Genomic DNA, 72,089 nt, shown 5'->3' on the forward strand with positions numbered 1-72,089 from the left:
TCATTCTTTTTACAAATATGAACAAACTCCAAATAAACATAAACTGCTCTACATGATATAAAATTCACCGATATATCGCTCCTGATAAACTCTGCTCTGCTTTCTTCATCACTATGTTCATATATTCTGTTATCCGTCCTACATATTTGTATTGCAGGATTATCGTGTAGATGGTCGCACCACCTGGCTTTTAGATTTCTCCACCGATCAACTGGTCGGACCGTAGGTTCATGCCTTCGTTGCCGACCAGTTGGTCGAACTGTTTGGCGCTCACATCTACTTGACGTCTGCTAGGCTGGGGACTCTTCGGTGTTCAGATTCTTCATGCAAGCATCGCCAGCTAAGCTGGAGACTCCCCAGGCGATCGGATTTTGCTACGTCTCGACTGTCGATTCGCCTTTTGGCTCACTACATTTTGCCGACGCTGCATGTCATATGTGCTATCAAGGTGCTCCATGCTGTCCAGATCAGGGTGCTGATCCTAGGTGGCACGTCAGGAGCCTTGATAAGTACATCTATCGCAGCAACCTAGTGCTAAGTACTTTCCATTTTCTCCATGTTTTACTTCTCGGTGTTATCGAATTTTACTACCTAGTGCTAAGTACGGGGACTTCGTCCTTTACACTTAATTCTTTGATCCTGCTACAAGATGTTTCTCTATCTTACAGCAGGCTTGTGGACTAAGTGTGTACACTTCACCTTGCGGTGAATGTACTGTTTTTTCTTCTTACTGGTTTTTCAGCTAAGTTGGGGACTAGTTGTGTGCTCGGCTAAGCTGAGAATTGGTTGTTTTGACTAAGTGATCGTTGAAATTCTTTGATCCTGACACCAGACGTCTTCTTCACCTCCTGTCAGGCTCGGGGACTATAATGTATACATTACACCTTGCGGCGCATGTATCAATACTAACATCCTCTTTGACTAAGTCATGGATGATGATCATCTGACTTCGCCAACGAAGCCTAAGTGTGTACACTTCACCTAAGGTCAATGTCTCCGACAAGTTCTGCTGTTGTTTTCTCCGCCGATCAACTGGTCGGACTGCTAGGTTCATGACCTTCGTTGCCAACCAGCTGGTCGGATTGTTCGGCGCTCACTTCTACTTGGCGCTCACTTCTCCACCAACCAGTTGGTTGGGCTGCTCGGTGCTCGATTCTTCGCTAACCAACTGGTCGGATTGTTCGTCGCTTCATCGTCAGCTACGTTGGGGGCTCGTCAGCTAAGCTAGGGACTCCTCGATGTTTTGATTGTTAGTCGCTTCATCGCCAGCTAAGCTGGGAACTCCTTGGCGTTTGGATTGTTCATCGCTTCGTGCCAGCTAAGCTGGGGACTTAGCTGTTCAGATTCTTCATGCAAGAGTCGCCAGCTAAGCTGGGGACTCCCTTGGCGGTCGGGTCTTGCTATGTCTCATCGGTGTGCTATCAGCTTGTTCCATGTTGTTCGGATCAGGGTGCTGATTTTGGGCAGCACGTCTAGGTCTTGATATGCACATGTCAGATGATGTCGACGAGCTTTCAAATTTATTTTCTTTGACCTTGCTACAAGATTTATTCTTTATCTTCCAACAGCCTCGGGGACTAAGTGGCTACACTTCACCTAGCGATAAATGTAGTGCTCTTTTCTTGATTTACCCTCCTTATTTGACTAAGTCATGGATGATTCCTCGCAAACGGAGTCTAAGTGGCTACACTTCGCCTAAGGTGGAGAATGTTCAAATTTTTATCTTGAGCCCCCTACATCCTTCTAGCAAGCCTTACTTGGCTAAGTCCGAGATCTACGGACCAGTTAAACCGATCGACTTCGATTTTCACCGCTCAGTTCACCAGTTAAACTGGTCGGCTTCAACTTTCACCGCTCGGATCACCGGTTAAACTGATCGGCTTCATGTCAAATTGTTCGGACTTACTCAAGACGGCATTGCTCAGTGGATACAAGGCGCTCAGGGACTAGCTATGTGGGGTATAACCCCAGATACCCATGACAATGGACATGGACCGCAACACCTGGGGTGGTCCAGCCCATAAGAAGAAGACATGTGATGCAAGACACTGATCGACATGCATCACACGATTTTAGGAAGGAATCTTGAATATAGAGAAAGATCTGTTCGGATATGATAGATATCGTATTCCTTGTAAATACTTACCATATACCTGAATAGATCTAGATCTAACCGACTTGTAACCCTGCCCCCAGACTATATAAGGTGGGCAGAGACCCCCCTCGAATTCATCTCATATTCAATACAATCCAACAAAGACACAGGACGTAGGGTATTACGTCGATCGGACGGCCCGAACCTGTCTAAATCGCAATCGCTGTCTCTACACCTTGTGTTACCATCCGGTTCCTATTACGCGCACCTCCACCGATCATCCACTACCGTGGGTATACCCCTCGGTAGACTGCCGACCAAATTTCGTCGACAGTAATGATGTCAAAATAATATTTGTATTGCCTCAGCCTTTGTCTGAATCTAACACATAGATCTCTTGTAAAAGAAAAAAAAAAGGGGGGAGTAAGAAGGCAATAACTGCTACATGCAGTGAGTATCTTTATTATTACAATTGTTGCCCCAAATGGAAAGCTATGCCTGCCCCTCTGATGTCCATGGAATCAACGTCATCTAACATAGAAGTGCATACATCTCATTTATGACTGTATTCTTTGCTGTAATGGATTTTTGTTGAATGGAATATCTATTAACTGAAATCAGTTTCATCTCTACCTTATGATATATCTGCAAACTATTATTAGTTGTTTAATTTTTAGCTCAATGGTGATAAACCTGAATGAAAACATTTTAGCATATGAGTACATTTTGCAAAGGAGGATAGTCCATTTGCCGCTGCAAGAACTGTACTGATACAAGTCTTCAATTGTACTCTAATCACAAGCGAGGTTGTAAAATGTTAAATGAGATGCTTTAATTAGGAGCATGTAAGTCTTTTTATACTGCCTTCATTTTTTTAGACAAAAGGTTTCCCCTGCTTTATTGGCATAAAGCAAAAACAGAAACAGTTCAAGCACAGAGCGTATTCTCAGGCGCGCCCGCCAAGTTAAAACGAGACTGGCCTAAAAGCCTGGACGACTACCAGCGGCATTCACATTAAAGACATGAAGGCACGCCGAATTGGCGGCCTTCCAGGGTGTCCACGTACGTTCTTTTTATTTGGTACGTTAGATAGAGATTCCACGGCTCAGATGAGGCGCGTCACAACCGGCCTTCATCCGTATATTCCGCAGTGGATAGATGAAGCAATTGGACGCATTAAATGAAGTACGACTTCCTCTAATCGTAGGCAGCATGCAAATGGACGGTGGCGCATAGCAGGGAACGGTGGATTCTCGGCATGCATGGTCGGTGCCTAACTCATGGTGGTCGGCACGCATGCGAGCCGCTGGGGCCTGGCTTGCTTTGCAGAGCTGGGCTCCACCATGGTCCTCTCCATCCTCTTTCTCTCTCGTGTAATAAATGGCAGGCGACAGCAGCTCCCCTCCTCCCCTCCTCTCTCTCCTCTCCGCGCTCTCGCTCTCTCCCTCGCTCGTTCGTCGCGTCCCTCCCCCGCCGGCCTCCCTCTCCTCTCCTCCTCCCTCCTTCCCCCTGCAACCCTAGCCCCGACGAGCTCCACGACCCTGTCACCGCCGCAGTCGCCGGTTGTCTCTCCGGCGTCGGTGGCCACCCCTCCCCCACCCGCCTCCCCCTCCCCTACCCCTCCATCTCCCGATGGTGCGACCACTACCCCACGACGGCGCGACTGCGTCCGTCCCGCCGGACCGCGCCGCGTCTTCTGTTTCCAGCGAGGAGCTCGCGGCCGGCGTGGAGGCGCTCAAGCACTCCATCCGGGCCCTCGACGTGGGCATGGGTCGGCCACATGGAACATGGCCACCTCTGTCTCGAGCGCACGAAAGTCGACCACCCTCGTTCCCGTAGCCGTCTCCTTCCTCGCGTTCCTTTCGTCCGTACGCCACCACCGCGGCCGCCTGCCTGGCACCGCAGACAGTGCCTCAGTCCAGATCGAGCCTCCCTCTTCCCAGATCGGGTTCTACAGTCGCCACCGCCGTCGCATCCGTCACCTTCACTCCGCGTGCGCTCTCTCTCTCTCCCCCTCTCTGTCTGCGACGACTGGGTGGGCTACCGCCGCCGCCACCCTACGCAAGGTGCCCAGGCCTTCTCCGATCTCTTCTCCGGCAAAGAGCGCCCACCAGGTATTCCCATCCTTCTTATTTTCCCTTTTTCCTGTGCGAAACCGAGTTCCCAAACTCACCTGAAGCTATTTGGCCATTTTATGCTTACTAACTTCTAACTAGATCCACCCCTGCTTGATGCCAAACAGCCCTATCTCTTTATGATCCAAAAATTTGTCACAATCCAGCCTTTTGCAATCTACAAGCTGCTCACAATCAAAATCTTATCTTAAACAAGCAGACGCTGATAGGCACGCTGGCCGGTGGATGACGATGGCGGGCGGCGGGGGACTGAACCGATCTTCATCGAGGGGGTAGCTGCCGGCCCCAAGAGCTGCTTGACGATCTCTGCAGGTATTTCCCTAACCCCCAAACCCCATCTCTCAAGTTCTTTTTGGATTTGCTTATATCAATCTAGAGTAAATCAATCTGAGCTGAATCACCTCTGCAGCCGGTTCATTCTGAATGTGCCCAAGGAGGAGCTGGTCAGCTGGAGTCGTCCGAGCGGATCCTGTTCCTGCTGGAGCAGGCGCACTGGTTCTACGAGGACAACTCCGTCGAGCACAACCCCAGCCTCAAGTCCCTCTCCTTCAAGGACTTCACCTCCCTCAGTAAGCCCGCCTGTGCATGGATGCATAGGAGATTATGGTTGGATTGGTCGCTGACGCCAGTTCCGTTGCGTTGATACGGTGGATTGGATCGGTGGTGTGTGCAGTGTTCAAGAGCTACACTGCTTTCAGGCCCTACATCGCGCACTTGGATGATATCTACAAGGACTTCAACAACTATAAGTTCCGTGTCCCCGTGTCCGGCGCCATCATCCTAGATGACACTTATGAGAGGGTAATTTACTGTTTTTTTTGCCCCAATCTATTGCATTTTAGGAGTTCCCTGATTGGGATTTGTGAATTAGGAGTCTAAATGTAGGTTGCACCAATAGCATTTTCCTTACATTTGAAATCGGTAGGCATACATTATCCTCTGATTTATAGTTGGCCTTATATATTGAAGGAAAAACTATGACTTCTGATGCTAGGATGTGGTGTTTTCACTGCAAATCTCCTATATATTTTCTTACCCATACAATTTCACACGCTATTCTGCAATAAAATTATAAACATACATGAATTCTAGATTTTTTCCCCTGACCCTTTGGAGCTCAATTTTGTTTGGGTGGGGTGGGCTGGGGTTGTGTTGCTTCTCAAGACCAAATAACTTCTTCCCCTTCAGTATTGCTAATGGCATGACTCCTGTTCGATAGAGTTAGTACAGGTGCTTCTTCTGCATACATTACAGAAGAAGAAAGAGCTAATACAGATGCTAAAGAATGCTTGGTCATCTATAAGTTGTCACATTTCACTCAGAAAAATATATCTTCTGAATGTTATGGGTACAGTTTACGAAGAGTCTGTTATATGCAGTTCTGATCCCTGTTTGCATTTTTCTGTCTGAGCGTCTTTGCAAGGTTCTGGAGTATATAAATGAAGTGCATTCCTTATGTGGAGTCCTTGGAATCAATTTTGGAAGTACTGTACATGAAGTTCATCCCAGTTTACATCAGAATGGTATTGAGCAGTCAAGAAATATCGGTAATAGCACACTGGAGGGCCTTGCTACTACAATTTATAAACTAAAAGCAGAACGAAAGTCTAGAATCCACAAGGTCTTCCCTAGGTTCCTTTCTCTTCGTTTTAAGTTATTATCAATTGCTAATAACACATTTCCAAATGATCCATTACTGACAGATGAGAGAGACAATGGAATCATTATGTCAGCTTTGGAAACTTATGGACTCTCCTGAAGAAGAAAAGAGACAATTTAGTAAAGTAATGAGCATTACCATATTACCTGAGGAGGGAATCACATCACCTGGAGTTCTCTCCCAAAACACAATTGAGAAGGTTTTACCTCTTTGCTGTTGTTTGGGTCTTTAAACTTTGTTCACAGCCTACTGTAATCATTCAGATTTTCATTTATCATCCAGATGGAGGCTGAGGTTGAGAGGTTAACAAAACTAAAAACCAGCAGACTAAAGGAAATTGTTATGAAAAGGAGGGCAGAATTAGAAGAGATCTGCCAAAATGCACACATAGAACCTGATGTCAGCACAGCCCCTGAACAAACTGATGCTTTGATCGATTCTGGTTGTTATTTTTGCATCCTGCTCTGCTGCTATATTCACATGGATGCAGCGTGTGTACATGACCACAAGATCACATAAACAAAAGATCAGGACTTAGGTTAGGTTCTCGCGTGTCATTTTGCATGGAAGGAATTGACGGCTTGATTTCTCCTTTCAGGTTTAATCGCAGAGAGGTCAGCACAAATCTCAGAGATGGGAATGCTGGCAAATGTAAATTCAGTTCTGACATTGAACTAGAAAATTTATGTTCAGGATGCATGTCTTTTTTTTTTATCATGACCTTGTGGTTCGGTTTAGACTCAGATTCCCAGGTTCCATCACCTAGATTGGCTTTATGAAGACTGGATTGAGCACTAAAACTGACAATATGTGTCATGTTCAAGCAATGTTACATGCCAATGGCGTTGCAGTCAAGGAAAACTCCATTTGCGGAGTGTCAGAACGATTCCATGTGAGTAGTTGCAGCACCATCTCTTCATGGTTGTATGGAGGGACCCTGATTTCAATGCCTTTGGTCTCAAGGTTCAAACATGGTGTCCCTGTTGGTCTGTGCATATTTTGAGTTCATACCAAACATTGCTAACCAATTCTTTTGCAGGACCCAATGGCCCAACGAATTGCTATGTTGATGCTGATCTTTCTATATACTCCTTCATATGGTTAGCCCCTTTCACTTCTCAAGTTCGTGCTATGAATTTTAGTATTTTTTGTGTGTTAAGGTTGTGATAGAGTCCCAACTGCATGCGGTCCTAATAAATTGGTGGATGAACCAAGCGTGAAACATCAAAGCAAAAAATAAAAACAAAAATACTTAGGTGTGCACGAGGATTACATTGAAAAGTACGTTTCCATGCATCGGTCCATAATCTATCACCATGTCTAAACTGATTTACATGACAACACCGGTACAATGTCTCATATAGTACATGAATTATATGCAAAACTTACTACAACTTAGCTTCATCATGTCACCATGTTCGTTTCAGTACTCGCCGGTAATCTCATATTTTTAGTATTGATCTATCCTTACGTACTGAGAAATGCTATGTGCCATTATTTTTGATGGGGCAGTACGTTGTTTACTTGCTATTAATATTTTTAGGATTTACCTGTATCCAACTATCCAACAGTGAAGGATATAGATTCTTACAGCCTTACAGGGTTTTCAGATGAATCATCGTTTGCAGACTGTAACAAATACCCATGAGGCTATGGCGGTCGTGTCGTCACCAGGTGCTAAGCTGAACAACACTTAGAACTGATGAAGATCACTACTTTTCGTCTTTGTCCTACAAGCATGTGTACTGCTTTTGTTTTCCCTTCCCATTTTAGCTTTAGTCAGTGCTTCCGTGGAGGCTTCCAGTTGTTCAGTATCCATAGCTAACAGACCTAGAGATTGCTGAATTCTATATATAATGATACTCCTGTTAGCGAGTGAAAACAATATACAAAGGAGCTGCTCATAGAGCACGCGGTTAAGCCCCAAGGGTGGGAGTTGGCCCGGCAGGGATCGATCCCTGATTCCTACAATGGCTTCCAAAGAAGGCTGGGTCATGTGGTCCTTTGAAAAGCTAAAGTAAAAACAATATATCTGATCAAGTTTGGTGATTTATCATTGATTCAAAAATCGATGGATATATGTTTGGTGCTAATTCTTCAACATTTTCTGCAACGAACAGGTTAAGGATCGATCTTACAGTTGGGAGGTATACATTTTGCATACTGATCAAACTGCAGTACAATTTTTTTTAAAAAAAACTTACAGGATCTTAATTAAGTTAGATGAGTAGAAAGCGGGATGCAAATTGAAAGCAAATTTAACTGGAACAGTTTTTCCTTCTTTTGTAATTTTGGTTCTTATAGAGTTTTATTGTACACAGTATGCCAAGATAACTCTCCTCCTTTGGATGATAAATTGATTGATTTATTCGTCTTTGCTGAAAAGTGTCATGTGAAGTTTGAACATGAATCATTGCCCTACTACTCATCATAACAGGAAATAATTAACTACTCACAAAGTTCTCTTGAGAGTTGAGATACTTTTTGTTTGGCAATATGAGCTCCCATGTAAGATATGCTCGGTACACAATAAGCAGATATGTATTTTAAACGAAAACAATAAGCACATACTTGATCTCCTCCATTAGGTGACAGATTAATTTATTATTATTTCCTAAGATGTTTCATGCAATAGTTCTCCTCCATTAGGTAATACGTAGTTTACAACATTGAGACCAACCTTCCATACCAACACGATGAGAAAACATATTAGACATATGAGCCATATTTCTCAGGATTTTTCCTATACCAAGCACATTACCCGCAGCGGAGCGCGGGCAGCAATGGCTAGTGATTATTACAATTCAGCGACCGCACAGGATCAGATAGAATCACATCGGTTAAGACCGGCTCCAAAGACTGAGAACCCAAAATCTCCAATCTTGATGGCGCTCCTCCATTCCAGCAGATTCTTGGTGGTTGATAAGCTTTGTTCTCCAGTTTCTGGATTATCACCTCTACCCATGACCCCAGCTCTTGGTTGAACATCGGTCCCCATCTTCTCAGATATCTTGGAATCCACAGCAGCAGCCCTTTTTCCCTGTCCACTTTAGACCCTGAAAGCAAACTTTGTTACGTAAATTCCAAATGCTCCATAAGGCAGCAGAAGTAACAACATTAACACGTCGGTGTTTCTTATCAGCAAGCCACTTAGTAGCAACAAACTCAAAGTTCCAACAACCTGAAAGTTCCAAAATCTCAGAAAGGATCAACCAGATTCTTTTCGCTACACAACAGTCAAAGAAAAGATGGTTCACCAATTCTAATTCATTACAGAAAACACAAGTTTTGTCGGATACTTCCCTCCTTTTAGCTAGATTGTCCCTAGTCAGGACCCTATTCTTTGCTAACAGCCAAAGGAAGATTTGTACCCTGGGTGGAATCTGTAGCTTCCACACAACATGTTCATAAACTGCCATAACTAATCTATGATTAATAACAGCGTAAAGGGACTGAACCGAAAACTTGTCATTAGAGTTGAAACTCCAGATGATCTGATCACTCTCATCATTCAGAGCTACACTTTCCATGATACCCACATGTTCATTAAATTTTCAGACACAGATCTTCTAAAAGTGGGCCTTAAATTTTGCCCATTCCAAACTTGATTAATCGTTTTGCCTTGTTGGTCATTAATGACATACAGAGGCCAGAATTGTATAGCTAAGCTAGAGTTACCGAACCATTGATCCTCCCAAAAACGAACTTTCTTACCATTGCCCACTAACCACTTGATTCCTATTCTGGCTGCCTGCAAGGCCCACATGACACCCTTCCAAAAAGGAGAGGTTCCAACATCATTGCAGCAGAGAATATTAGGATTTTGAGTTCTATATTTATGATCCACAATCTTTGTCCAAATGGCTTCAGTTTGTAGATTGTATCTAAAAATCCAGGAACTCAGTAAAGACATGTTCAAATTCCTCAAATCTGGGATACCAAAACCCCCTAGCTCTTTTTTTTTAGAAACTAGCTGCCAATTAGCTAGATGATATTTGTGATAGTCTTCATTATTATTCCATAAAAAATGGGACATCTGAGAATTGATCATAGAAATAGCCCACTTTGGAAACTTTATGATGGACATCAAATAAATTGGAATGCTGGCAAGACAAGCTTTCAAAAGAATTAGTCTACCAGCATAGGAGAGCAATCTACCTTTCCAACCAGCAATCCTACTGATAATCTTATCCACAATAGGTTGTAAATCTTCTTTTCTTAAATTGGAGTAATGTAAAGGGACACCAAGGTATTTAATAGGGAATTCCCCTTTCTTGCAACAAAAGATCTTTGCATATTCATTAATCCTACTATCCTCAAGGCCTATGGTTAGTAAGTCACTTTTATCAAAGTTAATCCTCATACCAGTCATTTGTTCATAACAGAGGAGAATCCATTTCATATTATTAGCCATGTCTAAATCATCCTTAAGGAACAACAATGTGTCATCTGCATACTGCAGGCTGATCACACCCCCATCTATGACATGTGGTAAAAGCCCAGAAATCAAATTATGTCTGGCAGCTTTAATAAGCATTCTGGTGAAAATGTCAGCCACAAGATTAAACAAGAGAGGAGATAAGGGATCTCCTTGCCTCAGACCCTTCCCCAGTTTGAAATAGATGCTATTTTCATCATTAATTCTTATACACAAAGAACCTCCCTTTACTGCTTTCATAATCCAACCAATCCAAGTTTTTCCAAATCCTCTAGAGATTAGCATGTCCTCTAAAAAGGTCCAGCTAACTCTATCGTACGTTTTTTCGTAGTCTAATTTCATAATAACACCACTCTCCTTGTTTTTACTAATGTCATGAATAATTTTATGCGCAGCCACCACACTCTCCAGAATAAACCTACCCTTGATGAAGGCAGACTGATTTTTAGAAATGAGCCTGTCAGCAACTTTGATTAACCTATTATTCATAGCCTTACCAAAGATTTTGAAGCTACAATTCAATAAGCTAATGGGCCGAAACTTCTTAAGAAGCTTTGCCTCAGGTTCCTTAGGAATCAATGTGATGATGGCATAGTTCAGCCTATCAAGATTTAGCTTTCCGGATTCAAAGTCTTTAACCACTCTCATAAAATCATCTTTAATCAGATCCCAGAAACGCTGATAAAACATGAAAGAGAAACCATCGGGCCCCGGGGCCCCATCTGAGTAAGATTCAAAAACCGCTGATCTAATTTCTTCCTCAGAAAAAGGGGCCTCCGAAAGTTCATTTTCAGAAACCGTGATTTTATCTTCTTCATCCCAGAAGTCATCATCTAATTTTACACCACTATCAGGTTCACCCCCAAAAAGAGTTTTATAGAAATCAACAGCATGTTTCAGTATAAGGTCATTATCCTCAATCAAACCATCCTCAGTCTCAAGACAGGAAATTATTTTCTTCCTATTTCTTTGGTTCGCTACTGATTGAAAATAAGAAGTATTCCTATCACCCTCTCTGATATTCCTATCTCTAGACCTTTGTCTAGCCTTCATTTCTTCCATATTCCATATACCCTTGAGTTCTCTTAAAATATTTTCCATCCTATCTTTTTGGCCCGGGATCAAATCCCGTCTCATACTTCGTACCTAAAATCTCATACTCCTTAAGGAGATCATCCTTTGTTTTCCTAATTTCAGCATTAACGTTCCTCGCTCAACCCCTGATCTTTTTCCTTAGGAGTCTAATTTTAAATTGCCAAATCTCTATAGGTTCAGTAAAAATACATTCTGTTCTCCAAACCTTATTAACAAATTCTACAAAACCAGGGTGATTCAACCACCATTTTTCAAAATGAAATCTCTCCACTTTTTTCTCTATCTCAGTACCAAATTTCAGGATTAAAGGGACATGGTCACTACCTGCTCTGGATCTAGAGATCACAACAGCAAGTGGGTACTTTTGTTCAAAACTAGTATTACACATAAATTTATCTAGAGCTGCCATAAAGGCTGTTCTTTGTTATTTGTCCAAGTGAAAGATTTAGATGAGCTTCTTAGCTCCACCAGACCATGATGGTTGGTCCAATCTTTAAAAAGATCAACTCATTTCTGATCTACTATACCATTACTTTTCTCTCTACTGTTATCAACCAAATTAAAATCGCCCCCAAACAAAGTTGGACCAGACCAGTTATCTATCACATCATGTAATTCCTGAATAAAATCTGCTTTACCCTCCTCATAGGGGGAACCGTAAACACAGATATATCTCCAGACAAACTTATCTGAAATGTTTTTAATCATGATTGACACACAAGAATTTGTGTTCCTCCAGGCTAAGGCCCCAAACTTTTTGGTGTTCAAACCCACCAGAATGCCTCCTGCAGTTCCAACTGCAGGAAGGTAATGCCAAGCAAAATCCCTATTAATACTACCAAGAAAAGATTCATCAAATGTCTCTTTTTTTGTCTCCTGGAAACCAACAAAGTCTAAGTGATTATCACTAATAAAATCTGTTATGCACTGTAATTTGCCTTTTTTATTAAGGCCTCTAACATTCCAGGTGGCCCTATCATTGGGAATCAAATTAGAATTAGAGGGTTTAAGACCCTTGCTAGCTATTTTAACCCAGGACTTGTCTCCATTAATCACATTCTCCTTTAAAGGAGCAGTCTCAACTGGAGAAGTCTCACCAACTAAACTAGGAAAACTTTCTGGATTTAAATCTACATTTAGATCACTAGGGAGATTAATATCTGAATTCTTCTCAATAAAATCATTTCTACTAACAGCATCTTTCTCTCTAATGAGATCAGCATTGTAATTAATCAATTCCTCAGTAGAGCCCAAAGAAACATTAACACAACTAGATATATCAATATAAGACTTGTTGCTTCCAAAAGCAGTAAGCATAGAAGGTTTAGTACCTTTGCAAAGGTTTTTGTACTCCTTTAATTCTTCAGCTCTTTGCATTACTGTTTTACCATCCTCAGGAAATCTCCTTGGTCTTGGCATCCTCTGCACTGGTCCCCATTGGATCTGTCTTCTGTTTTTTCTTGTCTTGTTTCACCTCAAACTGACTAGCAGTCACTTCCACCATATCATTATCCATCATGTCTTCTGAGAAATCCTCCATTTCTCCATCAGACTCCTGTAGCTCCATTCTCCTCAACAACTGAGAGCACTCCTCACTTGCTGTCTCAGACTTAACCATCTTCCTGAATTCTTCCCATTTCGTATGACAAGATTCATCTTCAAGCAGTCTTTTCATTTTGTTACCAACTATATAACAATCTGATCCTTTTTCTATCAACAACTCTGGGGTAACCCACTCATTTGCTATAAAAGTATGAGGTTCGCTTGTTCAGTACAATTCTATTTGACCTAATCATATTTTGTAATTTTTGTTGGTTCCAAACTTCCAATCACAAAGGGAAGAAACGAATATTTTGACAAGCATGTGCCTACATGTGTTGCATCGTCTATTTGATATGCTTATGTTTTTTAGAGTTCTTATTTTATAATGAAATATATATATATATATATATATATATATATATATATATATATATATATATATATATATATATATATATATATATCGTGTAATTTTTCTTTTGACCCGTTGCAACGCACGGGCACTCTAGATTTGGAAGAACTACTACTATCCCCTCTTCAGCCGAACAGAACTAAGCTAGCAATACAATCCCATTAACTAATGCCACACTACAAATCAACAGAAGACATTCCAACTCAATTAAAAACTGAATGATATGTATGCAGCACAAAGTAAAGAAGTTTCAATATTTATTTAGCTATCAAAATTGTCATCTGCACATATGTTCAGGTTTCATACATTTTTTTTGTATTGCATAAGGATACAATGCTTTCATAACTGCATATTTTTGTCGATGGGCGACGGAAGCAACGCCACTAGCGTTATGTCCTACGCTGAGGTCCAGAAACTAGATGCCGGCGGGGGCGGCCAACACGACGTTCAACAACGCGTTCGTGCCTTCGTGGTGTCCTACCTATCCATGGGCGACGTCCTCCGGTTCGTGCCATCGTGGCCGAGAAGGCGAGAAGTTCGCCTTCGCAGCGCGGCCTGGGCTCCTCGGCCACTCCTGTGGCCGTTAAACTACAACAATGCAAACCTCACGGTCTTCATAACCGATCAGTGAGTAACTCTGTTCCATGTTCCATTGATGTCTCTCAGTGCTGATTCTTACCCATCTTGCTCCCCGTTGCAATATCGAAGGTCAATATTGAAGGTCTGGATGCAGACATGGTTGCCTCGGACGAAGCTTGATGCGTTCCTGCACCTGGGATTGCTAATTTTGTGTTCTTTATTTAGTCGCAAGAAGCTTTGGTATGCTCCTGCATCTGGGATTGCTAATTTTGAGTTCTAAAACCGAAGATAATCAGCACTGCAGAAATTATGTGATCTATTCTAATTAGGCCCCGGTGTAGCTTAATTAGCAGCAATTTACTGAATTTTTCTTTGTTTCCTTTTTTGTGTCCTGATGTTTGTCTCTCTCAGTTAGTCTGTCAGTCTGTCAGTCTTTTCTGTTTTGTAACTCTTTGTTCTTTGACTGTAATCGCCTTGGTTACGCTCTTTTAATAAATTTCCAGTAGAGGCCCCTGTGCCTCTCCTGTTCACTCAAAAAAAATTTACTGAATTGTAGAGGTGTTTTACTAACTAGCCATGATTTACTCATATATAAACATTTGTCTTGAAAAAGTGAACCAGAGCACTGACATCCCGTGTGAGATTCCAGAATATGAAGTGATACTCTTCGGTTCTTATATGCCATGCTTGAAACAAATTTCTCAATGCCCTTTTCAAACAATTCTTGACGTCACAACATTGTGCCCCTAATGAAGCATTGGCAGAACCACAGCAGGGGAAATTCATAATTGAAGCAAAACAATGTAAAGGCTCATTTGACAAGGTTAAACGATTCAGTTAGAGTTGAGGCAACCTCATTATGGTGGATACTCTCAAATTAGACTGCTGCTTCCAGAGTTGGTAATATTCTCGTGAGTTATGAATTATGTTCTCAACATATTTGTTACGGTAGCATTCTTGAAGTCCATGTTCTTATGGAATCTTTTTGCTTCCTTATTATTAATTGAAAACCTTATGCTTTGCTTGACAGTGTATTAGCTCTCTTTATTTTTCTATTTTCATTTATAAAAGTTTCTTTTTCTCATTTAAAATTATGAAAGTCGAGTCATATAGATAAATTGGGTTTAAATCTGGCCAGCTAAGCCTGGTTAGAGAGGAATCACACGTACGGGGTTTAAATATGCTAGATTCGCGTAACAGTGATAATTGGCTACTAACACAATGTTGCAAACATTATCGAATTTTTCATTTTTAGCCCTTTTTTGAAAAAAATTCACAAATATGCTTCTGGACATATGATTTCAAAATCTGGACCGTTAGCTCGGCGCCATCGTTGCTGGCGCCGAGGTTTTGGGCTCGACGCAGACGTGGCGCTGACTTGGCAGGCAGCTCGGCGCTGTAGATCCTGACGCCGAGCTTGGCGCCAATATCTATGGCGCCGAGATGTTATTTTAACCCGGCCCCAACCTTCCTGTCCGAGCCTTCTTTCTCTTCTTTCTCCTCCCTCTCGGGTTTTTTCTCTCCCCACTTCGCCCTACCTCACGAATCAGCATACTGGATCTTGAAAACTTTGATTTGATCCGTAGATCTTCGAGAGCAAGGTATCCCCTCGCTCCCCTCTTAGTTTTTTTCGCATCGATTCGGTATATATTAGTCGGATTTTTCAACCTAAGAATCGTTATTACTTAGCGTTTCGTGCAATTTTTAATATTTGTATTATACAACCGTAGGATGCTAAGGCATGGAAAAGCTAGCAGACCAAGGTAACCTCAGCGCATATTGTTATGTTATGGGTTCATTGTTGTGCATCAAATGGAAAACCCTAGGTTTAGGGTTTAATGTTAATTGCTTTCGGTTCTTAGAACGAAATTGGTTGAATTGTAGTTATGGCCGGATGACCGGAAATGCCTTCGACCCATTGCCTCTGCCTAGTGGTGTTCCAATGCCCATGTGCTTTTGCGGCGATCCTTGCAAGGTAGCCAAGTCCGATGAAGAGGACACGTATAGGCAGAGTTATTGGATGTGTTCTAATTTTACGTTTAAGCCTACACTTCGTCAGCGCCGTATTAACAAGATGGTGAGGAATTGATGTTTGTGTCATATCACATCTTGCATGATTTTTTTGTTTTATAACAATTGTATTTTTTGTAGACCCCTCCACCGCTCTGTGATTTTGAGTAGTGGATCGACACTGAGATTAAGCCTAAAGACAAGGAATGGATATAGAAACTGTTGCGGTGGGAGACAGAGGACAAGGGAGACAGAGGACAAGGAGATGATGAAGAAGAGACGCAGAGAGGAGGCTGCAAAAAAAGGAGCACAAGGAAGAGGAGGAAAGAATGCGTGTTGCTGCGTACAGGGAAGAGAGGGAGAAGAAGCTTGAGCGTGCACGCCGAGCGAAAGAAGCGATGGAGGAGAATCCCGATGCCCTGAGGAAGGAAAAGTGGCCTCGTTGCACTTAGTAGTCTCCATGACTTGCTAGTTCTATGGTTTATTCATGGACAATGTTGTCTACTATCGGCCCGTACTTCTAGTATTATTGTGTTGTTTAATGTGGCATAGTATTGGACTTTTCATTATGTAGTTGTTTTTATTATTTGTGGTCATAATATCCAGTTTAATATTACGGACATAGTGAAATGTGATCACGTGTTGCAAACAAAACTTAACGAACTAGGACATTATATAATTCAACACACAAAACACATGAAATGACATGTAAGAACATGTACCGAACGAGGGTACAGAGTTCCTTCGACTAAACCTAACATGCCTTAGGTAATTAAACCAAGCAACAAACACATGGATATGCCATGTGAATAAGATAGGATCGTCCTAGTAGTGTGGCCACATAGCAAATTATGTTGTACCTTCTCCACAGTAGCCTCCCATTATTGGTGGTGGTGGTGGCGAGGGTGACGACGGAGGCCCCTTGTTCATGTGGTTAGGGCAGGTGCAATATGGATCATTGCAGAGTGCCTCCTGTGAATCGGCACCATTGTTGTTCGTCGCCCTTTCATTTGCCTTCTCTAGGTGTGCCTTTGGTTTCAGAGCCCATATCTCTCCGTCACTCCACAACTTCAATGTATGGGCATGTCTATCGTTGAACCAGGCAACAAGCTTATAGAAGGTGAATTGAACGATTGCATTCACGGGCATACCATGTATCTCCAATAGCAACTTATTGAATGACTCCGCCATGTTGCTGCACTGAAACTCGTACCTCCATCCACCGGCGTCGTGAGCTCTTGTCCATTTCTCCAAATCCCTCATCGAACTTGTGAGCCATTGTCTACCTTCTGCATTTGATGAGGTTCTGACCTACTCCAACTTTTTCTAAAAGTACTTGTCCTCAAGCTATCGAGCAGCCTCCTGAAACAGATCAAAGTTATCCTTCACACCATCCTTCCGGAGTAGATTCTTGGCAAGGTGCCGAGTACACCAACGATGGTGCAAAGGTGCATACCCCTCTATCTGCTCTCGCACGGCATTAAGTATGCCCTAGTGCCTATCAGATATGACGCCAACCTCCCTGCCAGGCCCAATCACATGTATCCGGACTAGCCTCAAGAACCATCCCCAACTGTCATTGTTCTCCTTCTCAACCAAAGCAAATGCCAAAGGAACCAACTTATTGTTTGCGTCACAGGATATGGCTATAAGAAGTGTGCCCTGGTATTTGCCAATCAAGAACGTACCATCAATAGAGAAGACAGGACGACAGTACCTAAAGGCCTCGACATACTGAGGGAAGCACCAGAAAGCACGGAAGAATATCTACCTCTCATTCTTTCATGTATTTGGTTTTGCGATGTACTCATAATGCATGCCTGGATTCACCGCTTTGATTGCATTGAAAAGTATTGGCAGCTGCTCATACCCATCCTCCGAGTCCCCATATATCATCTTCCATGCTCGCTGCTTAGCCCTCCAAGCTTTACCATAAGTTATCACATAACCTCCATACAACGCCTCAACGGTCCTAATAATGGTCCTAACCTTCATGTTGGGTTCTCCCTGCAATATTCCCATCAACCGCTTGGCAATGAGGGTAGATGTCAACTACCGATGCTTTAGTGTCAGCACATGGTCAGCACAATTGTATGGCCCGACAACTTTTGTGATCTTTCACTTTTCGGTAACCTTTTGCTTCCTTGCACAAACCCTCTATGGGCAGCGTTCCTTGTCACACACAACTATGTAACGGCACTCCGCATATGAATGCAAGACCTTGTAAGGTCTCTTTTGTATCACTGCAAATGCTTGCAACCACCTCTTCAATGTAGGGAGGTCCTTGAATACCCTCCCATTCTCAATTACCATGTTAGGGTCAGCCTCAGGAGCTTCTAGGAGCTCATCATCATGTCCTTTTGCACACGCCTAATCGAAATGAGCAAGATCGATGAACTCGTGAACTCTTAGATCATGGTGGCCGGGAAAGATACGCCTCAGCATCTCAACATCACTCTATGTCAGCTCTCCAACAGGGCGATCATCATCAGAATCAAGAGCACTCGCCATCTCATATGGCTCTGAATCATTCATAATTTCAACACTATTGGAACCACGGAATCCATCTCCACAGTGTACTTACGCAGCAACAAGGGGCACATCCACATTATTAGAAATGTCTCCTGCAACATAAGTAGAGAAATGAGGAAAGAATGAAAGAAATGGATGTAAGAAAGGGGGTAAGCTCCTAATAACCATACAGATAAGACACTTACTCGAATGATTCTGTGTCAAAGGAATCTCATTAGGAGGATCTGCCACAACAACTTGAGTCTGATAAGCATCTCCAACTACCTTATTGGGGGCAGATTGAGCATTGGGAACCATAGGTGCAACCTCCACATCCATATCAGATTTTGGGACGGGAGGATCGAAGTGTGCCTGCTGACCCATTGGTGGGAAAAACCCATGAGGGATGGGATCAACTAACACCCGACGCACAACCACATCCAAACATTATAGCTGGCTCTTCATAGTCGATCTCACATAGTTCTTCCACTAATCCGCACACCCAATTGGGGTCATTCGCCTGACGATGTTGGGAGGAGAACCTAGGTGTAGTACACCCTCAACTGCAATGCCATCATCATCATCATCTCCAAGGCAATGCAGCTCCTCCTGAGCCCTTGCAACCATCTCACCAAATGAAGGCCTATCATTGAATAGCACAGGCATGCTTTGCATGTCAATAAACTCAACATATCCATAGTGATCGCATTCAACAGTGCCTCCATAATATATGGTCACTAGGTTGTCCATCTAGTTTAAACACATAACGAAACACATGTCCATTAGTCCAAATTTGACGATAGATAGTACCTAACAAGTACTTTCTAACTACAAACTAAGTAAATAAGATAATAACTATGTATATATATACAGTGTACTTACAAAATAGCTATGTCTATGTACCTATGTATCTATATTTCTATCTATCTACATATCTAACTATATCTATATACCTATGTATCTATATTTTTATCTATCTGTGTATCTATCTCACTAGATCACTAACTAAATCAACTACCTAAGTCATCACATTAACTAGTAAATAACAAATAATTGAACTCTTACATTACAATCAAAGCTAACTAAACACCTACATTGCATATTCACAATTTTTACCTGGTGCCGCCGGGTGCTGCAGGGCCCGAGGACGGCGCGGCCGCGTGCGTGAGCGGGGACGTCCGCCGAGGGTGCGGGCTGCGGCCGGGGACTACCGGCACGGGCACGGGTCCGCTGATGGCAACGGGCGCGGCTGGGGACGGCGACGTGGGCGGGGACGCCACAGAGGGCGGGGCGCGGGCGAGGACCTCCGTAGAGGGTGGCGGGCGCGGCCGAGACGGTCGGCGTGGGCAGGGGCCGGCGTGGCCGTCAGGCGAGGGCGGGGACGGCTTGGCCGAGGCGAGGCGCGGCGGGACTGCCGGTGCGGGCGCGGGTGCGAGGACGCGGGCGCGGGCAGTGACGGAAAGCCGAGGCTCGGCATCGTGGCGCTGGGCGGGTGACGGTGCGGCGGCGGTGAAGAGGGCGCGGTGAGAGAAAGAGAAAGAGGAGAGAGAAAGAGAAAAGGAACCTCAGGCCCATACGTACGAGAGGGCTTGGTGCCAGGATTGTTGGCGCCGAGCTCAGCGCCAAGCTCAGCGTCAAGATCCACGGCGTCGAGCTGGCTACCATGTCAACGTCCATGGCGCCAACGTGGCCCCAACCTATGTAAGCTCGGCACCAGCGATGATGGCGCCGAGCAGTGTAAGCTCGGCGCCAGCAACGATGGCGCCGAGATAAGGGTGCAGATTTTGAAATCATACCTCCAGGGACATATTTGTGAAATTTTTTTAGAAAAGAGGCTAAAAATTAAAAAATTCAGCAAACATTATACTACGCAATGTTTGCTGACATATTTGATTACTTCATTTAGTTTGTAATAATCAAAGTATCCATAGTATTTAATATTTCTACCATGAGTTTGATTGCTTGATTTAATTTATATAATGATCAAATTATTTGAAGCAATATTGCTGCTTTTTGCTTCACTATTTTTCACAAATTACTAGTACGCTAAATATATTCTAAAAAGGTGACCCCACGAGTCGTGCAAAAAACCCTGGAGTCTTTGGCCTGCCCAACCATGCAACCCCGCGAGTCCAAATGCACGGTGCCGGCAGGTGGGACCTTCTCCCAATGATTGCCCACGTCGTCACGGTAGGAAACAACCATGTTATCGCGGCTCCTCTTCCGCATGCGATCCTCCTGAAATCGGCCCGGCAACCACGCAACGCCCTTAGCCATATCACACATCGCTCAACACCTTGAACCAGAGCACCAGCTGGGACCATCTTCCCATGCCCTTAAGCTAGGCCTCGTCGTCGGTGCCCTCAAGCGCCGGCAACGCTGCCGCCGCCAGTCAACTCCATCCAACTCCTGCAGGGAAGGGAAGAGAGGCGATCGCTCACCGCCTCCGTTGTTCGCGCGTCGGGGAAGGGAAGAGAGGCGCTTGCTCACGCTCGACAAGCCCCGCCGCCCCCTGCCGCGATCGCGCAACGGCTGGCGGTCGCGCATTGGTGCCGGTGCATTGTCCCCGTGGCGTTGGCGCTCACAGTCGTGGCCGTCATCATCGAGCGCCCCAGCTGCCGCCCCACCATCGCCCTTCCATCGCTCGTAGTCGTGGCCATCGTCGCCGAGCACCCTAGCGGCCCTCCTACCATCGGCCCTCCATCGTTCGCAGGTGATGTCATGATGATGTCACCATGACATATTTTCCTGTATAAAAATAAATGGTGAAATACATTATGTATATGTTTTCCTGTATAAAAATAAATGGTGAAATACATAAATATATGAGGGCGCATGCTAGCGCTTTGTTTCCAAGAAAAAACAGGTTTTCACAAATCATTATTCAATAAGTAGATATAGAAACCAAAATCAATCGCTTGCATGCACGGGGTACCTGGCGTTTCCATCGTTAAAACCAAATCCAATCTCGCTCAATCAAGAGATAAATAACCAAAACCAATCTCGGTCGATCAAAAGATACATAGATAGAAACCAAAACCAATCGTGCTCAATCACAAGCTAACGTTTCCAATTACAGGCTAACGTTTCCATTTTCTATCATATTATAATTGCATCTTGCCTGCCCGCGCCAAGACCACCCCCACCGGCAATCAGCGCGCCGCGTGATCGCGCGACCCCTGCTCCGCATTGCATCTTGCCCGCCCGCGACAAGACCACCCCCACCAGCGATCAGCGCATCGCGTGATCGCGCGACCCCCGCCTCGCATCCTCGCCCAGCTGCAAAGGGTTCATCGACTACATATAATGGTGCCACCTACAAACCCCATCGAATTCTTCGCTATATAATAAACCTCCGTCCTCCCTCACCACTAGTATCAATGCGTGCATCGACTCCCCTCCCTCAGCAAGTGTACTGAGTGTATTGCTGGTCGCAACGTCTCATGCTTGGAGACGACTCCATTGCAGATGAGCCGAGCAGCACGGAAGGAGAACGCCGGGCGGCGTGGAAGGAGAACGCCATGCGACTCCATTTCACGAACTTTGCCTTTTGGAGCAAACATCACTTTAACATCGGTATTACAATATTGTTATTTTATCGTGCGATCCTTATATCTTTAGTATAAAAGTTTAGTTGTCCCGTAGCAACGCACGGGAACGAACCTAATATATATCTATCCCTAATACTATCTATCCCTCTATCCCTAATATATGGGACTGCTACTTCCAAGCACCAAATGTGCTTAGTTTTAGTAAAATATATAATATATATGTTTATTTTTCTCTAAAAGAAAAATCAAGAGACATGGCAATCGATGGACTGAAAGATGGTAGAAATGTGAGGGGTGGGAAAGGTATTAATAATTTAAGAATGAAAATAGTGACTCGTTGTAATGTACGGGTACTTTTGCTACTATATACTACTATAAATAAATCTCTGTAAGACAAATCGTGACCCTGGCATCGGGCTGAAATCGAGCGCTCGTAGGGCCACGTATACAGTAAATATCAGCCGTTCGATTGCTCTCCTATTTTGATCCAACGGCTAGAGCACGAGCCAGCGCAAGGGTCGTTTCCAGCGCCTTCCTGAAAAAGAGTCGTGGTACATGACCTATCGCACGGCTGCATATATCGCAGTTCGCAGCGACTGTTCCCGTTCCACAAAAGCGATTTCTTCGGTTCTTCCCCGACGCTCAGACCTCAGAGGTTCCCGTGCTCTTCCAAATCTCGAGTTCCAAAATGAAAGCAGCGCGGCACGGACGGACGGCCGTGGATTTCTCAGCCGGTATGTTCTCCTCCCTGCCACCTGTATTCCATGCTCGTCGTGCCGCTGTAGCCTTGCCGCTGTACCACAGCGCCGTCGTTCCGCTGGCCGCGCGCGAGCCGCACCCACATCTCTTCTCCAATCCGCTTCACGCCAGTCTCTAGGCTGCGCCGCGGGCCACACAGCGCAGCAGCCAGCGCTCGTCACCCAGCATGCCTGCTAGGCTACTGCCGTTTTCCAACTTTAGAGAACAGAGCATCACCGGTTCTAAATTATTATATTTCTCAAGGCAAGGCAAAATAACCAGTCCAAGTTTAACTCCCATCACACCCATTGCAGTTAATATAGATACCGTTCCGCAGCCAATGCATTTAGGTGTTTGAGTTAGCTGAAAACCTGATCTACTGTCAAATTATTTATTCAGAAATTCAGAGGGAACAAAACAAAGAGGCAAAAGTAATTAAGTAAATATGCTGCCTTGCTATTTACATTATCAAAATACAAGCTATTAGCTTTGTGCAACCTTTAAGTTACCAACTTTGTGCAACCTTTCTTTTGATTATGACATTCTGTGCAAATACATCAAATATATTACTTGTATTTATAGGGAAAAGGAGATAAAAGAGTGAAGGTTAAAGATAAACAAATAAGCAGAGGTTTGTATACCCTACGTAAATCTATCTGTATCCTGTACTTATTATTAGTGGATAATTATATCATGTTGGATATCCACTGTATATAAAGTAATAAGATAAATCTAATTTCCTGTAACAATTTTTAGTAGGAATTAATACCTTCCAATTTTTGTTTATAACTAACTATTTCAAACAATGTGACTGACTCTTTTATTTTTGTACTCCTTGCATCTCTTATAATTATTTAAAGTTGACATATAAGAAAAGACAAAAGCCACTGCAAGAACCAGAAAATAGCTAGCCAGATCCTAAAAAAATGAGGCATATGAGACTGCAAAAAATACTGCAAAAGAAAAGAAAAAGAGAAGAACAAAGCACCTCAGACAAACCAGATTGCAAAAAAATGAGACATGTCAGATTGCAGAAAGCACAGGAAGAAAAAAGAAAAAGAGAAGAACAAAATACCTCTGACTGCACACAGAGAGCAATGAAACGATATCGCCTAAATATCGAACCTAACCGTCCATACTTATCTTCTTCTATCGGCATGGTGTCCTTTACACCAGAATATATTCAACATCTAAAAGAAACATATAATGAGAGATCATACCTGGGCCTTCCAGAATACAATTGCAAATTCTGCAACGCAATGTTTTGGTTTCTTGAAAAAAACCAAGTGGATACACGAAAAAATAAAGAATTAATGTATTCAAATTGCTGTAAATATGGGCAGATTAAAATACCACCATTTAAAGAACCACCGCAATTTCTTGGTAGATTACTTAACAATAGAAGTGAACCTCTATGGAAGCATTTCTTACAGAAGATACGACAATATAATAGTTTATTTGCTTTTAAATCAATGGGTGGCAACATTGACAAAAATATAAATAAAGGCGAAGGTCCATATGTATTCCGTATAAATGGGCAAATACATCATCATATAGGTTCACTACTACCTCAGCCAAATAAAATACCCAAGTTTGCCGAGCTTTATATTTCTGATACAAAGAATGAGATCGAAAATAGGATACGAGCATTACATAAAGAAGACCCTGAAGAAAATGATATCAACCATTATATTGTCGAAGAACTTAAAATAATGCTCGATCAATATAATCCACTAGTAAAAAGATTTCGCCATGCCCGTGATCTTCTCGAAGAACATAAAGGCCGGGATAGATATTAGTATACGTATCATAGGAGCAAACAAAGGAGACTTAAATCTAGAAAATTATAGAAGAGATATCATCGTTAGCAACAAAAATAAAGGTCTACAGCGCATATGTATATTTCATCCAGCATATATGCCATTACAATATCCGCTGTTATTTCCTTATGGAGAAAGAGGATTTCAACTTGGTATACCATATTGTAAAAGTGAAATAAAAGATAACAAAAAAAGGAAAAGAAACACAGTTACAATACACGAGTATTTTAAGTACCATATGCATTTTAAACCAAATCAACCAAACCCTTATCTATGCTATGGTAGATTATCGAAACAAGCAATCGTAGATGCACGTGCAATGGAAGATGAAGACAGGCTAATGTTCATTGCTAGAAAACAAGACAAACTAAGAGCTGAATATCTGTTGGCGGTCCCTAATGACAAAATCCGACCACCAATAAAGACATAAAAGGGGAGAAATTAACAAACTTAAACACATATGCATTTAACACTGACCAAGTTCCACATGTATTTGGAACACTATTATTTTTGTAGGTCACAAACACAAATACATGGAGAAATGCAACGAAAGGCGCTTTTTGAAGCTGAATTGCGCAAAGGAATGACAAAGACGCCTAACAACTTAACTCAAACAGAGCAAAACACCACCGGAAAGCGATCTAGGTCCAGCCCAAAGCCTACCACGTAAAGGCGATGGTCAAGGGGCGAACGACTCTAGGGGGCGGCTGACCCCCTCTAGGCGCCTCCCTGCCTCTCCTCGCTCCGGCGGTGGCATGCCTCTATGCTGAGGCGGCAGGAGTCGGTCCTCGCGCCAGGAATAGCCTCCAGCACCGCCTCTCCTCCTTGTATAAATAGAGGGGTACCCCCCTCTACTACACAACACCACATGGCAAAGAGCTTATCCACTTTTGAGCAACACTCCAAAGGGCTTAGGCCCTAGTAGCTAGTAGAGTACTAAGGGAGAGATGTGAGGGAGAGTTCGGGGAAGAGCCGGGCTTGTCGGTGTCTCCCCAACTTATACCTCGACGAGCAACTTTACTTCAATGGGTTCTCCCACTAAGTGAGTGTTCATAGTTCCTTTGGTATAAAGTCTTTGACTAGTTAAGCTATACTCTTACTTGTTCGTGGGATTGTCGTCCGTCCTTCTGGCGGGTACTCTAGTAGAAGGGCTCTGATAAAGATGGATAACCTTTGCATGCACGCTAGAGTAATAGTTGATAGCGTAGACGTGGTGTCTAGGCTAGAAGCTATCTTCGTTTGCTTCGTTCCCCATGGTTGAGAGGTAGGCGGCAGGTGGTAACAACCATGTTCGTCCCTCGTACTCCCCCACGTCCAAGTTCGACGTAGAGCGAAGGCCGGTATCGCTTGGCAGACTAGGTGTAAGCCGGTGCCCGAAGTGAGCAAGTAGGAGTCGTGTTTATCTATCCTTAGACCGTAAAACCATAGGAATCCATTTCAACCTCTGCTAACTCTACCCTTTTGTTGTCCTTGTATGAACTAGATAGAAGATTTACCTCCGTTCTCTGTGGAAAATACGATACCCTGAATACTTCCAGGTGAAGTGCTACAACGGTAATTCCGTGCGCTTGCGAATTATTTCTGTATGCGTTAAGAAATACCAACAAGCATTTCTAGCTCCATTGCCGGGGAACGGTTGCCGTATTTTCTTCGAACCTAGTTCGTCCTCGTATTTTATCTAAAAAAACAAAAATATTTTCTTTTATCTTTTCTATCATGAAGCCAATTCCAAAGCCAACCCTTTTCGTTTCAAAGGACGAGTTCCATGAGCCACCACTTTGTCCAAAACCAAAGTTTTCACCTAGCCATGGACTCCACCCTAGTTTTATAGACATGGTTCGGGCACAACCCTTCTCAGGGTACTATAATGAAAACCCTGCCATCACCTGCACGAGTTTAAGGAGATGTGTTCATGCTTGAACATCTCAAGCATGACACAAGAAACTCTGAAGTGGAAATTGTTTCCCTTCTCTCTCACGGGGAAGGCGAAACAATGGTATACACATGCCGTAGAAAGTATGAATGGGGACTGGGATGAACTTAAAGACAAGTTTTACCTTGCATTCTTCCCTATGTCCGTATCGACTCTCTACCAAGGGCAATCCTCGACTTTGAGTAGCGCAAGAAGGAGTCTATAGGTGCAGCTTGGGCAGGGTTTCAGCGTTAATACACATCGACCTAGACTTGTCTTTACCCGATAGCATATTGCTGCGACTCTTTTGTTTGGGTATCAACACACATGCTGACCTATGCCTAGACATGACCGTCGGAGGTCGTTTCATACACAAACCTATAACGTAACAGGTGAAATTTCTTGAAAACTTTCTGAAAACTTTCTAGAAAGTTACACTTCCCCCGTCTTGAGAAATAGAACCCTCCAGGCAAAAGTCATGTTGAGAGTTAAGGAGTCCTCATCAGTCGAATCCAAATCCGTACCATCCCTAGATTCGACTCAAGAGCCCTCACTCGAACCATGAACACCAAAGGATAGAGTCGGGGCTAGTATCATGTCAGAATTTCTTGTGAAAAATCTTTCACCTTCCACGACCATGCCTTGTTCATTAAGGGGAACAAATATAGAGGCCCTGCACAACCCCACAGTCGGGGCTAGTATCATGTCAGAATTTCTTGTGAAAAATCTTTTGAGTAACATGCCACTAGTCTCGATTAATAAACTCTTCAAAAGTCCCTCAAGGTTCATCTTTGAGTGTTGTGGGATTGTTAGGGTCGTGCCAATTAAAATAGATGAAAATGAGGTTCACATAGATTTTCGCACCTTTGCCATCCCCTATGAGCTAAGTGTTCGAGCGTGTGCTAGTGGTTTAAACCTAGTGGTTCTGCTGTTGTGTAGTAGTGAACTTAATCGATCTCAATGAATCCTATCTGTTGGAAGGAAGCGCATCCCCTTTTATAGATGAAGGGGGTGGCCTTACAAGTGAGAGGGAGGGAGTACGTTCGCTGCTAAGTCTTGCTGCCCACGCCGGCGGGAACAAGACGATGGTAGGCGCCCACAACATTGTTGGATGTCAGATGCACGTGGGGGTTGTGTTGTCTTCTTCGGGTATGGCAGACGTCGACGCCTACTACACTGTTGATACCTAGAGGCATGCAAGGGTTTTTACCATGTTCGCCTGCTACGGTAAATGTCGGCGCTCACAACACTGTCGATGCCCAAAGGCATGTGGAGGGAGCCTTATCGTAAGGGAGTTAATGGCGGCCACAATACTGTAGGGGAAAATGTCGGCGCCTACAACACTGCTTGGGCTCTGCCATGCCAGGGAGGTCGCAGAGTATTGTTTTCTATACGTGTACAGGGTACGGTCCCCGGTATTGCGGTTTGACTTGTGCGCCCTGCCTTACTTTCTCCGTCCGTTTCATGGTCCTTACTAAGCGGGTGTCCCCGGTTGGTTGGTTCCAGTTGGCTCTGATCGCACCAGTTGGAGAAGACTAGTGAGCAGGGGTTTGGTGCATCCCCGGTTAGAGACGCGGGTCGGAGTCGGAAGTGGTGTTTTGGTCAGGCCTTCCGGTAGGAGAGGCCGTCCGGAGGTGGGCTGGAGACCAAAGCGAGCACTCCGGTTGGAGAGGCGGGCCGAAGTTGGAAGCAGGTGCCGTTCCTCCTCAGCCAGGCCTTCCGGTCGGAGATTGGATCACCCTTCTAGCCTGTCATTTAGGCTCTTGGGCCGGCCCAAGAGTTGTGCGTTCGTTCACAGTGTTTGTCTATTGGGTTGAACCTTTGCAGGGAAGCTGGTCCATGTGGGACCCCGGATTTATGAACCCGACAGGAGCCCCTGAGCCCCCGAGCGATTCAGGGTAGAATCGTCTAGGAGATTTTTTTTGTCTTGATGGCGGGTGCGCGCGAGCGCACCCGCAGGTGTAGCCCCCGAGCCCCTGGGCGATTCGGGTAGAATCGTCTAGGGGGTTTCGTGTTGCCAGCGGGGGAGGTTTTCATTTTGTTAGCGGGTGCACGCGAGTGCACCCGCGAGTGTAGCCCCTGAGCCTCCTAGCGGTTCGGGCAGAATCGTCTGGGGGTTTTTTCAGCGGGCGTGAGTGCTTGTTTTTTAGTCGAGACGGGGTTGTCAACCAAGGAGACATTGTGTAGCCGAGGCGGTTTGGTTTTAGGGATCGGGCGAGACGGAGCTCGTGGATCCTGGCATCAGTGCGCGCCGTGGGATCGAGGCAGTCGGAGTCGTGGATCCTAGCATCGGTGCGCGCCGTGGGATCGGGTGAGTCGGAGCTCACGGATCCTGGCGTCGGTGCACGCTATGGGATTGGACGAATCAGAGTCGTGGATCCTGGCCTTGGTGCAACCCGCGCAGCCGAGGCAATTAGTCAGTCAGTTTAGGGATTGGGCGAGTTCAGGGTCACAAACCTAGGCAGTTTGTTGTGTAGTTGAGGCGTAGCCAAGGGATGGGGCAAGTTCGGGGTCACAGACCCAAGCGTTTGGTGTGCAGTCGAGGCGTAGCCGAGGGATGGGGTGAGTTCAGGGTCGCAGACCCGTGTGTTGGTGTGCAGGTATCTTAAGCCCCTGAGCCCCGTTGGGCTTGGTAGGGGTCAGTTTTGAGTTTTGTGCATTACCCCATCCTCGGTTTCTCACAACCGGAGGGCTGAGTTTTGTCGCTTGCCTCGATCGCTCAGACTCGAGCGATGCGCTCGCTAACAGGTATGATCGAGTGGAATCTGGGTCCATCGTTCGTGATGGGGTCGATATAGCCCTCTTATGACATTCTACTGCTCCTTTATCTGCAACCCAGCAGATGCCTGGGTCGTTCTTGAGACTGACCCGAGTGGCCTACTGGCCTCCCTACGATGGAGATTCTGTGGGCTTGGCGAGAGGTTTAGGATCGAACAAGAAGGTTGAGATGGCCCTGTCTGCTTTGGGGCAGACTAGGCGAGGGCTGCACGGGGCTCATCTGCATTTTCTCCCCTGGCTCTGTTTGACGTGGGGCAGCCTCGAGCCCTTCATGGGCTGGCCTTCAAACCTCGGTCAGTCGTTGCTCATGTTGAATGACTCAACTACCGCTTCATGATGCAACACGGAGCATTGTGATGCATTTCGCCACATGTGCGATGCTTTAGTTCCTGAGCCCCCAGGTGATTCAGGGCTCAAATCATCCGAGGGCATGGGTGTATGGAATGAATGCGTGTATGAATGTATGAATGATTATATAAAGAAATAGCTAGGGTCGATAGTGTTACCTTGATGACTCGAGTGACGGGGTCTGAAGAGCTGCAATCGGAAATGTCTGACCGGGACCCATGCTTGTCATTCGTGATGGAGTCGGCATGGCCTACATGGGACGTCCCTTTGCTCCTTACCTATCTCTTGGTGTTTTCCTGAGCCGTTCGATCGACTTTAGGAAGCCCAATGGTCTCTCCTGGCGGAGATTCTGTTTTGGGTTTTTCCAAGTCCTACCTAGGGATGCAGAGAGCTGCCTGTGTGCAGTGGTGCTTTGGTTCTTGCGCCTGGTGTGCGGTAGTGGTGAGTCATATCCAGGCCACATCCCATCTGATCAGGCACCATTCCATCGGGCAGGGCGCATCTCATCGGTCAGGGCGCGTCCCATCGTATCCCATCTGCATTAAATGGGAAAGGGAGAGGGTTTCTCGCTCCTTCGTTTCGACTTTCCCGATCGGCGCGCTTTCCCCAACTGTTGCGCCCTTTTCCTTAAGTAGGAGAAGGGAGAAGGTTTTCGCCCTGTTCCTTCGCCTATTCCCCATCTGCCGCCTTCTCTCATTTTCCTTCTTACCGAGAGCGTCTTTGAGAGCCGTGGCGGTTCCTAGGAAAGAAAAGGGAGAGAGCGAGGGAGAGGAAAAAACTCACAAATCCTTTCGTGAACCCAGAGCGAGATGTCAGACTGTAGGTCATCCAATATGAGGGAGTCGGTGCTAAAGGCCTTTACCGTGAAGGGGTTTCTACCTCCGAAGGAGGTGGCACACTAGAGGGCTCCCGGGAGGGAGGAGTTCCCGCAACCTTGGCCCGGCGAGGTAGTTTCCTTTCTTGCCTTCCATGAGCACGGGTTAGGATACCCCGCGCACTGGTTCCTGCGCGGGCTCCTTAATGAGTGGGGTCTGGAGCTGCAGCACCTCAATCCGATAAGGGTGCTGCATATCGCCGGCTTCGTCACCATCTGCGAGGCCTTCCTCGGGATGGAGCCGCATGCGGACTTCTTCCGGTGGCTGTTCTCTGGGCGAGCTTTGCCAATGGGGAATTCGCTTGAGATCGCGTCGGTGGGGGGCTTCGCCCTATAGAGAAAACCGAGCGTGGGGGGCTCGTATCCCACGTACATCCCCTCCAACTCCAACTAGGGGTGGCACGGGGAGTGGTTTTATATCAAGAACCTGGTGGAGGCGCCATTCCCAGCGTTCACCGGCGGGAGGCCGGAGAGGTGGGATAGTTGGTCGTGGGGCCCTTCTCGTTGGGAGAAGAAGAAGGTGGAGATCATCGAGGAGGAGCTCTAGAAGCTCGTGTGGCACGGCCTTGATGGGGTGCGGGTGTTCCATACCCTTTACCGCCACTGGGTTGCTCCGTTGACGGAGAGGGTGCGGCTGATGTGGAGGTACGGTGGCCCATCAGACCCTGATCATGCGTCGCTGGAGGAGCTACCGGACGACGAGGTCTGGAGCCACCTCGACCGGGTGCTATATCTGAAGCCCAAAGAGAAGGTCGATGGAAAGGCCGGACCTCTCAATGCCTCGGTGGTGTCCAAACTGGTATGCTCCCTTCTCCTTACTCTGTGTTCTTTTCCCCTTTGCTTTCTTACTTTTTTATTTTGAGTCACCTATTTTGTAGGGACTTGATGCTTACAAGTCTCGGCCGTACCTCCCAAAGGGATCAGAGGGCGTGGCTTGGCAGGCTGCCCAGAAGGAGGTGGCAGATGCCAAGAAGAAGAAGAAAGCCGAGGTGGCTCGGTGGAAGTATGAGAAGGAGAAGGAGATCGCCCAACGCGTGAAGGCCGGGGAAAATAAGAGCGACGTCGATCCAAAGCTCAAGTTGGAGGATCCCACAGATGTGGATGACATGGTTTTCTCCGAGGAGGAGGAAAGCCGGGAGGTCGTTGTGACCTCGGTAGAGCATCACGACCCTATGACGATGTCTGTTGGAAGTGAGCAGGAGGCGGAGAGGCGCGCCGTGGTTCCCATGCTGAGGAAGCATGTGGCGAGCACGGATGCCGCCGGTGAACAGGAGGCAAAGCGGACGCGGTCACCGCACCCCTCGGTGGCATCACCGGTCTCGTCCCCGCCTGCCGTGGGCGCGGCCGAGCAAGCTAGGCGGTCAGAGGAGCGGGCTTGCACCCGTGCGTTGTTGGGACCAATGCCAGCGTGGGACTTGTAGCGGGAGGATACCCCGCCTGCTACTCCGGTCGGTGCATCCCGGGCCAAAGGTCGCGGTGACCCATAGGCCGGGCAGGATCCGGTTGGGATAACTCCACCCCCGGCTGAAGTGAGGGGGCATGGGTCGCAGCCTGGGAGCGGTCCTCGCCCTATGGGCCCATCGACATCGGGTCTTGGTTTTAGAGTCGTGCCGCTTACCTCCCGATATGTTTTTCTTTGTTTCTTTTTGATCTTGCTGTTGAGTCTTTTTGGAGTATGAATGACCTGTACTTTTTATCAGCGGTCGGACAATGATAGGGTTGAGCATTGCCCCAACTCCCATGCAGGAGGTTTGGAGGCCCACCCTGCAGCGTGCCGTGGCGAGCGACGGGGGGAACAGGGTGGTGGCGGTGAGTCCTTCCCTTCCAGGAGTGGTGCTCCTCGGGTTGGTTGCTAGTACGGTGGTAGCGGTGATGATGGTGCTAGCGACGATCCCGGTGGTGATGGCGGGGGCTTCGCTGGAGGTGTCCCTTGTGGCCCCTCCTCCACCGGCTGTGGTGGAAGAGGACAGGGAGACCGAGCTCCCTATCACACCGGGCAGAGGGCTGCATGACTCACCCTCATGGTCGGAGCCGAAGGCGCCAGAGGGAGATGCAGACGAGACGGAGTTGGAATGCCTGTCGGTGGCCCATGAAACCGAGGTGGTGGAGATCCCTTCCGTCGATGAAGCTGATGATGTGGTGGAGCTACCGGCGCCATCGTGGGAACTGGCAGTGGTTCGATCGGAGGCTATGCCCTCCGGCAGGCTGGAGGAGGGTGACCTAGAGTGGCCCTGCCTCGAGGACCCATCAAAGGTTTGGTTCATCCTTTAGGATTCCTAGGAGTGTCAGCTCTAGGACATCCTTGGGGGGAAGGGACTCACCATGGAGTCTGATCTCGCCAAGCTATCGGTGAAGCTCGAGGATGCCCAGGAGAGGGTCAAGTCCGCCCAGCAGTTGGTCAAGGTTGACCTGTAGCTCACCGCGGAGGTGAGTTTCCCATGTTTGTCCTTGACCTCTTAGTCTCTTGTTGGCTGCCTCAGCATGCTTGCTTCTCATTTTTGTAGGGTATGTAGGAGATGTCATCCCGCAAGTCCTGTTTTCCTCCGGATGGAGCATGCTCAGATGGCCAAGCTTGAGCGTCAGCTAGAGTCTGCCTACAGCGAGTCTTAGGACTAGGTGGTCGAGGTGACTGTGGTGTGGGCGGAGGAGCAGCGTGTGGTGGAGCGGGTGATCGCCACCGAGCGGGGGCTTGAGGCGACGAAGGCCCGCTAGGTAGAGACCGAGGCAGGGCTACGGAAATCCTTAGCGGACACCAAGGCAACGCTCCAAAAATCCCTAGAGACCCTTGAGTCAGAGCGGAATGCCCTAGAGTTAGAGCGAAATGCCCTAGAGTCGACGCGAAAGGCCCTAGAGTCAGAGCGAAAGGCTCGGTCAGAGGCAGACCAGGAAGTGCTCGCGCTTCAGGGCTGGGTGATGGGGACAGAGGAGGCGAACGCCCGGCTGTGCGAGCAGGTGGCCCGGCAGGCGGAGGGACTCTCTGCCCTCGAGAACTTCCACCTCAGTATGTACCTTCTCTGTTTTTTCATCATGTTGGTTTCTTCCTTTGGCTTGTTTCTGAGCTTGTTGCCCTTCCTCTAGAGCTAGGCGGAAAGGTAAAGTCATTAGAGCGGAACCTGGAGACAGTCAAGGCGACATTTGGCCAGAATGCGGAGGTGCTAACCAAGTCCCTTGAGGAGCAACATGCTCTTGAGGGGGATCTTGACCAGATCCATAATGTTGCCCAGCTCATCGTGTCGGAGGTCTTTGGGTCGACGCTAAGTACTAGCGTGCCCGCCATCCAGCTGGCGGAGGTCCTGGATGAGGTCTGGGCCCTCATCACACATGGGTTGTTCTATGGAGCGTCGGGGGTGTTGACTTCGGTGGCGATGTACCACCCGAACCTAGACTTCGCCACTATCTGCAGTGGGTATGCCAATGGCTTAAGCATGGAGGACATCCATTCGCTCGGGGAGAGCTTGCTGCCGCATGCAAGGTTGGTGGCAAAGCAAGTCTCTACGCAGTGGGTGATGGATGCCCGCCGTGAGGACATGGCCAGAAGCGTGCGTCGGGGGGACGTCGCCCAGCCTATGGATGGCACAGAGCCTAGGTCCGAAGTGGACATCGCCCCGCCTTCAACTGAGCCAAATGTCGTCCCGCCGGGGAGTGAGCAGCCCGTGCCTTTGCCGGTCGCACAAATAGTAGATGCCACCGGGCAGTCCCAATAGCTTGTAAAGTATAAGTTGTTTAGCAGATGTAAAAAGTTAAGTTTGTGGGGGAGCCCCCGTGTAAACGTTCTTGTGTACTCAATGACTACAATCGGTTTCGTTTTTTGTGATGGAGTCACTCCGTTCAGGGAAGCTTGTCCCATTCATTCCTTAGTTTTACCTTAGCATAATTTTGTTTTTTATTCTTTCTTTTTCATACTTGCCCATTCGTCCCATAGGCTGCAACCTTAGGAGCCCAGGGCGTGGCCCACGAGGCTCAGCTGCTCGTAACCGTAGGTAGAGGCGGGGTGCGATCGGTCGGAATATTTTAAAGCAAAGCTACATAAGGTAATTTAAAGGAACGAACTACCCTTTTGTTTGGGTAGGAAGGAGTTTCACCATATGATAGTAAAGGAAAAGAGAGGTAGTAGTGCATCCCCATGGAGCCCCCGAGCGACCCGGGCCGAAAGTGTTCGAGTCGGGGCGCTTTTATAGGAGCAAACATTAAGTAAACAATGGTAAGACTGAATTTTAGGGGTAGAAACGACATAGCTGTTCCAAGCGTTGGTGAGAATGTCATCGTTGTCGTCCTTTAGTCGGTAGGCGTCCGGTTGGATCACCTCGACCTTCAGTCGTCCAGATCCTTGCCCGCTATGCCCCCTTTCTTGGCCGCTGCTTCTTCACCTTTTTCTTCCTTCAGCCCACCGGCCTATCGTAGAAGGCGCTTGAGGAGCTCGCAGTCCTTATAGAGGTGTTTGATCGGGTAGGCGTGGTTGGTGCACGGGATCTCCATGAGCTCGTGGAAGTGGCTCGGAAGGTCCTACTGGGACTGCTTGCCCGTGTGATCAGCCGTGGCGACCAACGCGGAGTTGGCTGGTCGGCGGTGGTCTTTTCTGTTCTTTTTCCCCCTCTGCATGGAGGGGCCCTCGTCCTGATCTTGGCGCTTGGCCTTGCCTTTGCCTCGGCCTCTGTTGGAGCGCTATGGGAGTGGCGCTCTCTGGATGCGTCGAACAAAGGCTCATGGTCTTGGGCCATCCGGGCTAGGACTCCGGTTGCTGCTGCGAGCGTCTCGGTTCGACCCGAGCCACTCGTGTACAACTGATCGGTGTGGAGCAGTTGCCAACTTAAGACGAGGCGCAGATGCGTCCTCCTGTGCTGCGCTTGGCGGCTGTAGCGGTGAGCGAGTGGAGCAATTCGTCTAGTGCGTCCCCACTCCCCTAGTGGGGAGAGAGGCCGTGAGTCGGTGTCACGATGTGGAGCTCTCCGCCTGTTGAACGGCGATGGTCTCCACTAGTGCCCGAAGGTTCCGGTGGATCGCCTGTTCCTAGGGGTCGTTCGGCTTGGGAAGGCCGCGCAAAAGCATCGCTGCAGCATCGATGTTCTGATTGGCCCGAGCGAACTATGGGGGATCATTCCCCCTATCCATGGTGTAGCGCTGGACCCGACGGGCATGACCCCGGGCGTCGCTCGCCGGTTTATGCGCACAGAGCGTAGTGTGGGGCGCCAAGCGCGCTGGCGCAGTCGGCGGCTGGTTCAACCGCTGTTGTCGTAGCTCCTCACCATGCTTCTGTGTGATCACGGGGGTCTCCACACGAGGGTCCAGAGGGGTGTGAGTCTGTAAGGACTCTGTTACCACCGGTGGCTGTCCCAGAGCGTCCGCCATAGCGCACTCCCAGGACGGACGGTAGCTAGGCATCACGTCGCTGATGCTGGAGCCATCACTCTCAACATCGTTATCCATGAGGTCGAGGAAACAGGTGGGAGCATAGCTCGCCATCCTCACGAATTCGAACATGAGAGGGGATGGCGCCGACATCCTTCGGAGCCCCCGGGCGTACGCGTCCGCGGGAGACACGAGGCCGTAGGGGAACTGGTCACATGGCGGTCGCGGCAGGGACAACGGGGTCCCTCTGGATAATCAGCGGAAGATAGAGAATAGCAAGTAAATAACATGTACATTACTCACAGCGGGGTTTGAGCAGAGAGTTTGCTCGGAATGAAGCGCAGATGCCTCGTTGCTGAAGTCGTCGTGCATACCGGAGCCGATGGAGGGCGCCCCTCCGATGGGCGCCGTAACGAGTGCCTCCTCGCGGAGGTGTAGTACGCCGAACTGGTCGACGATGAAGTCTAGGCTTCCAAAGAGGAAGGCCTAGGACGGCTCGGAGATGGGTGGAACCCATATCCCAACGGGTGGGAGTGCGGGAAACTCCAGTGAGCCGAAGCGAGTCGTATCGCCTGAGCCTGCCATGGCAAAGGTGGGTGAAAAGTGGGCCATCTGATGACCAAAAAGTGTTGAACGTACATCGTCTTCCCCACGGACGGCGCCAACTGTCAGTGCAGAAAGTGACCAACATGTAAATATTTATAGTTTTGTCGTATGTTGTGATCGAAGGTGGCCTAGCACTCAATGACGCAGGGTTTATACTAGTTCAGGCAACATGCCCTACGTCCAGTTTAAGTCGATCGGTGACTCTATTCCTGAGCCCAGGTGCTCGAAGTTTGCAGTGGGGTTACAAACGAGAAGGAGAAAGATGGGAGGTACAAGAGGTCCGGTCAGACTCCGGTCGGAAGGGCCGAGAGTGACGGGAGCCCCGCTATGAGCTAAGTGTTCGAGCGTGTGCTAGTGGTTTGAACCTAGTGGCTCTGCTGTTGTGTAGTAGTGAACTTGATCGATCTCAATGAATCCTATCTGTTGGAAGGAAGCGCATCCCCTTTTATAGATGAAGGGGATGGCCTTACAAGTGAGAGGGAAGGAGTACGTTCGCTGCTAAGTCTTGATGCCCATGCCGGTGGGTACAAGACGATGGTAGGCGCCCACAACACTTGTGGATGTCATATGCACATGGGGGGTTGTGTTGTCTTCTTCGGGTATGGCAGACGTCGACGCCTGCTACACTGTTGATACCTGGAGGCATGCAAGGGGTTTTACCATGTTCACCTGCTACGGTAAATGCCGGCGCCCACAACACTGTCGGTGCCCAGAGGCATGTGGGGGGAGCCTTACTAAATGGGAGTTAATGGCGCCCACAATACTGTAGGGGAAAATGTCGGCACCTACAACACTGCTCGGGCTCTGCCATGCCAGGGAGGTCGCAGAGTACTGTTTTCTGCAAGTGTACAGGGTACGATCCTCGATATTACGGTTTGACTTGTGCGCCCTGCCTTACTTTCTCCGTCCGTTTCCTGGTCCTTACCGAGCGGGCGTCCCCGGTCAGTTGGTTCCAGTCGGCTCTGATCGCGCTAGTCGGAGAAGAGTAGTGAGCAGGGGTTTGGAGCATCCCCGGTCGGAGACGGAAGTGGTGTTTTGGTTAGGCCTTTCGGCCGGAGAGGTCGTCTAGAGGCAGGCTGGAGACCGAAGCGAGCGCTCCGGTCGGAGAGGCGGGTCGGAGTCGGAAGCGGCCGCCATTCCTCCTCGGCCAGGCCTTCCGGTCGGAGATTGGATCGCCCTTTTGGCCTGTCGTTTAGGCTCTTGGGCCGGCCCAACAGCTGCGCGTTCGTTCACAGCGTTTGTTTGCTGGGCTGAACCTTTGCAGGGAAGCTGGTCTATGTGGGACCCTTGGTTTATGAACTCGACAGTAACCTTAGTGAATTATTATGAAATTTCTATTTAAAAAATAAAAACAAATTAAAATTCATGTTCCTCTTATTTTTCTTGCTAAATTCTCTAGCGACTAGGAACTGGGATACACAATTCGGTGTTTTGGAATTCAAGATACAGAAGTTGTTGGACCATAGTTTTTTTCTCACAAAATCTCTAAACTTTTGGAGTTGCTCTTATATCACTTTAGCTACAGAAGCTCTACACAATTCGGTGTTTTGGAATGCTAGATATGAAGATACTTTTGGAGTTGCTCTTATATCACTTTAGCTACAGAAGCTCTGTGTGAGTCCTGAACATATGCATCGGGTCTCTATGACTCACTTCGTGTTCATTCCAAAACATCGATCGGGTCTCTATGCTCTAGAACGAAGATAATGTAAAGCTTCTTCACGAGCCTCCCCGATTGTCTATTTTCTATTATACTTTCCCGTTGGTATTAAAATGCTTGTACACTTCAGAATCTAGTTTTCTTTTTTATATTTAACGATGCCCATTTTTTCATTAATAATGACCAATTTTCCTCATTTACTTAATGCTTTATTTGTTTTTTAAGGTACATGTCTTTAACCTTCCCTTTCCATCAAGGTAGAATTTAAATTAGGTGAATCAAGTGCTAAGGCTAGAGAAACTTTGAACTATTGCCAAAGAGCATGAACCATCAGAGGCCAAGTACACAATAATATATCACATTGATCCTAATTTCCCCTCTTAGTAGCAAGATCCAAGTTAATTAACAAGCTAAAAATCGCCATACTTATGTGAACCATTTATTTCACATGTTTGCCCATGTGGATAATCTCTCAATAAATCAGAAGAAGTTTCACAATCTTTTAATCGACCAATTAAAACATGACTAAACAAAATTCATCAGAAAAGTTTCGAAACCTTCTAATTAGCCAATTCTTTTGTATAGATTTTGCAAACTTCAAAACAGATAAGTAATCCTGTGCCAGTTACTCTCACTGGGAAGAGAAAAAATTTGTCGGATCAAATTGGGGCTAATATTTCTGTATACGTGGCAACCAGAGAAGAGAACATGAGAGTTAGAGTTGAGAACCAACAGAACTCAGAAAATTTTTGGCGGCCAAAACTGGCGCCATTGAAACCGAAACGCTGTTCTCATCCCTTCTCGACCCAAACTGGCGCCATTGGCGGCCAAAATCTCGGGATATCTAACTATTTGCCACTTTTATGGTGGCTACCTCTCCATTTGCCAACTTTATCGTGCTAATTACAAAATTGCCCGAGAAAACAGTAACCTTGCTAATATTTTACCATTTTCGCTGACGTGGCACGCCACTTCAGCGTACCAGCATGGAACTTGACGTCCCCGTGTGCGGAGCTAAACGGCGCTAGCAACTCCCAGTCAGTCCCATCTCTCTGCTAGTGGAGCCCAGTTATCAGTTCTTCTTGCGCGTGAGGAAGCAGTCGAAGGTGCCGGCCAGGCGTCGCGCTTGGTGAGCTTCTCCTTCTGCTTCTGCTGCTGCCGCCATTGTTGTTCCCACTTGGTGGTCTGATTGGAAAAAGCTGCTCCTTCTGCTTTGCCAACATCACCGGGTACTCCGTGCTCTCCGGCCTCGCCATGGGCATGGAGCCCATATGCGGGCAGGCATTCGGCGCGGGCAACTTCTCGCTGCTCGGAATCACCATGCAGAGGACAGTGCTGCTGCTCATCGCAGCGGCCGTTCCCATCGGTGGCCTGTGGATGCACATGCGGCCTCTCCTCCTCCTCTGCGGCCAGGACACCGGCATCGCGGCGGTCGCCGAGACCTACATCCTGGCGTCGCTCCCGGACCTCGTCCTCCAGGCGTTCATCCACCCTGTGCGGATATACCTCCGGGCGCAGTCCATCAACCTCCCGCTCACGGTCTGCGCCGCGCTCGCCATTGCCATCCACCTCCCCATCAACTACGTCCTCGTCACCGTCCTCGGCCTCGGCATCAGGGGGGTGGCATCCGCCTCCGTGCTGGCCAACCTGAACCTCCTCCTCTTCCTCCTCGCTTACATCTTCTTCAAGGGCGTCCACAGGCGCACCGGCGGCTTCGTGCTCTCCCGCGAGAGCTTCCGCGGCTGGGGCGAGCTCGTCAGCCTGGCGCTGCCGAGCTGCGTCAGTCAGCGTCTGCCTCGAGTGGTGGTGGTATGAGATCATGCTGCTGTTGTGCGGCCTGCTGCTGAACCCGCAGGTCACGGTGACGTCCATGGGCATCCTGATCCAGACCACGTCGCTCATCTACATCTTCCCCTCCTCCCTCGGCATCGGCGTGTCCACCCGCGTCAGCAACGAGCTGGGCGCGAACCGCCCCGAGGAGGCGAGCCGCGCCGCCACGGTGGGGCTCATGCTCGGCTTCGCCTTCGGCGGCTTGGCCTCCGCGTTCGCGTTCGCGTTCGCGTTCGTGGTGCGGAACGTGTGGGCGAGCATGTTCACGGCACGGTGCGCATGCTGCTGGTCATCGGCCGCACGGACTGGGCGTGCGAGGCCAAGCGCTCGAGGCAGCTCACCGGAGCCAAGGACAGCGACGACAAGGCTGGCGGAGACGAGAAGTCGCGCCTGTTGCTTGGTGACACGGACATCGAGCAGCTTTTTCCAATCAGGCCACTTGATCTTATTGTTACTAGTGCTTGCTGTTTGTTTTCTTCCTTCTCGGTGGATGGATGCGGATATAGATCGGTGGACAATGCACAATATATGTGCTAGCCAGCAGGAGTTAGTCCAACGTGCTAGGAAAAAACTGCAGACGAGGGAAGGAAGGACGTTGTTGACATGGCAGCACTACACATGAGCTAGGACGAGAAGAAGAAGAGGAAGACAAGCAAGATGGCACCCAGCTCGGACGCTTGTCTGCCAAGCATCTTATCTTCAGAGTTTTCCGACACACACACACGCATGGTTTCGTATACTCATAGTATATTCTGACATGACAACAACAACGTGAACAAGAGAGAGGTAGAGCAGTGTAGTGCCTGCATGGACGTACACAAGCTAGATGATGGATCCACAGCAGCTGCTTAGCTTAGGCGTCCGATCCATCCACCATCAGTTCTGTACCGTACTGTGCTTTTGGTCAGCGGAGACGGACGGGCGCCGTTGGTCAGCGGAGACGGAGGCGTTAACTTCCACGCTGGCGCGCTGATATGGCACGATACGTCAGCGAAAATGGCAAAATATTAGCTTACTGTTTTCTCGGGTAATTTTGTAATTGGCACGGTAAAGTTGGCAAACGAAGAGGCAGCCACCGTAAGAGTGGCAAATAGTTAGATATCCCCCAAAATCTCTCTCTCAGATCCACTCACCTCTCCCCGAGCTTCCTCTGCGCCAGCCCACCATGATCCCCATCTGTGAAGGGGCACGGGGCCGATAACGGGCTCCGGCGTGATGGCGCAAGGGCCGCGCGGACGGGCGGCGGCGCGGTGGACGGGCTGCAGCGCGGCTGCACCGGGAGACGCGGGGCGGTGGACTGGCGGCGGCGTGGTGGCTCACGGGCCGTGCGGACGAGCGGGGGGCGCGACGGTCGGGAGCTGCAAGATGAAGGACCAACTCACGTGGATGGATCCTATTATTCCTTTCGCCTCCCATCCGAGCCGGCTACTTGCTCCGCCGACCCGCCGACAGCCGTGGATGCCGGAGTCCTGCGCGCAGGGGGTCTCGCTCACGCGACGGCCCTCACATGGCTGCTGCTGCAGGGGCTCACGCCACCTGATGCGTGCGGCTCCACAGCTTGACCGGCAGTAGGCACCCCAAAGGTTTGAATCCTTGTATTGCTCTAAAAAATTTCTCAATCAAATGTCCTGCTATTGCATTTTCAGTTTTGCTTTCTTCGCAATATGGCTCATTTTACTTTCAGATTCTGATATCCGGTTAGAACAATTGTACTTTCTGATATCAGGTTAGAACAAATGTACTTTCTAATATCATGTCGGCCAAAAAAGGTTAGAAGATCCGAAAATGCACTTTGTTTTCCAGAGGCTGATGTCAGGTTAGAACAAATGTTTCAATCAATGATATCAGGTTGACTGAACAAATTAATCCTTCACTCCTTCAGTAGCTCACTTTTGTGTCATGCTCTTATATTATATCAACCCTAGTACTCGTCCTGTTCTTCGACACATTAGAAAACAAAAAAAAAATTATATTTGCAAAAATTCCCATGTGCATGTAGCATACCACTGGTTCATTTATCCCTTTTCCCTTTTTCTTGTGAGTTGCTAAGTAAACCTTTGCTCTATGTGGCTGTTTTTTTTTCAGGATCAGCTTGCCTCTGAAAAAATAACAGTAAAGGAAAAGTAAGAAGAATCATATATAATTGTTTTAAACAAAAGATGACTCACCATGTCCTCAGACCAACGAGCATAACTCTTTGTACCTGCTGTATGTGTTGTCTTCTTCATTTCACAACTTATTTTGTTCTTCTCACTAAGGGTCCTCAGACCAACGAGCATAGTTTTTCGTGCAGCTATCACTGCTGGTTCTATCAAGCATCTGTAGTATATCATTTTTCAACGCTTTAGGTACATATGCAAGTCAGTGGTAATACAATTAAGAATGCTACTGGTAGGTTCCTAGTTCTAATTTCAGAGCTGATGCTGATGAATCACCTGTGCATGCCAGCAGCCTGTTGGTTCTCTTTGTGCATATTTTGGCATGTATTAAAATGTTGTAGGCCATTCTCAGTGAAATAACAGAGCAGCAGGCAAGTCTGCTCACTTGATCTGCACACCGCCGGCTGGCCGGAGTTAGTGGAAGGTTAGCTGTGTGTAACGATCATGGTGCATATAGTCACATGTAGCTAGCTTGTGTACATAACTACATATAACATATCCTAAGTGTTTGAGAAATGAGAACAGCAAAGGGTCTGTTTGGTTGGCCTGATGCTGGGCTCTTGCATCCACGTATGCGTAGAATCTCTTAGGGAAGTGCATTTGGTAGCTGGCATGTACTCACAGTCACTTCTTTGATTTAGTAGTACTACAACTCAGTCATTTTGTAGTCCTATCATTCCTTCTCAAAATTCAGATTGGTGAAATTGACATCTTTGCTTAGTGAATATATACTGGTCTGCTGTGTTCTGCAGAGTAGGAGCTCACGCTTCACCTGGTTTTTGCCGAAGAGATCCTACTGTTAATACTGAAAATGAAATAGTGTTATAAGAATTTGGCTATTGTATCAGAGTTCTTGCTATATGGCTATAGTATATGCTCCTGAATGTAAGCTAGTACAAATAACTACTGCAGTAACTTTTCAATCTTATCTCGTATCTCTTGTGTGAATGCAGGCAGTGGGTTTCTCATATTAGAACCTTGGAATCTTACATCTTTTACTGCCAGATTTGTGTTCAGCAGTGGTTTTGACCACGAGTTGCAGGTCTGAAATTTCACCATACTTGATAAATGTACACCCTGGAACTGACTCAATCATGATTTATGTGTGGTCCTTTGGTCTGCCTAAATTGCTTCACTGAATTTATAAACCATCTGCAAGTGAAAGCACAAACCAATACTATACTGAATTATTAGATTTTAGTTGTGATACTGATCAGTTATTTAAGGTCATTACAAAAGGTCAAGTACTCATTCTTAGGTCTGCTGAACTAAGCTGAAAACTATTGAGAGAAACCATGTTCACTTCTGGAATACAAGATGACAACATGAAAATATCAAGCATCAATGGAAAGAGAAGTTCTGAATATCATCAATTTTTTTGTTGTCTTTGATACACAAATAACAGGCATGTTAGCATATGATACGCTCAGAGATGTGGGCTGTCCTATGTAGCTTTAAACTAATGTATTAACAAGGATACTGTAAGTTCTTGTCCAGTCTGGTAGACATAATTTTGATAACATTTATTGGCTCTCTTGATCCTGGTAGTGATAGTTGAATGGACTGTCCACTGCTCATATAAAAAATCAATACTGTTAATTGTGAATTATAAAGCTTAAAATCGATTTACACATATGCCTCTCTTTTGTAGAGAGAAGGGCATATATGCAGCTAAAATATGTATCCAGTTAAGCTGAATGGGATTGGCAACTATAAGGGCTAAAGTGTTTATCTGACTTCTTTTCCTCAGTTTGCTGTGTTCATTAGATTCTCTTATACATAATCTAATGAAGCTGGTAGGGCCCTTTCCGTAAACAATTTTAATCTTGCTCCCTGCATATACATAATTTATTTATGATTGCATCTTACAAGTTGAATTTTTGCTGCAAGAGTTATCTAACTAAGTTTCCTTTGGTCAACTCTTCTCATTTCCTAAATATCTTTAGCCCTATGCGACTTCCTAATAAACTTTTCATTTTACAGTTTCAGCAAGGATGCATAGTCTCAAGAAGTGATACAACAACTTTAGTGCCTACCAGCTGCAGCCATCTGTTTATGTATATGGGATCACTAGCTACTCGGTGTTTGGTGTTGAATAAACCTTCCACTATGTTAACTAGTGGCTGTTGGTAGTCTATTCGGGGACAATTAATGAGAGGCCAGGAAAGGAAATTTTTTCTAGCCATGTTACTACAAGAGGTAGCTTGATAATTGTTATTATTACGAGATGGTCCTTTTGCAGCTCGCTATTACAGATCAAAGCTCAAGATAAACAGTGCACTGTCAATGCTGGTAGTTTATTGCTTCTTTCTTTTTTTTTTAACGAGCTGTGATGTGATATTTGCCCAATTTATATTGACACAAACCACCTTTGATTCATTTCCCCATCAACATTGAATGCTATCTGCCATGTTTAGTTGTGTCTTGAACTCCTTGGTGGTCTCCTAGATGTTTGTATGATTTCCTGTCTAGAATAGCTAATAATATTACTGAAAGTCCTTGGTGGTCTACTATTGATACTTGTGGCCCAACTATATCTTTCAGTCTCTTGCAACGTAAAACTTTTGATGCAACAATGACCATGTGACACAGCGAATCACTAAACCGATGTAATAGCAGTCACCTATTGCATCAGAGTTTGGCATTATCAATCCGATGCAATAGTACTTCCTACTTGCACCCATATTCTAAACCAATGCAATATCTCTTACCCCCTGTTTGGATGTAGATATTGGGCCTCTGGATTTGGAATCGGTATTGTGAAGCTGCCAATTCCACTGTTTGGATGGTTAAGAATTCGGAGTTGGAATTCGAACCCAATACCAATCGGTATTGGCTATACCTGCCCATTTAATCTCCAAAACAGAGCCCCAAGGCTTCGTATTGTCTGGCATTTGTCCCCTGCCCTGACCCCGACACACAGGCCCGACACTGAGGTCGCCCCCAACCTAGCCGCCCTCGACCCCGATGCGGAGGGTGCCCCGACTCGTCGCCCCCAACTCGACGTAGAGGCCCGACACGCAGGCGACTGAAAGGTCCTAATATGGCTAGAGGGGGGGGTGAATAGCCTATTTAAAATTCTACAAATCAATTAGAGCAATTTGATTAGTAAGACAAATAGTGAAATACAAACTTGCTCTAGCTCTACGAGGGTTGCAAGTCACCTATCCAACAATTCGAGTTGCAATGATTACTAGACACACAACTTGCTATAATACTACTCACTAAGAGCTCTCAATCTTGCTACACTAAAAAGCTCCACTAGATGAACTTAAATAACAAAGCAAGCTCTCAATTCTAATTACACTAAAGAGCTTGCCACACTTAGTTTGCAAGAATATAAAAGAGTGAGTAGGGTGATTATACTACCGTGTAGAGGGATGAACCAATCACAAGATGAATATGAAATCAATCACCGAGAGAATACCAAATGGCAAGAGACAATCGATTTTCTCCCGAGGTTCACATGCTTGCCAACATGCTACGTCCCTGTTGTGTCGACCAACACTAGGTGGTTTGACGGCTAAGAGGTGTTGCACAAACCTCATCCACACGATTGGACACCGCAAGAACCTACCCACAAGTGAGGTAACTCAATGACACGAGCAATCCACTAGAGTTACCTTTCGGCGCTCTACCGGGGAAGGTACAAATCCCCTCACAATCACTGGAGATGGCCACGAACAATCACCAACTCGTGCCAATCCTCCACCGCTGCACCAAGCCGTCTAGGTGGTGGCAACCACCAAGAGCAACAAGCAAAATCCACAGCAAAACACGAATACCAAGTGCCTATAGATGCAATCACTCAAGCAATGCACTTGGATTCTCTCCCAATCTCACAATGATGATGGATCAATGATGGAGATGAGTGGGAGAGCTTTGGCTAAGCTCACAAGGTTGCTATGTCAATGCAAATGGCCAAGAGGGTGAGCTTGAGCGAGCCATGGGGCTTAAATAGAAGCCCTCACAAAATAGAGCCATTGGGCTCCTTACTGCACTGAACATGGGCCGACCGGACGCTCCGGTCAGATTGACCGGACGCTGGACCTTAGCATCCGGTCGTGCGATGTGCGCCACATGTCATCGGCTTCAAATGCCGATCACCCGATTTCAACGGTCAAGTGATGACCAGACGCGTCAGTTAGAAAGTGACCGGATGCTGGATCTCAGCGTCCGGTCGTTTCCAGTAAGGTTCCAAATGCAACATTTCACGACCGGACGCGTCCAGTCATGCCTGACCGGACTCACCCAGTGTCCGGTCACACAACGTCTCCTCTGTGCACCTCACGTTAGCGTACGTCAGCGCTGACCGGACGCACCCTGCTAGCGTCCGGTCACAGAGCGACTCAGCGTCCGGTCATTTGACCGATGCCAGCGTCTTCGCTGTTACACCTGACCGGACACGCCGATCCAACCGAGGCCAGCGTCTGGTCACTTCTAGTGACCTCTGTCTTTTCTATCTAGGGCACCGGTGGCACCGTCGGACTGTCCGCACTCTACAGGCGGACACTCCGCCGGTGGAGTTTCTTACCCTTGCACCCAAACTTCACCACCCTTGATCAAATGTGCCAACCACCAAGTGTATCACCTTGTGCACATGTGTTAGCATATTTTCATAAATATTTTCAAGGGTGTTAGCATTCCACTAGATCCTAAATGCATATGCAATGAGTTAGAGCATCTAGTGGCACTTTGATAACCGTATTTCAATATGAGTTTCACCCCTCTTAATAGTACGGCTATCGATCCTAAATGTGATCACACTCACTAAGTGTCTTGATCACAAAAACAAAATGGCTACTATCATTTATACCTTTGCCTTGAGCCTTTTGTTTTTCTCTTTCTTTTTTTCCAAGTTTAAGCATTTTATCATCACCATGCCATCACCATCGTCATGATATTCGCCATTGCTTCATCACTTGGAGTAGCGCTACCTATCTCATAATCACTTTGATAAACTAGGTTAGCACTTAGGGTTTCATCAATTAACCAAAACCAAACTAGAGCTTTCAATCTCCCCCTTTTTGGTAATTGATGACAACCCTTTCACAAAGATATGAATTGTAATTTAATTGAATCCATGTTGCTTGTCCAAGCATATTTACCATGTGTAAAAGAATATAGACAAGTTTCATAAACTCCAAATGGTAGCAATTGCTCCCCCTACATATGTGCTAAGAGTTTGGATTGTAGCTTGCACATATGCTTAGATAGGAAATATAGGAGACAATTTCTACCATATGATGCTAAGGTATAAGAGATGGACCTTTGAAGCGTGATACCAATCGGAGTGCACCAATATACCATCCTTAGCACCATTAGTAACTAGACATACACAAAAACTAGAATACCTCATGATATCAATATTACAAGCAGGGGTCTAGTTTCCATAGAATGAACATAGGTCTAGTTACTTTAGCCTATGCATGCTAGTTTTTCATTTCAACATTCAAACCTACAACTAGCATACACCACACAAGCATGGATATTGAAATTAAAGACTTGTGCCATGCAAGCAAATATGTGAAATGCCCATTCAAATGCAACATACAAGTTCATGAGCTTGCTCCCCCTACTTGTGTGCTCAAAAAATTTTAATTGATCCCTTTCCTTTATCATATCTCTCCCCCTATGTTAAATAAAATACTCCCCTATCACTCATATCTTTGTTTCTCTCCCCCTCTGTCAACAATTAGCACAAAAGGTGAGCTCAAATTATAGATAGGTTGGGGTGAAACCATGTGAAATGAGGATCATTTTCCTAATTTGGTTCAATCTAGATTACTTGCAAAAGATGTTTAACTCGGTTTGATCCAAGGACAAGCTTCTTCACACCTCCAAATAAGGGTTATCTTGTACCATGTTGAGTTAAACACTTATAGCTTATTTTCTAGATCAAACACTAGGTTTACAAGCCCACAAACATGTCATATGCTACCACTAGATTATTTCAAACATACAAGCAATAGTGGTACCATACAAGCATCAAATTCATTTGATTTTCATGAATGAGCCTATTCAAATGTGAAATATGTCTAGATGCACTAATTATGTCCTTAGCAAGGATGTATGCCATGCCAATCAACTTTTACCTTGGATTGCTCGAAGGAGAGGCATGTCATATAATTGGGGGTGCATCAACACATATTGGAGAAGTCAAGTATGTTCAATTCATTCCTTAGCTTGCAAAACCTCTTCTCATCAAGTGGCTTGGTGAAGATATCGGCAAGTTGATCTTCGGTGCCCACACTCTCAATGCAAATGTCCCCTTTTTGTTGGTGATCTCTTATGAAATGATGGCGGACATCAATATGCTTTGTTCTTGAGTGTTGAACCGGGTTGTTGGTGAGTTTGACGGCACTCTCATTGTCACATAGCAATGACACTTGCTTGAATTTGATTTCAAAATCACTCAAAGTAGCCTTCATCCAAAGTAATTGAGCACAACAACTTCTGGCTGAAATGTACTCCGCTTTGGCGGTTGAAAGTGCTACACTATTTTGTTTCTTTGATGACCAAGACACAAGTGATCTTCCCAATAGTTGACATGTGCCTGATGTGCTCTTTCTCTCAACTTTGCATCCCACATAATCGGAGTCCGAATATCCAATCAACTCAAATCTTGCTCCTTTGGGATACCACAATCCAACATTTTATGTATGCTTCAAGTACCTCAATATTCTCTTTGTTGCTTTCAAATGACTTTCTCTTGGTGAAGCTTGGAATCTAGAACACATGCATACACTAAACATCACATCTGGCCTTGATGCGGTCACATAGAGTAGGATTCTAATCATAGACCAATACATCTTTTGATCCACCATGTTGCCACTAGCATCACTATCCAAGCTTCCACTTGTCCCCATTGGTGTACTAATAGCTTTACTATCATCCATTCCAAACTTCTTGAGCATGTCCTTGATATACTTGCCTTGACTCACAAATGTGCCATTCTTCATTTGCTTGATTTGAAGACCAAGGAAGTAGCTAAACTCTTCAATCATGGACATCTCAAACTCACTTGCCATCATCTTGCCAAACTCCTCGCAAAAATCTTGATTTGTTGACCCAAATATAATATCATCAACATAGATTTGCATTACAAACAAGTCATTTCTAAGCTTCTTGGTGAAGAGAGTAGTGTCAACCTTTCCCATCTTGAATCCCTTAGAGAGTAGGAAATCTCTCAATCTCTCATACCATGCTCTAGGTGCTTGTTTCAATCCATACAAATCCTTTCTCAACTTGTAAACATGGTTGGGTTTCTTTTCATCTTCAAAACCGGGAGGTTGTTCAACATAAACAAGCTCATTGATGTATCCATTGAGAAATGCACTCTTCACATCCATTTGGTATAACTTGATGTTGTGGGCACAAGCATAGGCTAACAAGATTCTAATTGCTTCTAATCTTGCAACCGGGGCATATGTTTCTCCAAAGTCAAGACCTTCAACTTGGGTGTAACCTTGAGCCACTAATCTTGCTTTGTTCCTTATTACTATCCCATCTTGATCTTGCTTATTCCGAAAGACCCACTTGGTTCTTATCATATTATGATCCTTAGGCCTCTCAACTAACTCCCATACTTGGTTTTTTGTGAAGTTGTTTAGCTCTTCATGCATAGCATTGACCCAATCAATATCCCTCAAAGCTTCATCTATCTTCTTAGGTTCAATGGATGACACAAATGAGAAATGCTCACAAAATGAAGTCAATCTTGATCTAGTTTGCACACCTCTTGAAATATCACCAATGATAATGTCCAAGGGATGATCTCTTGCAACATTGGTTGGTTGGAGCACTTGCACTTGATTGCTTGCATTAGATTGATTACTTGGTTGAGATGATGAACTAGCCACTTGTTGATCTTGCACTTTGTCATGACTAGTACTTGCTTGAACTTGATCATGAGAACCACTAGCTTGCACATTTGAGTTAGAGAGCACTTGATTCTTGTCATCTTCAACATCAATCACATCTCTAGGCCTTATATCACCAATGTCCATGTTCTTCATTGCATTGACCAATTGAGTGCCTTTTACATCATCTAGATTCTCATCTTCCTCTTAGGAACCATTTGTTTCATCAAATTCCACATCATGAACCTCCTCAAGAGTACCACTAGCCAAATTCCAAACTCTATAAGCCTAGCTAGTAGTGGAGTAACCAAGCAAGAAACCTTCATCACATTTCTTCTCAAACTTGCTCAATCTAGTGCCTTTCTTCAATATGTAGCATTTGCAACCAAAAACCCAAAAGTATGCTATGTTGGGTTTTCTTCCATTCAATAGCTCATAAGGTGTCTTCTCCATCATGGGGTGACAATAGAGTCGGTTGCTATAATAACAAGCCGTGTTGATTGCTTCGGCCCAAAATGAATGACTCACATTGTACTCACTCAACATTGATCTTGCCATATCAATTAAGGTTCTATTCTTCCTTTCAACTAGCCCATTTGATTGAGGAGTATACTTGGCCAAGAATTGATGTCTAATTCCAAATTCATCACATAACTCATCAATTCTAATGTTCTTGAACTCACTTCCATTGTCACTTCTAACTTTCTTGATTGTTGTTTCAAACTCATTGTGAATACCCTTGACAAAAGATTTGAATATTGCAAACACATCATTCTTGTCACCAAGAAAGAAGACCCATGTATATCTAGTGAAATCATCCATAATCACAAATCCATATTTGTTTCCTCCAATGCTAGTGTATGTGGTTGGTCCAAACAAGTCCATATGCATTAGCTCAAATGCCTTAGATGTGCTCATCATACTCTACTTAGGATGTGTGTTACCAACTTGCTTTCCGGCTTGACATGCACTACATAGCTTATCTTTCTCAAAAGTGACATCTTTCAAGCCTCTAACTAAGTCATGCTTGATTAACTTGTTTAATTGTTTCATTCCAACATGACCAAGCCTTCTATGCCATAACCAACCCATACTAGATTTAGTGATCAAACATGTTGTCAATTGAGCTTCTCTAGCATTGAAATCAACCAAGTATAGATTCTCATATATAAATCCTTTGAATATCAAGTTTGAGCCATCTACACTTATGATCTCTACATCATCCACACCAAATATGCACTTGAAACCAAGATCACATAATTGAGCTACCGACAATAGGTTGAAGTTCAAGCTCTCTACTAATAGCACATTGGAAATGCTCAAGTCATTAGATATTGCAATCTTACTAAGCCCTTTGACCTTGCCTTTGCCATTGTCACCAAATGTGATACTATCAGTCCCATTACTCTTGTTTTCATTGATCGAATTGAACATTCTTGGATCACCGGTCATGTGTTGTGTGCACCCACTATCAAGCACCCAATGCCTTCCTCTAGCTTTATAATTGACCTACAAAAGAAGATCAATTCTTTTTAGATACCCAAACTTGCTTGGGTCCTTGAAGGTTAGTTACCAAGGTCTTTGGTACCCAAATGGCCTTCTTCTTTGGGCCCACAATTAGTGTACCAATGAACTTAGCCTTCACACCATTGGCACCCTTAAAAAGCATGTAACAACAATCAAATTTAATTGAGGATACATTAGGTAGCTTGTTCTTGTTAGTCTTGCAATTTTGCTCTATATGCCCAACTTGCTTGCATCTATTGCAAAACCGATCATTGCCCTTCACAAAGCTAGCTTTGGGAGTGACAAAGGCCACCTTACCTTTCTTGGGGGTATAGCCTAATCCCTCTTTGTTGAGAGAAAACCTTTGGCTACCCAAGCACTTTAGCAAGCGGACATCTCCACCATAGGCATTGCCTAAGGCATGAGTGAGCTCATTCACCTCCTTCTTGAGGGTCTCATTTTCCACTTTTAGTGAGTTTTCACAAGTGAGACCATCACTCAAAGGTGAAGTGGAAGTGGTAGTGCTATGAGAAGTGTTAGTGGGAGCAACAAAAATAGATTCATCAATAAGATCACATGTTAGTCCCACATCACATGATATGATCACTTGCTCCTTCTTGGCTTCCTCCACTTTGACTTGCTCAATAAGAGAGGAGTGGGCCTTTCAAGCTTAGAGTGAGCTCTGCCAAGCTTCTCATGGGCTTCCATTAGCCTCTCATGAGTAGCATTGATCTCATCAAAGGATTGCTCAAGAAATTTTACTTTCTTGCACAATTCTTTGCACTCCTTTCTCTTTATCTCATTGCAAGCGTGCACTTGCTCACACATGTCCAAGAGCTCCTCCTTGGTGTACTCCTCATCCTCATCCTCATCATCATCATCATTATCATTCCTACAAGAGTCACTTTCACATTCATCATCATCATCATCACTCTCATCATATTTTACCTTGGTAGGCTTTGCCATGAGACATGTTGATGGAGTGTCGAAGATGGAGGGCTTATTGTTGATGGCGATGCTTGCTAGTGCTTTCTTGATAGATTTCTTGCCATCATCACTAGAGTCATCACTATCCGATGAGCCATCACTATCCCAAGACTACATAGCCTCCACCCTTCTTCTTCTTTTGGAAGGTCATTCTCTTCTCCTTCTTCTCCTTCTTTTCATTCTTATCTTTCTTGTGCTTCTTCTTCTCATCTTCATCATTATCACTATTGTAGCGACAATTTGCTACAATGTGATCGGGGCTCTTGCAATTGTAGCATCTTCTCACAACTCTTTGCTCTTGGTATGATCTCTTCTCTTTCTTGCACCATAGCACTTCTTCTTCATGAATTTTCACATCTTGCGCACAAAGAGGGCCATAGCTTCATCATCAATATCACTAAGATCATCATCATCACTTGATTCTTTCTTGGACTTGCCCTTGTTCTTGTATGATGATGAGCTAGCCTTGAATGCTATACTCTTCTTCTTGTTGTCTTCTTCCTTCTTGTCATCCTTGTCATCCCCCTCCCTTTCTACACGGTATGTCTCTTGGGTCATGATATCACCTAGTACTTGGTTGGGGGTAATCTCCTTCAATCCTCCTCTTATGATGAGCAATCTCAACATCTCAAATCTTGGAGGTAGACACATCAAGAACCGATGAGAGACATCATCATCCTTGATCTTTTCTCCCAATGCCTTCAAATCATTGACAATCACTTGCAAACGACGGAACATCTCCTGAATGCTCTCATCTTCCTTCATCTTGAAGCTTGTCAATTTATCCTTGAGGATATACAATTTGGCACTCTTCACCGCTGTTGTGCCCTCATATGTTCCCTGAATCTCAGCATCCGGTCATTTCCAGTAAGGTTCCAAACGCGACATTTTACGACCGGACGCGTCTGGTCATGCCTGACCAGACTCACCCAGCGTCCGGTCACACAACATCTCCTCTGTGCGCCTCACGTCAGCGTACGTCAGCACTGACCGGACGCACCCTGCCAGCGTCCGGTCGTAGAGCGACTCAGTGTCCGGTCATTTGACCGACGCCAATGTCTTCGCTGTTACACCTAACTGGACGTGCTGGTCCAACCGAGGCTAGTGTCTGGTCACTTCCAGTGACCTCCATCTTTTCTATCTAGGGCGCCGGTGGCACCGTCGGACTGTCCGCACTCTATAGGCAGACACTCCGCCAGTGGAGTTTCTTACCCTTGCACCCAAACTTCACCACCCTTGATCAAATGTGCCAACCACCAAGTGTATCACCTTGTGCACATGTGTTAGCATATTTTCACAAACATTTTCAAGGGTGTTAGCATTCCACTAGATCCTAAATGCATATGCAATGAGTTAGAGCATCTAGTGGCACTTTGATAACCGTATTTCAATACGAGTTTCACCCCTCTTAATAGTACGGCTATCGATCCTAAATGTGATCACACTCACTAAGTGTCTTGATCACAAAAACAAAATGGCTCCTATCATTTATACCTTTGCCTTGAGCCTTTTGTTTTTCTCTTTCTTCTTTTCTAAGTTTAAGCATTTTATCATCACCATGCCATCACCATCGTTATGATCTTCGCCATTGCTTCATCACTTGGAGTAGCGCTACCTATCTCATAATCACTTTGATAAACTAGGTTAGCACTTAGGGTTTCATCAATTAACTAAAACCAAACTAGAGCTTTTAGCGACCTCTTCTCTTCTTCCCCAACACCTCTTCTTCTCCATTGTCGGTGGCACCCCTTCTTCTCCATGGCCGACGGCCCCCTTCTTCTCCATGGCCGGTAGCCCCCTTCTTCTCCATGGCCGGCGAGCTCCTCTTCCTCTTCTCTATGCCCGGCGACCTCCTCTTCCTCTTCTCGATGGCCGGTGGTGTGAGATCTGCTTCCTCTTCCCCATGGACGCCGCGCGTGAGCTCCTCTTCCTCTTCCCCATGCTCGGCGACCTCCTCTTCCTCTTCTTCATGGCCGGTGGCGTGAGATCTGCTACCTCTTCCCCATGGATGGTGACGTGACCTCTCTTCCTTTCCCCCCATGTATGATGACACGTGATCCACCATGTTGGCTGGGGTCTAGATGCCCTCGTTGTTGCCGGGGTCGAGCTCCCCCATGGCCATAGTTGAACTCCCCTGCCATGGCCCAACATTTCAATTCCATTCTTTTGCATCCAAACAGAAAATGGTATTGAGCTACTTGCTAGGATGCCAAAAGCCAATTCAATGATCATCCAAACAATAGTATTTGAATTGTGACTATTTCGATACCATGGCTGCTTTGGTATTGAACCCAATTCAATTGTAGCTCCCCCAATATCTACATCCAAACGGACCCTTACATATTCCTCATAGAAGGGTTGACCAACATGTTCCTCGGTCTACATGTTGCTCTCATGATTTTGCTCCATCTAATTTTATGTACTTTTTTGCTTTCAGATTTTCTTCTTCAATGTATATGTTCCTCTAGTGATAGATCCATATAATTTTTCTTTTTTTTGGATTTTCTTCCTAAGTGTACATGTTCCTCTCATGATCTTGCTCCATCTACACTATCTTCAGCTTGGCCCAATAGACATAATAGGCTCCAACATCTACACGACCTTTTCAATCGTCTACTCACTCCTGCTCCAGTGTCATGTGAGGACCTCGGTACAATTGTCTAGCCAGAATGACACCAGTGCAATGCCTTTTGCTAACCACGAATTGGATGATGATCCACATGTATATGTTTCTCTGTAACACTTTGGTTGTAGCATTATGTTGTGTTACTATAGGGAATATACTTGTCACACATTTTATCTGTTACAATATAGTACCACTTTTGTAACATTAACTTTTGTATTATTATAATCATTGCAAGTAACACATTTTTATAAAAAACATGTTTTGTGTTACAACCCAAGTTTGTAACACATAGTTTGTGTTACTATGAAATTTCTTAGGAACACATTGATGAATGTATTACAAGCTAGTGTAACAATATCCTTGTTTTGTAGTAGTGAAATAGTTTTTCATTCGTATTTCTGAGCTAAACTTTGGTAATTAATATAAAATCATATAGGTATCGAAAAATTATGAAACAAATTTTGTTAGGTTCCTAAAATTGTGCTCTATCTGTTAGTGTATTTAGTTTATATATATACTTGTTGATGCCAGGAGCTATTAAATCATTTGAGAGTGCTCAATATTATTAAGTTGATTATTGTAGGAATTTTTGTGGTAGATTGGTGATAACAAAAACCCTAAAATTTTTATAGTAGCTTCATTGTATTATTATGTGCTCACTGTAATTTTTGTAGCCCTAAAATAGACTACTTAATATGGTAGCTAAATACCCATTAAGGCTAAATGAATAATGGCATGCTATTGGTTTATAAAAATTAAGCACTTGTAGGGTGAGCTTGGAATCTATTTGGTAAAGTTGATAGTTAGCTTAGTGCCTTAGTTATTAGAGCTAGCTTAGTAGCTTAGCATGTGTATTCTTATTTTAAGAGCTGTTGTTGCATAAATACTAAGTGTTTCATCACCATTGCATGCATGTAGAGAACGAGTTGGTGGAGTTCATGACCGCCGGAGAGTAGGAGTACGAGGAGGTGATCGAGGAGTACAAGGAGGAGGTCCTTGTGTAGGAGGTGGTCCTGGAGCTGTCACTGACTGACTTAGCTGACAATCCACCTGCCCAAGGCAAGCCCCGGTGCGTAACCCTTATTTTGAATAATCACTGGATATATATGTGATGTGCATTTACATTATAGGCTTATTGTTTAAACTACATGCATAGATATACCTACCTATGAGTCCTACTAGCTTAGGTCGAGTAGCTGCTATGCTTAAGTTTTTCGGTAGTGTGAGGAATCTGCCATTACTCACAATAGGTGATTATTATTACTCTCATAATAAAATGGTGAAAGGAAAATGGAGACCGAGAAGGGATATGGTACGGGTATTGGTGGGTGTAATAGGTTGTGCCCCGCGGCCAATGGGGCATAGCTTGGTTACACTATTTTCCCTGTCCGTGTCGGTTAAGGACTGTCCATTGCTGTGGATTCTAGTCAGGTCACAGACTTATTATCCTGAGCACATACTTGCTTATGGGAGCAGGAAGGCTTGTTGTTCTCTTATCGTGGGTTTCGGCTCTTTTCGGACCGACTGATTGGAGGCGGGGATGGTGGAGGTCTAAGCACCACACTGAGTCCAGGACTCAGGAGTGGGGGCTTAGAGTTCAAGTTTGGACGGGGACCTAGACCACTTGACAGGAGAGTGGTGGGTTGGTCTTGCTTGTGCCTGGGATACAAGCAGGGCGTTTGTTTCGAGGTACCCAGCTGGGATACATTGGTTCATGAATCGCCGTGTGATACGGTATGGCTTGGCTACGATCTAGCACCATAGTAAGAACTAGAAGATGAAAGGAAATGAATGGACCTAATTGCTCAACTCTTGCTTGAAAGTAGAACATGTGCTTATATAGAATGGTTAGCTAATGAACTAATCATGACTGCTAATAAAAACATACATAAGGATTCACTATTAGTAATGCTTTACGCAAAAAGGAAACCCAACAAACCATAAAGCTTATCATATCCTTTGGAGTCGAAAAATTATTCCCACTAGTCGGGTAAGTCTTGCGAGTACATTGTGTACTCAGGGTTTATTTACCCTTGTTGCAGGTGCAGCTTGAGGGATGACTGTTGTGTGGAGGATTCTTCTGGTGGGCACAGACAGATCCTTGTATCTTATCGTTAGATGTTTATTTCAATTTCGCTGCTTAAATTTCGTACTCTGAACTTGGTATTGTAATAATGTATTTTCGAGAACTATTGTTGTATGAAATGGACTAAGTGATGTAAACTTGTTCTCATTATTGGATCCTGGGTGAAAAACGTGGATTGTTCAAGTTCTCCCTTGGGGTGTGCTCGACGGAACCGTCCAATGTAGCCAACTTTCGGGGTGCTTAGTGTCTGGTGGAAGACGAGCGCCTCCGGAAGCATGCTATTTTGGGTGGTTCTACCACATTAGGCCCTAGTAGCTAGTAGAGTAGTAAGGGAGAGATGTGAGGAAGAGTTTGGGGAAGAGCCGGGCTTGTCGGTGTCTCCCCAACTTGTACCTCGACGAGCAACTTTACTTCAACGGGTTCTCCCACTAAGTGAGTGTTCGTGGTTCCTTTGATATAAAGTCTTTGACTAGTTAAGCTATACTCTTACTTGTTCGCGGGATCGTCATCCGTCCTTGTGGTGGGTACTCTAGTAGAAGGGCCCTGATAGAGACGGATAAGCCTTGCATGCACACTAGAGTAATAGTTGATAGCGTAGACGTGGTGTATAGGCTAGAAGCTATCTTCGTTTGCTTCGTTCCCCACGGTTGAGGGGTAGGTGGCAGGTGGTGATAGCCATGTCCGTCGCTCGTACTCCCCCACGTCCGGGTTTGATGTAGAGCGAAGGCCGGTATCGCTTGGCAGACTAGGTGTAAGCCAGTGCCTGAAGTGAGGAAGTAGGAGTCGTGCTTATCTATCCTTAGACCATAAAACCATAGGAATCCATTTCAACCTCTGCTAACTCTACCCTTGTGTTGTCCTTGGACGAACTAGATAGAAGATTTACCTCCATTCCCTGTGGAAAATACGATACCCTGAATACTTCCGGGTGAAGTGTTACAATGGTAATTCTGTGCGCTTACGAATTATTTCTGTATGCGTTAAGAAATACCAACAATATCTTCAAGGAATATTTGATGAAGTAGACAAAGGACTAAGCGAAGGCGACCAAATAGGTAAAAGGATATTATTACCATCAAGTCATACTAGTTCAAGACGTTATGTGATGCAAAATTATCATGATGTCATAGCAATTTGTCATGTATATGGATCTCCAGATCTTTTATAACATTCACTTGTAATCCGAAATGGCCTGAGATAACTCTGGCAATTTTAGAGGCTCAACAACCTAATGACAGACCTGATATCATAGTACGTGTATTCCACATGAAACTACAACAATTGCTATATGATTTATGCTCAGGCTCAATCTTTGGTCCCATATCAGCAGTTTTATACTCAATAGAATTTCAAAAAAGAGGATTACCTCATGTGCACATCTTAGTTTGGTTACAAAGAAATGAAAATGAAATAACTTCTGAAATAATAAATAAGTGGATATCTGCTGAATACCAAACCCGAGAGAAGATCCTTTAGGATATGTTCTCATATCAGAACATAGGATGCATGGTCCGTGTGGAGAAAGAAATAAAGATTGTCCATGTATGAAAAAAAGGAAAATGCTCGAAATTTTATCCGAAGGAATTCCATGATGGAACCAATTTCACTGATAATGGTTTTACTTGATATCGACGTCGAGATACTAGACTCTACATAATGAGAGATAACCATAACCTAGACAACAAGTGGGTTGTGCCACATAATTTATTGCTCCTTAAAAAATACCAAGCACATATAAATGTTGAATTTGTGAACAAGAGTAAACTCTTAAAATATCTATGCAATATGCAAACAAAGGAGCAGACAACGCAAAGATAATTTTTCAGCGTTTAAGAAAAGGTGAAGATCCACCAACAAATAAAGAAACTAAAGATAAAGATGACATAAAAGAATACTTAGAATGTAGATACATATGTGAGCAAGATGCACTATGGAGATTACTTGGCTTTGAAATACATCACCACTGGCCACCGGTTGAAAGATTACCCGTTCATCTACCTTTAATGAACACAGTGAGACTAACAAAGGATACAAAACTGGAGAACATTATTAAAGATCCTAAAAACCGAAAAACAATGCTTACAGAGTGGTTTGAAGCTAATAAGAAACATAAAGAAGCAAGAGAACTTACATATTGTGAATTTCCACAATATTGGAGATGGGATGAATAAAAAAGGATCTGGGTTAAGCGACAAATTGGATTTAAAATAGGACATTTATACTATGTTAATCCAAAAGAAGGAGAACGTTTCTACCTACGTATGTTACTATTCATAGTCAAAGGAGCAACTGATTACAAAAGACATAAGAACATACAATGGCAATGTATATCAAACATTTAAAGAAGCATGTGCAGCACGTGGTCTATTAAATGATGATAACGAATGGCATAAAACATTTGATGAAGCTGCAAGTTGGGCAACAGCTCGACAACTACGATATCTATTCTCAACAATGCTATTATTCTGTAATTTACAAGATGAAAGAGACTTCTATGAAAAGAACCGGAGGAAAATGATAGATGATATTGAACACCAATTGACTATAAAATACCATCCAATTATATATTGTCCTAATGAAAGAGAACTTCAAGACCTACTGATTGAGGAATTAGAACAGATCTTATATAAGAATGGGGTTAATATAAGAAACTACAATCTTCCTCAAAAATCAGTTCAATATAAATCACATGGCAATAATCAATTTATTGAAGAAGAATTGAATTACAATATAGATAGTTTGGAAGAAGAATCTAACAAACTGTACCTACAACTAAACAAAGAACAAAAGGATGCTTTTCACAATATGGTGAATAGTGTTCTAAATAAAGATCCAAAATTTTATTTTGTATCAGGACATGGAGGAACTGGGAAAACATTCGTATGGAATACATTAATTTCATACCTAAGAGCGCAAAAACAAATTGTTCTAACAGTGGCATCATCAGGTGTGGTGTCCTTATTGCTTCCAAATGGGCGAACAGCTCATTCAAGGTTTCGAATTCCAATAGATATAGATGAATTATCAATATGTGATATAAAATGTGGCACTAAACTTGCTGAACTACTTACAGAAACTGCCCTCATAATATGGGATGAAGCATTAATGACGAATCGCCAGTGCTTCGAAGCTCTTGATAGATCACTAAGGGATATATTATCTGAAAAAGATACAAAAGCCTTGGATATACCATTTGGAGGAAAGGTTGTCGTACTTGGAGGAGACCCAAAACAGATCTTGCCTGTCATTGAAAATGGATCAAAATCACAGGTCATAAGTGCCTAGATAGTTAGATCGTACCTTTGGAACCATGTAACAAAGCTTTACTTGTTTGAAAATATGCGATTACAGAAAATGGACCCACAAAGTTTAGAGTACAAAGAATTGAAGAGTTTCAACGATTGGATACTAGCTATTGGAAATGGCACTATTAAACACCAATCCAACATTAATGATGACTCGGATCAAGATTCAATAATAGTCCAAGTACCGGAAGATCTATTGATACATACAACAGGGAATAAAATCAAAGCATTGGTTCAATTCACATATCCAGATTTTAAAATAAACTTCAAACAACCGGAGTATCTTAAAGAGAGGGCAATTCTAGCAACAACTAATGAGATTGTCGATGAAATCAATGATTATATACTCAGCTTAATACCAAGTGCAGAAAAAGAATATTTTAGTGCAGATACAATATCACAATGTTCAGATGCATGTAATGATGCTGAGATACTATATCCTGTAGAATATCTTAATACTCTAACCACAAATAATTTTCCATCTCAAGGACTCAAGCTTAAAGTCGGTGTTCCGATAATGCTCTTAAGAAATCTCAATCAAAGTTTAGGATTATGTAATGGGACAAGACTAATATTAACAAATTTAGGAGACAATGTCATAGAAGCGATCATAATAACAGGAACACATAGTGGAGAAAAAACATATATACCAAGGATAAACCTAACAACAAGATGAAGTCGTTGGCCATTTACCTTATGTCGACGCCAGTTTCCAATAAAAGTATGTTACTCCATGACTATAAACCAAAGCCAAGGACAAACTCTATCAAGTGTGGGAGTATACTTAAAGAAACCTATATTCACCCCTGGACAGTTATATGTTGCAGTTTCAAGAGTTACAAATAAAAATGGATTGAAAATCTTGATAGAAAATCAAGACAGAACATGTGGACCAGTAACTACAAATATTATGTATAAAGAAATACTTGAAATGATTTAGTTTCCTCCACATTTAAGACCCACCCCTGTGTTTTCATTTACTGGATCATATTGCAGGAGTATTAGAATCACCGGGATGCAGATGTTGCAAGGTCTGAACTTGACGGTCAAGAATTACATGGACGCCGCATAGTTGTTTATTTTGCAAGAGGGGGTAAGCTCTTGCCACAACTGTTCTCTACTACATACATGTCATGTGACATTTTAGTAAATTCTGTTCACTTCTTTTGCTGTGTGTTTTGGAGCTACACCAGAGCTTCACTGATTGTTGTCCAAGACCATAGAGTTAATTGGTTAATTCTTTTCGGTTGCTCCATCCATTTATACTTTTCCTACCCTTTGTTGATCTTTTCCCCATCTCTAGAAACACAGGTGCTACTGGTGTGGAGAAAGGGAACATCTTAAAGGAAACTACCTGAACAGCTCTATGGATTTTAGGTATTTCTTTGGATTATTTTTTAATTGAACATGCAGCAGGTTTGCTTGAAAACTCCAGCTATATTGCATGTGCCTTTCTTTTTTTAGCACACATTTTTAACGTTTCACAAATACAGGAGAAGGGAGAAGCTAAAGCCCAGGCACTGCCGGAGATAAGAGACCACCTGCCCTGCAGCTTAGTGCTGCTGGCATGGTGCTGCTGCTCTGCTCTTGCGAGGAAAACATGGAGACCGTGGGGGAGGAGGGACCATCGGGCTGCTGGTTGTGCTCGTTGCTTGCTGATTTGGAGTTTTGGACAAAGAGGAAGCAGCTACGAGCGATCTGCTCTATGTAGAAGCGAAATGGATCTGCTATTGCGCTCCCCTTTCTATGGATGAAAAGGGAGGGAAAAAATGGCATCCCTTGGAAAAGGGGAAGAAGCTAGCTGCTGCGGTGGTAGTGCTGTCTGTCTCATGGGAGGGACCGAGGCTGCAATATCCGGAGGAGCAGTAGTAGGGAACAACAGGGTCTATCCTCTCCGCCTTCCAAGCATAGAAGAAGAGGATAGAGCAGCAGTGAGTGGGCACCGTACCCATCCCCTCTAACATTTCCTTCTCAGCGAGATTTATAATTTGAGTTCAGTTAGTGATGTGTCAATCTGTCTATTGTTCATACTTTAAGGGAAAATAGCCCCTTTGGTTCTTGCCATTGGAATATCGGCCTGATACAATGTTTCAATGACAGCAAGTTATTTAGGTTTTTTGTACAATGTAAGACACAATTTTCGTTTTCTATATAATCTAAGATTCAGGGCTGGTGGAATTCTGTAAGATCACCATCCGTCAGACAGCAACCCCTCTCGCCCAAGGCTCCTCCTCCTCCCCTCGACGACACCAACTTCCCACCTCTGCGAGCGAGCGGCATGGCCAGGCCCGGGGACCCCTCTGTCCGTCCTTTGGACACCTGTGCCGTGGCCTTCTCCATCAACAATATGGACCAGGAGCTCGACCGCCTCTCCATGCATGGCATGGTGGCCTGGCTGGGGGGGGGGGGGGGGGGGGGACCGGCCGGTGGTGGAGCCGGAAGTCATCAAGAGGGCCATCTGCCACCAGTTCCCGGTTCATCTGGAAAATGTCACCGTCGTCAGACACGCACCCGAGGACTTCTTCGTCGACTTCAAGCACCGCCACCACCACGACGAAGCTGTGGCGTGGGGGACCTTCCCCTATCGCAACCTCGACATCCACACAAGGCCGTGGCAGCTGGTGACACACGGCGACATCTACGACCTCAAGTACCGTGTCCGCCTATGCCTCGAGGGCATCCCCCTCCACGCCTGGAACGAGAGCATCGCCAAGAGGGCAGTCGCCAGAGCTTGCGACCTCGACTACGTCGAGAAGTCATCGTTGGACCGTGCCGACACAAGGGCACTCTGTGTCTGGGCCTGGACGCACAACCCGTCCGACATCCCAAAGGTAACATGGCTGACGTTGTCATGCAGGAAGGCAGAAGCCAGCAGTTCGCAGGCTGCTCGTGGCCGCCGGGGACTCACCTTCAGGGTGCTGGTGCACCTTTACCTAGTGGAGGACCCTCCTGACAGAGACAGACGTGTTGCTGCTCCCCGGGTCTACATGTGGGACTATGGGGTCGTGGACGGAGAAAGGACGCCGTGCGACCGCCACGACCCACCGCCGGCTAACATCCATGATAGCCGCCGCGACGATGACAACGACCGTCGTGGGCGCCGGGAACGCCAAGGGGACAACTGGTACTCGTGGCTCACCCGAAGCCTTTCGTGGGCACCCAAGGACCGTGAGCAGGAGCGCTCGGTGTCCAGGCACGGAGGCCATCGACATCAGAGCCCGGAGCGTGGAGGTCGTCGACGCCCGCTGCACGACGGCGCGGCTAGCCATGGTGCCCGCCAACCTTCCACAGGTGACGTCGCGGCTGGACATGGTGCCCAAGGCCACGCTGCTGGCGCTGGCACGGGGGCTCCACAGCAGCTCGTCAGCCACCCGGTGGATGTACACCGTAGAACCAGGGGCCAGAGCAGGGAACGGATGCCACACCGGAGGCCGCACAGGCGCGCGCGCTCGGAGCCAAGGACCGCGACGCCGCGCTCAGAATCACCGTCGCCGCACCTACGCTGCAAGTCACCTGGCTTCAACGGTGGCAACGACAACAACCACCACCCGTCACCAAGCCCTCCCAAGGTGCGTGCAAACCGCAGTCGATGCGATGAGCTGCCCTTCATCCATTCGGTCTCTGCTCCTCCAACCTGCGAGCCAAACGGCACACCTGTTGCCGATGCACAGGGCATGGCCGCGCCACCGAGCAACTCTTCCTCGATACCGCTGACCGGAAATGTATCTCCTTCTTGTCCGAATGAACTGCAGGCTCCCCCTATCGACGAACATGACATCGAGGCATAGCAGCGACCATGCCTCGCGGCTGAGCGACGCTACCACACGGTCTAGGTCTATGCCAGGCGCCCTTCTGCTCCTCGCACGCACCGCACCCGCACACAGTAGGCCGGAAGCGCCCTGGCGGTGCGCTTCCGCCCTGGCATCGTCTACTCCAGGCGCTGTGTTCGCGGGATGGCCACCAGCTGCTCCAGTCGTTCATGCATGGCAGATGGCCTCCAGCACCAACTGCCGGAACAAAACACCAACGCCCTGGAGGTAATCGACGATGCCCAAACAACGCCTGCCATCACAGCAACGGTTTCTGAGTTCCTACAGGGGATCTCACAGCCCCTGCCTCCACCCATCTTGTAGGTCCCGGCGCGCCAGCACAGCCCACCACAACAACGGAAGAGGCCCCTGGCCCTAGCGCGAAGGAGCATCCGCATAGCTGCCATGAATTGGCCAAGGGGTGACACTCAGGCAAAAGCCAGGCAAGTGCTGATGAAAAGACTAGGCATCCTCGACATGGAAGGTCTCAGCCATGACGACGCGATGCTGCGCTACTTCAGCCTGTTCAAGGGACCACTTACCGACGACACCGTGAAGGCGATGACGGCTTTGTGTGGCCTCGACGCTGAGGCAACGCTGCCTGCTACGCACGCCTAGATACCTGCTGACGCACATGGGTACACCAATGTAGTAATGTTAGTGATCATTTGCCGTTACGGAAGCCCTTGGAGCTCCACATCTTTTGTGACCGTCCAGTCATGGTGTTTGGGTTCGGCGACAGCCAGAGGCCTACAGTCGCCTACCCTCCACTCTGTAGGGACCCGTCAACTGGTAGTTAGCTATAGAAAAAACCCAGTGAGCAACAAACATTTGCTGTGTAACACTGCGCCGCTAGCCAGTGGCTTTCAGTTACATCGGCCACTCCAAGTCCAGGCTTTCATGACCTCTGTGTGCTTATCTCGGTGCATATGCTTCTGTGTGCTTAACTCTAGCTCTATGTTTGTCGCCTCTACCAAACCAACAGATGATTGCCTACTTGTCTCCCTCCGTAGAATTTTTTTAAATAGGGGCCCATTGGTTGACATATGGCACAAATGAATTGTCAGTTACTTAACTGGAACGTCAGGGGTTTGAATGACGGCGCCCGACAGGACTCGGTCAGTGAGCTAGTGAGAACCACTGGCGCCACCATCGTATGTCTACAAGAAACAAAGATGCAAGTTATGGACCAGAATGTGGTGCGCCGAACAGTCGGAGCGAAATTTGAAAACTCCTATATTGTGCTCCCGGCGGAACAAACAAGAGGAGGCATTTTCCTTGCGGCCAATGAAGACTTCTTCGACCTCTCTGAAGTTGTACTTACCGCTAACGCTATAACCGTGCAGATCAGCATGAGGGCAGATGGAACAAGGTGGCAAATTACGGTGGTATATGGACCGCAAGGAGAGGCGGCCAAACTTCAATTCCTCCAAGAACTAAAAGACATTCCACCACCGAAGAATGATAGATGGCTCATCCTGGGAGATTTCAATCTCATCTACCAGGCGGAAGATAAGAACAACTCCAATCTAAACCGCCGCCTCATGGGGGCATTTAGAGCGATGATTGATCATTTGAGGCTCAAAGAAATCAAGCTAAATGGACGTCGCTTTACTTGGAGCAATCAACAAGAAAACCCGACACTCACTAGAATTGACAGACTACTATGCACCCCCCGAGTGGGAGCTATGCTTCCCATCGTGTTTCTTACACTCCCTTCCATCGCTCATGTCAGACCATACCCCGCTACTACTCCAAGGAGAAATTGATCACAATCACAGCTCATCCTTACGCTTTGAAAATTACTAGACTAAGATGGAAGGATTCCAAGATCTTGTCCAGAACACTTGGAATAGGCCGGTCGCCACCATTCTTCCAATCAAACGTTTGCATATCAAGATGGCGCGTGTGGCCAAAGCTATCAAGCGTTGGAAGAAAGAAAAGATAGGGGATACGAGGATGCAGCTCGCCATAGTGAAAGAAGTGCTGCTACAATTAGAAGCAGCCCAAGAGCATAGGTTGCTCACTGCCATGGAGCTTCACCTATGTCGCCGCCTCAAAGCACGTAGCACTGGGCTCGCAGCCATTGAGAAATCAAGAATCAGACAAAGATCGAGACTAACGTTCATTCGATGCAAAGATGCTAACACTAAGTTTTTCCACAGTCGAGCCAATGCACGCCGGAGAAAGAATTACATACATTGCCTACATACAGATAGGGGGATCACGGTGGCTCATCAAGAGAAAGAAAAGGTGATTCAAGATTATTTCAAAAATCACATTGGCTCCACGATGCCGAGAGCTTCCACACTAAATTGGCAATCCCTTGGCTACAACCAACACGATCTCTCCGATCTGGAGTTGCCTTTCTCCCAGGAAGAGATAAAAAACACTATATATTTCATGCCTTCCGACAAAGCACCAGGACCGGATGGCTTCACGGGTGCCTTCTTCAAAGCATGTTGGGAAATCATTAAGGAGGATGTTATGGCGGCCATGAACAACCTATTCACTTTGAATGCCCAGGGCTTCAAATGGCTAAACTCGGCTTGCATCATCCTTCTACCAAAAAAACGGATGCAACAAGAGTTACTGATTTTAGACCCATCAGCCTCGTCCACAGCATTGCAAAGATCTTCTCCAAGGTGTTAGCTAATAGACTTGCCCCTCGACTGAACTCCCTCGTCTCCAACTGCTAGAGCGCATTTATAAAAAAGAGAAGCATCCATGATAACTTCCTCTATGTCCAGGGCGCGGTACAAAGGTTGCATAGGCAGAAGATACTGGCTTTATTCATGAAATTGGACATCCACAAAGCTTTTGATACGGTTCATTGGGGGTACCTGCTCGAGATTCTGCAGGCTCTGGGCTTCAGACAGCGATGGCGTGAATGGATCTCTATCCTTCTATGTACATCCACTTCCACACCCATGCTTAATGGGCGGCAGGGCGCTGCTTTTAGCCATGCTAGAGGCGTTCGGCAAGGAGATCCACTCTCACCCATGCTATGGACCCGCTTCAACGTTTGCTTGACCGGGCAACCGACCATGGGATACTCACCCCCTTACCAATCATGACTGCAAAATGGAGAACCTCCATGTATGCGGATGATGCTGCCATTTTCATCAGCCCAAAAAAAGATGATGTCGAAGCCATCAAAACCATCCTACACGCTTTTGGCTCTTTCTCGGGACTCCATATCAACCTTCAAAAGAGCTCGGTGCACCCAATCAGCTGCGCAGACATTGATCTAGACCAAGTCCTCTCTCCTTTCACTGGTTCTAGAGGGAGCTTCCCATGCAAGTACTTGGGGCTGTAACTACACATCAGATCACTACAAAAGATCCACGTGCAACCTCTCATAGATCGTATCGGGCAGAGGTTACCCAAGTGGAAAGGAAGATGGCTTAACAGAGCGGGACGCCTCACTCTAGTAACATCAGTCCTCTCCTCCATGCCAACCTACCACCTGACGGTGTTCCCTCTAGCTGCATGGGCAAAGAAAAAGATCGACAAAATCAGGAGATCGTTCCTGTGGAAGGGGAAGGAGAACGCCAATGGTGGACACTGCCTTGTTAACTGGCCAACAGTTACCAGGCCAAAAGAACTGGGTGGCCTAGGCATCCCCGACCTTGATAGATTTGGGAGAGCCCTCCGGTTACGATGGCTTTGGCAGGAATGGGTGGACGATTCCTAGCCTTGGAACGGCTCCGAGCTTCCATGTTCTGATGATGATCGTCTACTCTTCAACTCCTCAACCATTATAACTTTGGGGGACGGTGCAAAGACGAGGTTTTGGCACCACAATTGGCTCGATGGACAAGCTCCTAGGTACCTAGCCCCGAACTTGTTTCGCCTAGTCTTAAGGACAAACCGAACGGTGCAACAGGAGCTCCAGAACAACAATTGGATGCACAAGCTAGGAAGAAAAATCACCTTGACTGTCCACATGGAGTTTGTGTCCCTTTGGATACGGATACAGGATGTGCACCTACAGCAAGGCGTCCAGGACACCATCATCTAGCGGTGGACCAGTGATGGGAATTACTCCACCCGTTTGGCCTACAGAATATAATTCACAGGCTCAATCGTACCCTTCCGTATAGAGTTGATCTGGAAAGCGTAGGTGGAGAACAGATGCAAGATCTTTGCCTGGATCTTAGTACAAGATAAAATTCTAACGGTACAAAACCTACAGAGGAGAGGGTGGCCACACCATCAACAATGTGTGCTATGCAATTGTCCTTTAGAGACCAGCCTCCACCTGTGCCTATGTTGCCCCTTCGCAAAGGCGGTTTGGGATCAGATCCTCTCATGGGAGAACTTCACTCCGCTTCAGCAACAACCCTAGGTGAACCCCACCGATATGAGATCATGGTGGGAAGAGGTGGCGAGGAAAGTGCCGAGATCCGAGCGTAGGCGGCTTAACGGAGTAGTAATCTACACCTTTTGGAATATCTAGAAAGAGAGAAATAGGAGAATCTTCGACAACAAGATAGAGACGGTGACGGAGGTGGCCGCAAGGATAAAGGAAGACATAGAACAAAGAAAGAGAGTGCTCGCTTATGTGTAGTTTGTTTGCCCCCACGCCTTTTGGGCCGTGCGTTTTCCCTAATTGGCATGCTTGTGGGGGTTTGAATCCCTAACCTCAAGTGCTCTTGTTCTGTAGATAAACTTTCTTTTCCCCATCTTAATTGAAAGGCAGAGCTCCTGCCGTTGCGTTCAAAAAGCAGCACCTAAATTAGAAAATTCCAGATAATCCGATCACTGATTGTTTGTAATGATTTATTGGCATTGGCGCCTCCATGAAAATAAATCAGGAGAATCCAAGAAAACTTTGGTATTTAAATGTGCTACTAGGATAATTTTCTAGCTATGTAATGCTAATCCACAAAATTTAGAAACTTTACTTAATAGTATGTTTTGCCCTCTCTTGGATTTCAGCTAACCGGTATTACTTCTTTCATAAACTAAAATTATCCAGGAACAATAGTTACGATCACTAGATGGTTTATAACTCTTGGTTTGTTTCATCCTCATTATAACTGCTTTGTGTATCACCTGTACACCTAAAAAATATTCCATGATAGTGTCTAGAGCTACTTGTATCATATAAGAAATATACATAGTCCACGAAGGTGTTAGAGGATACACGGACCCATCATGACTTTGCGCGGCAACGCCGCGCCTGTCTTTCTAGTACATAGATAAAGTTATCTCTACGTGACGAAACCTGCGGACAATTCCAAAGCAGGCATTGGGCCACGTCGCCTAAATTTCTCAACCGTTCGTTCACATGCTTAAACAAATCTTGCCGTCCACGTACAACCTAGCTAGGACTTTTCTAGATACGTCACGAAAACAAAAGGGCCCATCGGAGTTGATCAGACGCTCCCTGTGCACAGCATTCTCACGGCGTCTCATTTTATTCCCTTCCTAGCGTTGTGTAGATCATAATCCCAAACAAGTAAACGGCCTGACAAGCCTAATCTCAAGGCTCAAGCCCATCATCATTGCCCGACGTCCTCAATTCGCCGCTGGTTTTGCCGCAATCGAGTTGACAAGCGCGGTATCATCGGCCGTCGTCCTAAAGCACGACCTGATCGATTTTGCGATTTCATATGACTATTAACCAAGATGAATCACTTTTCCTCAAAAACGAAAATAAATTTTCACAGATAGATCTACAAAACTTTCCAGATGTTACTGGAGTTGGAGTCCGGAGCTTCTCACCGGAACTATAGCGACTCGGCAAGCCAAATGCAATTTACAAAAATGATCTTCTAAGTTCCGGTGAAACAAACCTTTCCAGATGTTACTGGTATTGCCTTTATTAATTTGTTGTTAGCTCTACCATGACATGTGAAAAGACAAGTTGCGACATATTTCCCCCCACATGATTACATTCCTTTCTCAAAGTATTTTTATGAGATAGACAATATATTTTTTAGGCTCCTCAAAGAAGCCAATGCTTGATCCAACTTACGCATCTGTTGAGTTTATCGGGTCACAAGTATTAGCAAATAAAAGATGACTCGTTCACCGGACAGCGCGGCAACGCCACGCGAACAAACTCGAATTGAAAAATCAAATTTAAAATTCTTGAGTTATTATTCACAGCACTATTTAAATTTAACGGTTACTATTTAAATTCATGGCACTGTTCGAAATATTTCCTACTATTCGAATTCAGAATATGAACAATGTACGAGCACTCACCTGGGAGTGGCTCGGGCACCCAAACTTCCTCACTATTCAAGCAATATGCGGAGCACTTATGGTGGATGCGTGCGTGATTATTAAGTGCGTGATTAGGTATATGTGGATTATGGTGATGCGTGTAATTCTTAGGATCTTTTGCAGGCTGGCGAGACCAACGTTTCAGCCAGTCGTGCGACTATGATTGTGTCAGTCCTACTCGGTACTCACCATATGTATCACTGGCCCGCTTCAGAACCTGGCTAACCCGGTCTTCTCCCTTGCTATCCCCAGCCACGACACACAGGACTAAGGCTCTATCGTCTCCCTAGGCAGTTCCACCCGAAGAGAATACTTCTATGCACACATAGGGTTCTCTACAAACGCCGCTACTAGGGCTAACACGAGAACAATAAACGCAGAGGTTTCTCCTCTAGGGTCCCTAGCATAGAGACATCGCTCCGTATGAACGAGCTTAAATAAAGGCAGGGATTAAAACAGGAAATCTTAATTCATTTCTACAGAGCAAGCTTACATACAACTTTCTCTTTCGGAAAACCCCAAACACTTAGCACAAACCTTAGAGATTACCTTACAAGAGCGGGAAGATCACGGGGACTTTCTTTATTCTCTAATTTACAAAGGTGGTGGAGTATTACTACTAATGGTGGATGATTCTCAGAGGACTTCTGAGATCATGGTCTTCATGATTATGTGAGTGGAGAGATGGTGGAGTGGATTGGATGAGTTGGTGGTCTTCAGTTCGATGATCGCTTGTTCGCTTCTTCGCTACTGAATGAATGCGCCTGACTTCTCTCTTTATAGCGCGAAGGGAGTGTCCTTCGTGCTTATCTTCTGGAGTGCCTTCTAGGCGAAGTCTTCAATTATTTGTCTGAGGAGCCTTTGTGCTTAAGGAAGCTTGGCATCTTCAATTATTCTCTTTTACTGTTGTCTGGTCAATAATTGTCTAGGCTACAGTAGTGAATGTATATTCCTTTTGCGATGTTCTCTGTCGCGCACGGTCTTATCCTTCTAGATATAGAAGGATATTCTTTGGTATGGATATGGTCTTCCACGCCCGAATGATTAATGTTGCAAACATCAAATCAAGGATTTTTGCATGTATGGCATGTAGTATTATGCTCCTCTGGCTGAATTGTTGATAACACCTTATCAACACAGGGAATATATTCTTGCATGAGATATATTTATTTATTTTATTTTTCATAATATTAAAATCTAATATTCTGGTCGTTGCCCATGGCCACGAAAATCCAACATCTCATCATCATTATCATTATCAGATATCTGTATATTCATTTTTAACTCATAATCTTTCTTTATATATTCTTCATAATCTTGGTTTATAGATTCAAAATTTTCCTCTACTTCATGTCTTACTTCTTGTAAGACTTCTTCTTTTATATCTTGGTTTATAGATTCAAAATTTTCCTCTACTTCATGTCTTACTTCTTGTAAGACTTCTTCTTTTATATCTTTCTTCAACTGATGAATTATTGATTCAAGCTTTTCTTTTAACTTTTTCTCAATAACTTCTTCATTCAGTGATTCTTACTCTTTTTACAACATTTTTATATGTGGATACCCATG

At 45.6% G+C, this 72,089-nt stretch overlaps 1 long non-coding RNA gene and 1 pseudogene across 2 annotated transcripts; both read left to right on the forward strand.

Annotated features, from left to right (window-relative positions):
• The first annotated feature begins 37,225 nt into the window (after positions 1-37,225).
• LOC136548417 (protein DETOXIFICATION 49-like) lies at positions 37,226-40,562 on the forward strand (annotated as a pseudogene).
• A 491-nt stretch (positions 40,563-41,053) lies between these two features.
• LOC136551383 (uncharacterized) lies at positions 41,054-44,528 on the forward strand. 2 transcript variants are annotated; one of them, XR_010782544.1, is made up of 4 exons: positions 41,054-41,523; positions 42,026-42,523; positions 43,053-43,141; positions 44,083-44,528. It is a non-coding gene; the product is annotated as an uncharacterized lncRNA (long non-coding RNA). The 2 variants fall into 2 exon arrangements; XR_010782543.1 differs by lacking the exon at positions 42,026-42,523.
• Positions 44,529-72,089: the final 27,561 nt, after the last annotated feature.

Source organism: Miscanthus floridulus, chromosome 4 (genome assembly GCF_019320115.1).
Source record: "Miscanthus floridulus cultivar M001 chromosome 4, ASM1932011v1, whole genome shotgun sequence".
Lineage (NCBI taxonomy): Eukaryota > Viridiplantae > Streptophyta > Magnoliopsida > Poales > Poaceae > Miscanthus > Miscanthus floridulus.